At 37.3% G+C, this 72,089-nt stretch overlaps 2 protein-coding genes across 2 annotated transcripts; both read left to right on the forward strand.

The window, feature by feature from the left end:
* Positions 1-25,447: 25,447 nt before the first annotated feature.
* Positions 25,448-30,980, forward strand: LOC131164272 (beta-xylosidase/alpha-L-arabinofuranosidase 2-like). Its single transcript, XM_058121323.1, has 7 exons — positions 25,448-26,242; positions 27,442-27,729; positions 27,895-28,064; positions 28,175-28,272; positions 28,932-29,282; positions 29,405-29,815; positions 30,176-30,980. The coding sequence occupies exons 1-7, from the start codon at positions 25,799-25,801 to the stop codon at positions 30,745-30,747; spliced, it is 2,334 nt and encodes a 777-aa protein (XP_057977306.1). The 5' UTR covers positions 25,448-25,798; the 3' UTR covers positions 30,748-30,980.
* Positions 30,981-47,583: 16,603 nt separating this feature from the next.
* Positions 47,584-48,045, forward strand: LOC131163371 (uncharacterized). Its single transcript, XM_058119967.1, has one exon. The coding sequence runs from the start codon at positions 47,584-47,586 to the stop codon at positions 48,043-48,045; it is 462 nt and encodes a 153-aa protein (XP_057975950.1).
* The last annotated feature ends 24,044 nt before the right edge of the window (positions 48,046-72,089 follow it).

The raw sequence follows: 72,089 nt of genomic DNA on the forward strand, positions 1-72,089 counted from the left end.
AAGGGTAAGGTTTGTCGACGAATTTACTGAAGGACTCGTTGACGAGGTGACGTGATAGTGAAAAATTGGATTTTTATTCAATTGCAGCGCTTCTCTCTCTCTCTCTCTCTCCTACGGTCTCTCTCCCTTCTCTCTTCAATTTTGGCCCTGCCAGTCGCTGGATCGATGATCTAAAGCCACCACGACATTCCTGGCGAAGTTCTCTTCAAGTTTGCTAGGGCGGATCGTCAGTGGGATCGAGTTGGATTTCATCCCAAATTCAGGGTAAGGCCTTTTAGTCCATTTTCGGCCTTTTGATAATTATAGGAAATGATGTAGGTAAAGAAGTACTGATATTTTGTTCTGGAAAACATTGTTTTCAAGGTGTTATGTAGGAGGCCCTGTGGGTGTTAGGCCAGTATACCATAGGGGCTTTCCAGTAGTCAGGTAAGGGAAATATGTTATGCTAGGTAATTTTAAAATATTATACAGTTTATTAAATTATGAATATTATGTATTAAAGTATGGTGTGACTTGAGAATATAAGTATAGTACGGAGATATGTTTTACAAATTTTAGTATCATGATTATACGAATTCTAGTACCATGTTCATACGAATCCTAGTACCACGATTATACGAATTTCAGTACTATGATTATGTAGTTTTCAGTGTTATAATTATAAAGTTCTCAGTATTATGACGTATGGAATACAGTTACAGTTTATTTAGTATCATGGTTATTACGGTTATTTCAAAATCATGGTAAGTGTATATAGATATATATTATATGGTATCAGACCCTGTTGGACCATACAGTTACAGAGCACGGTACCGTTGCTATAGATATTTATGTTATGAGTGTAACCACCTATTTAGATAATACGTGGTAGTAGGTCAATCACCTAGGCACTTGACGTGGACAGGCTCCCCATCAGATATGGGTTGAGATGGGCAGATCAGACTGATGGAGTATAGTGATTTACCCTGTTTGGCCAGCTAGTGTAGATCCCACCTACAGGCTGCACAACCCTGTCATGAGGGGTTAAATCATGACACACAGTTATCCATAGGAAAATTTTTCAGTTACTATTACATATTTATAGATTTACAGAAATAGGGAATATACTTATGTATAATAGAAGTATTTTGAATAGTAACCTACAATACTGTTATGTTAAGCAACATGGAAAGAGAGTGAATTTTATCACTTATACTGTATTTACATATTCAGTTATACATATTTATATGAAAACGAATTTTCATAATATTGTAGCTCATTTGCCACACACTAGTAATAGCATATTTCTTCCCACTGAGCGATGGCTCATCCCAGTGTTGAACCATTTTTTTAGATAATCCAGGTAGGCGAGCAGACCAGGCTCACGGATAGAGGGGCTTCAGTACTGCCCTGTTAGTAGAGAGTGAGTATATTTTGGGAGTTTTTTTGTATAACTCTAGCCAGTTGAGGGTGTTTTGGGAAAACAGATATATATGTATATTTTGGGAAACTTGTTAGCAATTTGGTATTGTATATAATTATGTATGGATATGTTTATTTGATTTCTGCTTCTCGCTGCTTAGGCTAATGATTGGGTTTACCCCCAATATGGTATCAGAGCATGTAGAATATCATAGTATAAAAAAAAAATATGGAAATTAAGCAAGTCGTTACATTACATCATCTGAGAAAATATATCGATATGTACTCATAATCATACAGATATAAAAACATAATTTCATAAGCTATGTTACCATTTCTTATACTTACACAAATACAACCAATATTTATCAGCGACAGTTCTCGAGGATAAGGGGGATTACACGCCCATACATGTAGCGACTCTCTGCTCTGATATCGTTTGTAACCTTACCCGATTAACTCAAATGCGACAACAACTGATACTTATCAAGGCACTCACCTTACTCAGTAAGCCCTCGGGCGAAAAGATTTACTTCACCCTAATTATTTTTGCCATTAAATTTACACTCTTTCATTTCTCATTTTCCTTTCATAATCTAGCTTATAAGTGTCCATCAGTAACAAATACACATATTGTCTGTAACTCATGGCTACCCTGAGGATATTCACATCGTCATGTTTCCATCCATGATCGGGTGGTGCGGCCGGAAGGCTGGACCTAACCTCGGTTGGCCTACCTGGTTAGATCAAAACAAGAAATCGGCCTATCTGTAGTATGAATGGCCTGCCCACGCCTGGTCCGAACTCCAGGGGAATCCCTACCCTTCTCACTGGCACAATCGACTGTCATGCCACACTCTCCACGAGACTGTGTGGTTGTACTAACACCTCACAAGCAATGGTACTGTGCTCTCTATCCAACTCCAATCCATCAGGGGTTCTCATTTCCATATATCAGTATTCACATTTCAATATGTTGGTACATTTCATCTTATAATAGTATATATCTCATTTCACGTATTTCAACATTTCTCAATAAAGCATATCGATATTTCTTATTTCCTTGTTTATCTTAGAAAACATTTCTATCCATATATCATATTCCATCACTTTCCAATAAAATACACATTGGTATATCACCATTTATTGTTCTCAATAAAACAATTATGTATTCCACTTTTCAACATTTTCCATATTTCAAATATCATCACAATTCAGTATATGAAACATAACTGGTTTCCATTATCTTCATTTCTGCATAAAACATTTCAATATATATATATATATATATATATATATATATATATATATCATAGTCTCTTTATTTTCAGTGCAAATCACATAACCCAGTTTCAAACACATTTTCAGTATAAATCATATGTCACAAAATTTTATTTGATATTCATATCATAATAATCTGAGGAAAAATATCATATTCTCATTTTCACTTATTTACTCAACCAGTAATTTCCAAAAATAACTGCTATAATTTATTCCCCTTACCTACTTACTGAGCAACCCGATAAAAACTCTAAATCTACGCCCACGGTGTTCGGAACTCCAAACCTCGAAATAGCATTATCCCCAGTTCAATCAACTCAACGCCAGAATATTTATCATTTAATACATTCCCTAGGCCCACATACTCCAAATAATCAATTAAACCCTAAAATATCATACTTACCTTGGTTTTGGGGTGGTGTCTAGGAATCCCAAATCAACAATCTTCTCCGATTAACTTGTAGAAAACCATCCCTAGATCCTCGTGATAGCTTCAGATGGTCAGTCTGGGCTTTAATCAAAGCGAAAATAAAGAGAGAAGGAAGAGAGCTTCGTAGGGTTCCAAGAGAGAGAGAGAGAGAGATTTTGTTTGTTTTCCCAAAATAAAGCTCGCATGACTCCTTTAAAATCGACACTGCAGACAAAACCATCGATTGTTTTCTACACCCTTTACAAAACCATCGACGGTTTGGGTTTTTAACCTGCCTTTTTTACCGTTTTACCAGTAATCGACCAACAGTAAATACAAAAACGTCGACGATTTTTTGCACCTCTCACCAAATCGTCAATGGTTTGGCCTTCACCAAACTGAATTTCCTCATTTTCCTTATTTTTCTTATTATTTAAATTTCCCAGGTCTCTGCACATTGCAGCTGATAGTTGAAACCCTAAGATAGTTTTTCATTTGACAGTGAAAAACTCATAAGAACTCTGCGGACGTAGCCACATTACCGAGTTGCATAAATTCATTCTTCCTTGGGATTTTCTATAATTTTTGTATTTTTTATGAGTTTGTGCATTATCCCAGGGCATAATTTCTCAACAAGCATCTTAGCATGCTATGAGATAATTGAAAATACCCTTGTGTCTATGTTATCCCATCAATGGCCTATTATTATATTTCCATGTATGTAATTGGCCAACATGTTTATAATTGATCATAAGATCAGCAATAGAACAATTTAGATTTATAATTTACACCCTTTATGTATTTTTCATAATCCATCAACTTTGCTTGATATAGTAAGTACTTCTACATCTATGGGTGATATCATTAATATTGGCTTAGTCAAAAGGATTAGCATTTGTAAGCTCCCCTACAAGGTTTTAGGGTTTAGGGTTTAAATCAATCAGGTTGGTCTTTAACCTATATCTAGCTAATGAAGCAAAAAAATAAGTTGAATAACATAATTGGATTTAAATTGTAAGAGGAATTAATTAAAGATTTAAAGGAATATTAATATGCACTAGTCAAAGTTTAAACCAACTACCCAAATTACAAAGTAGAGTATAATTATTAAAACAGGGGTTGATTAAAATCTTGAATTAATTGATTCAAATTAACTTAGAAATTTTAAGTGGTCTATACATATAAGAGAAATCGCAACTTCAATTATGCATTTGAGTTCAAGTCATGCATATGAGCAAGTCTCTTTCTCTAAACTCTCAATTATTGTAACAATTTGTTCTTATGTCATTCAATTTTAAAAAGCAAAAGAAAAAATCTCATTTATACAATGATTTTCTTAGCTAATTAAAGCCAATGTTAAATCTAATGAGTTAATAATTTTATTAATTAAATAACCATCTAGTAGTTAATAATTCAAGTAGCAATTATTGTGTAATTAGCTTTAGTTAGGTCAATTAAATCAATTGATGGGTTCCATTGATTCAACAAGTTCAAAATCTATGACCATTTGAAACTTCTTGATACGTTAATACTTATTTATGAAAAGAGTAGGTAGTTTACTATAAAACGGTTCTACATAATGTTGTACAGTAAACTTAATTATATATATTTTTTAATGAATCCACGTGATACTAAATACTTAATTATTTTTTAAAGCAAAGTAAACTTTATGATTATTTTTCTCTAATGCACCGCTTTTTAAAGTTAGTTCTGTCTTAGTCACTATATAAAAACTTTTATAAACCCCTTTTTGTTTGTAAAGTATTTTTCAATGTGAAAATAAGTTCTTTTTTCCTTTTTCAACAAATACCATTGGCGGTACTTATAGCCGATTTCTCCACTATAAGCTTTAAAATTCATAACGTGATGATGCAGTAATATCAAAATTGTACACATCATAATACCTCTATGTATGTACTTTATTTAAGGCAAAAGCATATATTGTTGAATAATGCAATCATAATATATCTATGTATGTATCTTATTTAAGGCAAAAGCATATATTGTAATGCTTATGTCAACTTTTTGACTCGACTAAGTTGCTTGATGTTCAATTCACTTGTAAGTTTGATTTTCAAAATATATTGTAATTAACTAATTAACTTTTCCAACTTAATTTATAAAATCAAAATTGAGTGAAAGAGCAAAATTATTATTTTATTAAGGATAAAATTTATTTTTTTCACTAAACTTAACGGCTGACTAACGATCAAGTAACGAAAGGTTCATTTTGTCAATAAAATTAAACCTCAGCAGGTTTTGTGATAGTTTTGGAAAATTTAGAGGGTGAAGAGTCATTTTCTCAAAAGTGAGGGGCTGTTGTTGGATTTTATCTTAAATTTTTTATGTTTACAGGACCTTTGAAATTTCATTTGATATTGAATTGGACCAAAAATTATTAAAAAGCAATAAAGAAGTAAATTTATCCTTTATTTTGAATGCATCTTTCTCTTTGAATATTAAACTATTCCAAAAAAGGTAAAAGGAAATTTTTGGTAGTTCTCCATGTCACGCCCCGAATCCGCCAGGTGGGGCTCGAGGTGTGATGACACCATTCACCGTCTCTGATACCATAATACTAATCACACAACGGAAAATAATAAATAACTACCTCAAATAAAATACCAGAGTAATATCTATACATCCTAAAAAAAAAAAAAAAAAAAGGTATATCCATTAACTCCATATTACATCGCCAACATTTAAAACATAAACTGTACATATGATTGTAAGGTTATAATATTATGTATATATATATAACTTGTAACTTAACATTGAAGTTGCGCCTCTCAATCTCTCTCACGTTTCTCTCATTCTCTTTCCTCATGCCTTCCCCTCTCTCTCTCCTCATTTTCTCGCCGAATTCTAGGTCGATTGGAAAACGAAAAATACCCATGGGCTCCATTCTCCGCCACAAACATTTTAACCCAAGTGGATTTGTCGTAGGAGCATCGTAAGAACCACTCTTGGGATAAGATAAATCTACTCTCTCTCTTCAATTTCTCTCCAATCTTTAGCCAAACTAACGATCAGAAACCACCACGACAATCTAGGAGCATTTCTCTACAAGTCTAGCAAAATAGATTTTTGAATTGGACTTTCCAAGCACCACTCTGAGGCTAATGTGAGAAGTACAAATTGTGTGGGCTATTTAAAAATTTAACCGATTAAATTTTAATATTTAATTATTAAATTATAGTATTTAATTATATCAAATTTTGGGGAGTGTTTTGGAAATAAGTTAAATTGCAGGGAATGGATTATATTGGATTTTTGGAGATATTCTTGAGAATAAATTAAACTGTAGGAATTTGATTAAAAAGAATTTTTGGGGAACATTTTGGAATTAAGTTAAATTACAGCGATTGGATTAAATTAGAATTCTGGGAATATTTTGGAATTAGATTAAATTGCGGGGATTTGATCATATTGGTATTTTTTTTAATATGTTAGAGATTAAATTTAAATATGAAAAGTGGATGATACCCCCGTTTTAGAATTTAACTGGTTAACGAGAGTGTGTGAGCTTTGGGATATTAAAATAATTATTATTCCAGGACTTAATTGATTATACTAAAATATGTAGTTATAGGGTTTGTGCTCTGAACATCGTAGGCATTGGTTTAGGAATCTTACAGGAACAATCTCCGTGAATAAGGTAAGAAGAATAGATTAAGCCAGATGTATTGTAAATTCTACTGGTTAAAATGGAAATTATATGAGCATGTATATGATTATCATGCAAGTTTTGAAAGCCAACCATTTAAACTGAGGGTTTTGAGCCTAGGGTTGTGTTAATAGCTATTATTTTTGAAAATAAACCGATTAAAGTAAAGAAAAAGGCTACAAGATTTAAGTAATGGATTTTCTCAATAATTTCACTGGTTGAAATGATTGGTTGGATTTGTTTTATATTTTCTAAAATTGGTCAAGGTGAGAAGGGTTAATTATCTCAGTTTTTCTTACTAACGATTATTTTGAGTATTAGATAAATTGTGGAGATAATTTAACCTATATTTTTAGTAAAGCAGACAATGAACATGGATTGACTTATTATTTCAGTAGTTATATAAATATGTGTATTATTCAAATCGTGTGGCATGGGGAAAAATGTAAATACTGTGTTGAGTTATAAAATATGTATAATATGTTGAAATACTGAAATGTGTTGGGATTATATTGTATTTAGAAATTTTTAATCAGAGCAAAGTATTAATGTTAAATTGCAATGTATGGTTTGAGAACTCCGGTACCGTTGCGAGAGTTATGGAGAGCTTAGTGCAACCACACATCTTACAGAGAGTGTTGGTATTGAATAGTCGATTGAGCTGTGAAGGGTAGAGTTCCCCCTGGAGTCTAGACCAGCATGGGAAAGCCAATCGGACTACCAGATTGAAGACTTGGGAATTGATTTAACTTTGGTGGGCTAACTAGGATTAAGTCCAGCCTACAGGCCGCACAACTCGTCATGGGTGGAAGCATGTCGGTTTTTATCCATTTGGCAGTGAATTCTAAATTTGTATTTGTAGATTTAACTAGAGTATAACTAAAAAGTGCATGTAAATACAGAATAGTGTATGTGAGTACAGAATATATGAAGACAGAGGATGTGAAATGTGATAATAGAGTATGAACAGAAAAGTGCATGTAAATACAAAACAGTGTATGTGAATACAGAATATATGAAGTCAAGGGATGTGAAATGTGATAACAAAGTATGTTATAGGAGAACAAAGTATGTGAAAACAAAGATTATGAAGAGTTAGGTTTTACAGAGATAACAACATACAAAATAAAGTAACAAAGTATTAAATGTATTAAATATAGTAGTATTATATATATTTGAGGCAAAGTAAACTCTCCGCTCGAGGGCTTGCTGAGAGAGGCGAGTGCCTTGATAGGTATCACTTGTAGCTATACTAGATTGCATAATGTATTAGAGCATAGGGGAGCTACATGTATGGGCATGTAATCTCCCCTATCCTTGGGAACTTTCGCTTATAAATAATTGTGTGTGTGTATGTATGTGTGTGTGTGTGTGGGAGCTACATGTATGGGCATGTAATCTCCCCTATCCTCGGGAATTTTCGCTTATAAATAATTTTGTGTGTGTGTGTGTGTGAGTATGGTCTGAGAATGGTTTTATAACTGTGTTTAATTAACAACTGATGATATTTTGTATACACTAAACTCATGATAGCTACACACTAATATTAATTTATTCCGTCTTACTGAGATATGTCTCACCCATTATATAATTCATCTTTTTCAGGACCTTCGTGTGATCGAGTTTAGCGAGCTCAGGGCTGGGTTTGTTGGCATAGCATTTTTGTGAGAGGGTATAGATCTTGGATGTATTTTTTGGCATAGCATTTTTGTGAAACCGTCGACTGATTCAGAAAATCACAGAAGTCCATCAAGGTATTTCTACCTCCAAGCTACGAAACAAAACTCAAATTCCTATCAATACCTTAATCTATCCATTTCTACCCTCATCTTAACTTGAACGTAAACTTATACTTTGGTATTAATCCATCCTAGAGTCTACAGAATTTATAACCTAAAGCTTTGATACCACTTTGTCATACCCTGAACCAGCTAGGTGGGGCTCAGGGTGTGATGAGACCATTCACCATCTTTGATACCATAATACCAATCACGCGGCAAAAAATAATAAATAACTATCTCAAATAAAATACCAGAGTAATATCTATACATCCCAAAAACAAAAGTATATCCATCAACTCCATATTACATCACCAACATTTAAAATATAAACTATACATATGATTGTTCTAACAACCACCCAAAATTTCCAAAGTTCTCAACCCTACCCCCAGAGCTTTCTAAGCTCAATGACTTGAAGGACATGAAAAGTTTAATAAATTGCTAGGGTGAGACACCTCTCAATAAGGAAAGAATAAACTACAATAGTGTGTGGTAGATGAGTTTCAATATATATAGTCGTTTCTTAATCCACCACAACAGAGAACACACATGCATATCCACGCACACATACATAAATATTTACCTGCAAAAGTTCCTGATGATAGGGAAGATTACATGCCCATACATGTTCCTTCCCTCTGTTCGGATACCGTTTGTAATCGTACCCTTTAATCTGGGTGTGACTACAACTAATGCTGATCAGGGCACTCACCTTACTCGATAAGCCCTTGGACGGAGAGTTTTACTTTGCCATAAATATTTACCCAATTAAGTTCACATACCAATATACACACACATTCACTTCAATCATCCCACATAGTCTACAAACATATACACCACAGTTCATCTACATAGGATACAATACATTCCATTGATCTCGGTATGTGGCCCACCTAGGGCAACTGCATACCTCGCAATACGCGACCCACATAGGGCTACTGCGTACAACCCAGTACATGGCTCACATAGGGTTACTGCATACTATCCAATACGTGGCCCACATAGGGCTACTGTGTAATACCTGGTACGTGGCCCATATAGGGCTACTACGTAACTCTCAGTACGTGGCCCACATAGAGCTACTATGTATATCTCAGTACGTGGCCCACATAGAGCTACTTCGTACTTACCTGTACGTGGCCCACGTAAGGTAGCTACGTATTTCACTGTATGTTTATGCTCACAAGATACAATATTCACCCAAATAGACAATATTTACAACTAAACATAATTTACAACCAAAAAGTATTCACCACCAAACAATCTTCACAGCCAAGTAGTATTCCCAACCAGACAATATTCACAAGCAAATAGTATTAACAACCGAACGATATTTACAACTCATTAATTATGAAAGGTTATTCTCATGCCACACAATTTTTTTTCCCAATTATAAATTATATTCGAAATCATCATTTTGAAAAATGCCTAAACCATTCAGAAAATCATACAATATATATACGATTTTTATACTCAAAACTAATCGGTTCAAAAATAATAAAAAATGGTATAACTTACTCCCCTTACTTGTTTTTCCAAAACTGACCTGAAACAAACGGGAAATCGAAACCCTAGCTTTTTGCACTTGCCACTGAAACTAATCCAACAACCTGAGAGAGAAGAGAGAGGTGATCTGAGAGCGAGGGTAGCTTCGGGTGCATGTAGAAATGAGAGAGAGTCACGTAAGGGATGAGAGAGAGAGAGAGAGAGAGAGAGGGAAGTTCGAAGCTGAAAGAGAGAGGAAATGATTTTTCCTAAAAGAAATGAGGGAACTTCTATTTATAGGTGAGCTACCTCACAGGAAATCGTCGACGGTTTTTCTATACTTGAAGAAACTATCAACGGTTTGGCTCTTAAAATGCCCTCAAAAGACTAAACTGTCGACGATTTTTCTGGCCTCCCTAAAACCGTCGATGGAAAACCTGAGCTAGAGAATCCTGAGAGCCTTTCTAGAGGAAACCATCGACGATTTTGTTTGGGGTTGCCCATATCGTCAACGGTTTTTTCCTGTCCTTCACCGTTTTCTTATTTTTCCTTTCCTTTATTTATTTCCCTTTCTTTTATTTATTTATTTTTTATTTTTATTTTTCGGATTTGGGTTATTACACTCCAAGTGATAACTTTTTAAATACCTATATTACCCTTTGAATGTCATTTATTTAAAATTTAAATCTTTGTTATGTTCCAATTTATAATATATTGTCCAAAATACCCCTTTTATTTTTATTTTTTAAAATTTCAAATGGTCCCCCTTCTTAGCCCTTTGTTTTCCAACTCTTTGTCTCCTATTCTTTACACCTTCCAACACTTCACCTCCCCATTCTTTTTATCTTCTCCATATCATCATATAAAAACTTACTCTTCTTCTCTTGGCTTCACAAGACATTATCATCAACTCATCTTATCACATGTTTATGGACATATGTGGTATTTTGAGCTCACATTGCACACAAACCATTAATGTAAGGACCCAGAATACAAATATATAATAATAATAATAATTGGTTTGGTATAAGACCAAACCGCCGACGGTTTTAGAGAGCTCAGGGAAACCGTCGATTGTTTCAAAAAACTGAGAGCCTATATGTAAGAACACGGGAAATATTGGTTTGGTATAAGACCAAACTGTTGATAGTTTCGAGAAAACTATCAACAATTTTGTGTGGGCTGAGGGTCTATAAGTCAACGAAGCTTATATTTCTTTTATTAAAACACACACACACACACACACACACACACACACACTCTCTCTCTCTCTCTCTCTCTCTCTCTCTCTCTCTCTCTCTCTCTCTCTCTCTCTCTCTCTCTCTCTCTCTCTCTCTCTCTCTCTCTCCTAAGCTCTCCTGGGTCTCCACTCCCACTCTCCGATCCTCTCTCTCTCGTCTCCAATTGTCTCTCTCTCCTCAGCCAGGTGCTGCAGGCTTGGTTTCGGGAACATGGTAGGCCTATCTCAGTATTAAGTAAGGGGAATAGATTATGTCAATATATTCTCAAAATTGAACTGATTAAACTTGAGTATGTGGATGATTTTTTGCTATTATACAAGTATTTGGAAAAAGTTAAAGTGCGTAAGGTGATCACTTTCTTTTTCTTGTAAAACATATATTTTGAATTGAATTAAATTGTTGAGGTGATCATACCTTTATTTTCAAAAAACTATACCGATTATATTTTGATTTAACACTCAAATAGGTGTGGCATGAGAATGGCTTGTTTTATTGCATAATTAAACCTGTGGGAATTGTTATGGTATTATATGGCAAAAATTGTGGTTTTATACTGAGTTCTTGAAATGCTGAGAATAATGCAGAGATTGTGAACTTCACGGTGATATACTAATCACATGATTGTTGAGAAATCTATTATTGAGAACGATTGGGAGGGATTATTTCGAATTATGTGTTGAGAATTATGATCATGTTATTTATTTTACTATGTAAATTGTAATTTATGTTCTAAGAACCTTGATGGACCAGGTGTGATGAAAGCTTGGTACCGTAGCTAGGGAGAAATATTAGGGCAATCACACTATTATGGAAGTGTAGGCCATGGAAAAGTCAATTTGGCCGCAAAGAGTTGTTGTACCGTCTTAGAGTTCAGACCAGGTTGCGGTAGGCAAAGCGAACTTACAAACAAGTTACTTTGACTTGGCTTGTTGGTAAGCTAGCCAAGGCTAATTCCAGTCTTCAGATCGCACAACTCGTCATGGGGGTTAAACATGTCGTTAGTCCAAAATGAGAGGTTCTTTCAGACATAATTGTATATTTATCTATTTGGGGCTATTATTGAGCAGGAGTTATTAACTGAAGGAAAATATGTATTTTCAACTATACTGATGTGAGTATAGTTTATAAATGCCTTTGCTATTAAAATTAAATTAATGGATATATTTGCTTACACATAAAACTTATGTTAACCACACACTGATAATAATCTATTTCGTCTTACTGAGAAGTGTCTCACCCCAAAAAATTATTTCACATTCAGGGTGAATAGGGAACCAGGCTTAGGAGCTTCAAAGCGCGGTGCAGATAGTATAGTTAGGGTAAGTGTTGGTATGAAACTAAATTAGTTATGCTTTTGTGTACCTTGGGATGTAATACTGTTTTTGGGGAGATGCTTATGCAATAATGATGATGGTTTTAGTTCTATGATATGGTATTTGAGGTTTATTTTGTCTCCACTGCTTGTTTTACATTTAGTTATGGAAAGATGTACCTTGGACCCCATTGGGTTTTGGGTTGTGATAATTGTGGTATCAAAGATGCATTACAAATATTGTAACGCCTCGACCCTCCACGTGGGGGAACTACTTTAGTTACGTCTGTGTACCTGATACCATATTTATCATATAAAAGCAGCGGAAATAAATGATACATTTTCAAAAACATTACCTGAGTTCTAAATTGCTAACATACATAGAAGTCTCCCAATATCCATATTACATCCCAACCACAAAAAAAGAAAACTAACTCAGTCCATACAACCATATTACATATCCAGGGACTTCCATACATAACTTAAATACATTAGAGTTCTTACAAATACTCACAAAAACTGAAACTAGCTATCATCCCGCCCCGGAGCTCACTAAGCTCGATCTCGAGATAGTCCTGAAAAGAAGATTTGTATATTGGGGTGAGACACTTCCTAGTAAGGCAGATTAAGTTAATATCAGTATGTGGCCAACATGAGTTTTAGTGTATACAAAATATCATCAATTTTTAATTAACCACAATTATAAAATCATTCTCAGACCATACTCACACACACAGACAAAATTATTTATAAAAGAAAGTTCCCAAGGATAGAAGAGATTACGCGTCCATACATGTAGTTCCCCTCTGATCTAATACATTATGCAACTTGGTATGGCTACAACTGATACTTATCAGGGTACTCGCCTTTCTCAGTAAGCCCTCAGGCAGAGAGTTTACTTTGCCATAAACGTTCATGCATTTCAATTCACATACAAATACTCAAACCTTTACAGTTGAAAAATATACATCTTATTCCTCAGTATAAACAAGTTCAATAATCAATAACAAGATTTACATAAATCAACAAATATGTGTAAAAGACACTCCCTGTGACTAATACACAATTTACTTCTCCTATGGTACGGGTTGTGCGGCCCGAAGGCTGGACTTATGCCTTGGGGGATCAACCCAGACACAATCAAAGTAATCATCTGCAAGTGCATCTGCAGGCATCCACAACTCAGTTGCAGGTCCGATTGCCTTACCACTTCTTGATCCAAAACCCAGGAAAGGGACTTCATCATTACGCTATCACTTTCTGATCTAAAACCCACGAAAGGTACTTCATCCTTACGTAAGCCAATCGGCTAACACCACCCTACACTTCTTAGTACAATGTGGGTACACATGGCCAAATAGTAATTCCCTAGCAACGGTACCGTGCTCATCATACAACTGGTCCTCAGGGTTCTTAAACCATATCATATAATTTAAATAATAAAAACTATAGTATAAACTCATTTCGTATAAAACCTACCATTTAATAAAACTTGGCCTCCGGCCGTCATATCAAATTCCTGTATTTTCACAAAGATTTCAGTATTTTCACAACCATACCCAAATCTGGTTACATAATAATCATACCGATTATTCACCTACCACACGATTTCAGTATTAGAATATAATCCATTAAACAACCAAGGAGTACCTCGAAGTATACTAGTTTGTAAAGTAAAACCAAGCCTTTCCCCGTTCAATTATTCAAAATACCGTATCATATATCCTATACTTGTAAAGTCCATTTTGAACAGTCGATTTTCGAAATAACCTTTGAAATCATAAGTATACCTATATATAGTAGTTTAATCGGTTCAACTTTAATAAAAACCTAACTTAACTTAATCCTCTTACCTATTTTCCTAAAGCTACGCCTACAGGGATCCCAAAATTGCACCTGTAGTGCTCACACAAACCTTGAATTCATAAATCTTAGTTTAATCAACTCAACCCCAGGGAAAATACTATTTCAACATTTCCCAGACCCACAAACTCCAAATAAATGATTAAACTCCCAAAAAACATCAAATTTGCTTAATTCCCTAAATCTTACCCTAGCCTTGGAGTGGTGCTGAAAAGTCCAGTTCAAAAATCTACTCTGCTAGGCATGTAGAAAAACGCTCCTAGATCATTGTGGTGACTTTCGATTGTCGATTCGGATGACAAACGGATAGAAATCGAAGAGAGATGAGACGGGGTTTGTAGGTTAGGGAGAGAGAGAAGATATTTTATTTTTCTTTAAAAAAAAATCTCTTGTGGCATCCTTTATAAGCCATTAACCCAGCCACATTTGTCGATGAACTTAAAGTGTTCGTCGACAAGTTACAAAAGAACATTCGTCTACAAAATAAGGGATTTATCAATGAACCTTAAGCCTAAGACTTCCTGGCTCTCACGATTTCTTCATTGACGATGCCAACACTTTGTTGACGAGTCACAGAAGGGCACTTGTCGAAGAAAATAGGGGATTCATCGATGAGTCCTACTGTTTTACCCTTTTTAAAATTTTCTTTCTTCTTTTCTTATTCATTTATTTTATTTTCCAAGCTCCGATTTCTACAATCTCCCCCCCCCCCCCCTTATAAAAATTTCATCCTTGAAATTTGCTAACTAATACCGATTACATCCTTAACTCATGATCCATCTCTACAGAAGAGTCGATAGCCACCCACATAGTGGCCTCGTCCCAAATTTATTAACTACCCTCACTTATGATAGAGGAATACCGTGGTTACACACAATGTCTCAGGAGATTATACGAAAACCGTAAACAACTAATAAAATCATACAACCCTACTTTACCTAACCTGCATACAAAACCAGACACCTACCTGTCTAGTGTTGAACCTCTTTGAAAAGCTATGGGTAATTTTGACGAATTTTCATTTCCAATTCTTAAGAAGCCTCCTCAACTGCATGATTATGCCACAGCACCTTCACTAAAGGTATTTCCTATGTACGCAGTTCCTGTATTTTCCAATCTAGAATCTAAACTGGTACCTCCTCGTATGCCAAGGCATCCCCGATATCTAAAGGCTCAAAACTTATCATATGCGAAGGATCTGGCACATACTTCCTCAACACTAATACGTGGAAAAAATCATGAACCCTAGACAAAGCTAGGGGTAATGTCAGTCGATAGGCAACTAAACCAATCCTTGCCAGGATCTCAAATGGCCCAATGTACCTAGGACTCAACTTGCCTTTCTTCCCAAACCTCATCACTCCTTTCATCTGAGCAATCCTCTAGAATATCCTATCACCAATCTCAAACTCTAACTCTCGTCAGTGAGTATCCGCATAACTTTTCTGCTAACTCTGAGCTGTTTTAATCCTCTCCCTAATAAGCTTGACCTTTGCAGAGGTCTCTTGAACTAGTTCTGGCCCCAAAATCTACCGTTCACCTACCTCATCCCAATACAATGAAGATCGGCATTGGTGACCATACAAAGCCTTATATGGTGCCATCTTGCTACTAGCTTGATAACTATTATTATACGTAAACTCAACGAGTGGTAGATAGTGAATCCAACTATCCCCAAAATCTAGCACACATGCCTGCAGCATATCCTCTAGAATCTAAATGGTCCTCTTGGACTGCCCATCCATTTGCAGGTGAAACGTGATACTAAAAATGAGTTGAGATCCCAAGGCATCCTGTAAACTCTTCTATAATCGAGAGGTGAACCGTGGATCTTGATTTCAAAATATGGAAACTGAGACGCCATGAGGTCATATAATCTCTTGCACATAAAGCTCTACCAGCCTATTCATAGAATAACTGACTCTGATTGGAATGCAATGCATAGTCTTTGTCAGATGATCCACTATTACTTAGATGGCATTCTGTCCATGCACCTCTAAAGGAAACCCCGATACAAAGTCCATCGAGATATCCTCCTATTTTCACTTAGGGATATCAAGTGCTTGAAGTGGTCCCGCTGGCCTTTGGTGTTCTACTTTTACCTGCTGACATGTTAGACACTGTTCCACGAATATGGAAATCTCTCTCTTCATGCTACTCCACCAGAAGGATTCTCGCAAATCTCTATAAATGTTCATGCTTCCCCGATGAACAGTATAGAGAGAGCGATGAGCCTCCTCCAGAATCATCTTTTTAATCTCCGCATCGTTAGGTACATACAACCTGGTGTGAAATCTAAGAACTCCATCCTCAAAAACATTGAAGTCTGGTTGCTACTCACTCCATACTTTCTCTATAATTTCCATCAACTCCACATCTCTCATATGAGCTGCTTTAATTTTCTCCTACAAGGTTGGCTAAATGATCAAATTGGAAATGAACACCTGATAGTTTCCTTTCCACTAACTCCACGCCCAACCACTCCAGGTTCATCCTAATTTGATGTTGTACAACAACCACTGAAACTGACGTAACCACCGACTTCTGACTCAAAGCATCAGCTACCATATTAGCCTTTCTTGGGTGATAACTAATGGTATAATCATAGTCCTTAATCAACCCATGCCATCTTCTCTATCTCATGTTCAATTCCTTTTGGGAGAAAAAGTATTCAAGGCTCTTATGATCAGTAAAGATATAGCACTTTTCACCATATAGGTAGTGCCTCTAGATTTTTAATGCAAAAACTACAATTGCCAGCTCCAAGTCATGCGTCGGATAATTATTCTCGTACACCTTGAGTGGGCGAGAAGCATATGCAATAACCTTCCCTTGCTGCATCAAGACACACCCGAGTCCTTTTTGAGATGTATCGCTTTAGATCACGAATCCACCCTCTCCTGACGGAATGGTCAACACTGGGGCAGTTACTAGTCATTATTTCAATTCCTAAAAACTCTGCTCGCATTTACCAATCCACTCAAACTTCATGTTCTTCCTCGTAAACTGCGTCAGAGGACATGATAGCCTCGAAAACCCCTCAATGAACCAACAATAGTATCATGCCAGACCCAAGAAACTTCTAATCTCGTGTACGTTTTTCAGTCTCTCCCAATTAACTACTGCCTTTACTTTGCTCGGGTCCACTGAAATTCCCTCCTTGGATACTACATGTCCCAAAAATGTAACCTGTTCCAGCCAGAACTCGAATTTCTTAAATTTAGCAAATAGTTTCTTTTCCCTAAGTACATGAAATACCAGTCTCAGATGAGCTTCATGCTCTGCAAGGCTCCTCGAATAAACCTGAATGTCGTTGATGAATATAGCCACAAATTGATCTAAGTACTCGTGAAATACCTTGTTCATCAAGTCCATGAATACCATATGAGCATTCATCAAACCGAACATCATAACCAAAAACTCATAATGACCATACCTAGTACGGAAAGCCGTCTTTGGTACATCCTCTGATTTCACCTTCACCTGATGATACCCAGATCTCAGATCAATTTTGGAAAAAATCTATTACACTTTAGCTGGTCAAACAGATTGTCAATACAGGGTAACGAGTACTTGTTCTTCACTGTCACCTTATTAATTTTCCTATAGTCTATGCATATCCTCATCGATCCGTCTTTCTTCTTTATAAACAACACCGGCACTCCCTAGGGTAATATGTTTGGTCTGATAAAACTCTTGTCCAGAAGTTCCTAAATTGCTCCTTTAGCTCCTTTAATTTAGCCGGAACTATTCTGTATAAAGCCTTAGAAATTGGGGCCATCCCTATATTTAATTCAACTGTGTCTCTACCTCATACAATGTAACTAATCCCCAAGACATAAAAGAGTGCGTCGCACCTGAGTCAAACAACACAACAACACTATTCAAAAAAATTGAAATAGAACCTGTCACCATATCGCCGGCGTTCTCTGCATCTCCCGACGTTAGCGAGTACACCTATGCTTGGGCGGTGTACTCATACTTTTTTCCCTCAATTTGTACTCTTTAAGAGTGTGATTTCAATTATAGTATGAAAATGGGTAATAATTACCACCTCTTCCGGAGGTTGATTTTAACATCTCGGGGTAGGTTTCATAGAGTTCATGCATCCTCGCACGTGAGTCAAACAACACAACAGCACTATTAAAAAAAATTGAAATAGTACCTATCACCACATCGTAGGCGTTATCCGCATCTCCCGGCATAAGCGAGTACACCTGCGCCTGGGCGGTGCCTCTCTAGTGACCACCTTGGGGTGCCTAGTTACCTTCCTGATACTAATGTTGTGGAGGAGTGTGAGTCAATTTTGGCGGTAGTCTCGCACCATTTTTCCAGCTCCACCACACCGGTAGCAGCCAACTAATCCACCCCTGCACTTGCCCTAATGCCTCTAATGGCATCTGAGACAAGTAGGATGCGGTGGATTCCCCTTATGGGCTCGATATCCCATCTCCTTCCGCTGGCCTGTGAAATTACTAGGCCTCTTCCATGTACCCTAGCTTGTATTAGTCTAAAATCCCTGAGGCAAGAGCCTCTTCTTCTAATTTGGCCTCAATCGCCATGGCCTTGTCCACCAACTCAGAAAAAATCTGAGTCAACAACGCCACCACCTATGTGCGTATTCCGTGCCTCAAACCCTTCTCAAACCTCTAGGCCTTCTTCGGCTCGTCCGACATCATGTATGGAGCGAAGCGGGATAGCTCCATAAACTTGGTTGTGTACCTATACGGTTAAGTTTCCTTGAGTCAAATTCAGGAACTCCTTTGCCGTAGTCTCTTGGGTAGCAGTAGAGAAGTACCTGTCAAAGAAAACCTCTCTGAAACAACTCCTGGTTATAGCCACAGGTCTTGGCTACTATTCCTTGACCAGTTTTTCCGATCTCCACCACCTCTTCGCTTATCCCACTAGTTTAAAAGTTGTATACAACACCTTATGCTCCTCCGTGCACTCCAGTACACCTAGCAGTTCCTCTATTTCCTGAACCCAATCTTCAATTGTGATTAAGTTTGCTCCTCTTGCAAATGTTGGTGGATTCGTCTGGGTAAACTACTAAAAAGGGCAGCCCCAACCAACCGGTGGATGATCCTACTCTCTAGAGTCCCTCCGAATCCCCTTCCTAGTCTATCGCGCTATACTTTGTAGTACTATCGAGGCATCCATGTCATCCTCACTGGAAGTCTCCATGTGATTATCCCCTCCAGCTACGATGTCCTTTCCCCTGGAATCCATCCTAAACATAGGATAGAAGAGGCATTTCTCAGAATTTGGCTTGCTTAAGGATCACCAGAAAGCAGGTTAAGGAAGCATTGAAAATAAAAGAAGTGCAATATACAAGGCCAAGAAAAAGTTCTTCGAAAGGGGTTGAAAAAAGGAAAGAAAGGTGGGCAAGTAACGTAGCACCTAGGGGTGTAGGACAACACATGGATTCCTTCAATCCTTCACAAACTTTGGACCAACGTAACTTACAGATACCAGGGATGGCATTCATGCACTTCATTTCATGCATAGCCATGCACGATAGGTTGCATACATGTTAGTATCCCTATTGGTATGTATTTATGCACTAGGTACACCCATGCATAAACACCCATTACATAACATAATCATTCCATGTTTAATTTCATAACCATGCATGCATAGTCATCTCTAATGAGTCGGTAATCATATCCCCATTTTTCTGTAAAACTAGTGTACCAAGGTGGTGAAATCAAGATCCAGTATTTCAAAAGCGAGCGAAATAGAACGGTCCCTATACATCCTTTTTAGGTTCCTAGAAAAGGGTTAGACTCATGTGGAAGGATCTAGAAGGTCGACTTAGAAATTCCACCTTTATAATGGTTGATGCAAGTATGGAATGAAGAAACAATATAACATATGATTTCATAGCTAAAAATAATTATTTACACAATCCTACCACAAAACCGTCGACGATTTTTCTAGAGGGTCCCAAAATCATCGATGGAAAACCTGAATTATAGAGACCTCTTTTGAAGAAAACTGACGACTATTTTATATTCCTCTAGGAAACCGTCGACGATTTGCCTCCTACAAACCACATTACTCTCTATTGCTTGCATAAACTTAGTCAAATTAGCGTATCAGTCTCTATTCACAACACTGGGACTAAACACATACTCCCCATACCTAAAATTCCTACTTTAAGTATCCAAGTTCTAGTATCTCAATACGGAAACGAAACCATTGATAGATTTTCTTGAAATCGTCATCTCAGGAAAAACACAGAAGACCGTCAAAGGATCACCATCTTTAAGCTTCCAAACCAAGATTCACTTAATCTACCCATTCTTATCCTTAACTTATCTCAACCTATACTCTGGTAATTATTAACCATCAAAGTCTGTAGAACCTAGAAAACCTAGACTCTAATACCTCCTGTAATGGCCAGACCCAACACGTGGACCTGGAGTGCTACTTTAGTGACGTCTGAGTACCTGATACCATATTCATCATATAAAAGTAGCGGAAATAAATGATACATTCTCCAAAACATTACCAGAGTTCTAAACTACCTTTATACACGAAGGTCTCCAAATATCCATACACAAAGGTCTCCAAAACATATGACTATATTACATATCTAGGGACTCCAAACATAACTTAATTACATTAGAGTTCTTACAGAAACTCACAAAAACTAAAACTAAACTGGCTATCGCCCCCCTAGGGAGTTCACTAAGCATGATCTCGAGATGGTCCTAAAAAATGATTTGTATATTGGGGTGAGACACTTCTCAGCAAGACAGATAAAGTTAATATCAGTGTCTAACCAACGTGAGTTTTAATGTATACAAAATATTATCAGTTGTTAATTAACCACAGTTATAAAATCATTCTTAAACCATACCCACACACACATGCGCGCAATTATTTATAAGAGAAAGTTCCTGAGGCTAGGGGACATTACACGTCTATACATGTAGCTCCCCTCTACTCTAAAACGTTACGCAACTTGGTATAACTACAATTGATACTTATCAGCGTACTTGCCTTTCTTAGCAAGTCATCTGACGAAGAGTTTACTTCGCTACAAACATTCATGCATTTTAATTCACATACAAGTACTCACAGCTTTATAGCTGAAAAATATACATTTTCTTCTTTAGTATGAACCAGTTCAACAAATAATAACACTATTCATGTAAATTAGCATATATGCGTAAAATAAACTCCTTGGGACTAACACACCATTTACTTCCCCCATGGTACAGGTTGTGCGAGCCAAAGGCTGGACTTATGCCTTAGGGGATCAGCCCAAACACAGTCAAAGTAATCATCTGCAAGTGCATCTGCAAGCATCCACAACCAAGTTTCTAGTCCGATAGCCTTACCACTTCTTGGTTCGGTCTCCAGGAAAGGTACTTCATCCTTACACAAGCTAAACAGCGGAGACCACCCTACACCTCTCAGTACAGTGTGGGCGCACATGGTCTCAAAATAATTCCCTAACAACGGTACCGTGCTTATAATATAGCTGGTCCTGAGGGTTTTTAAACCATTTCATGCAATTTCGATAATAAAACTGTAGTATAAATCTCATTTCATATAGAACCTGCCATTTAATAAAACCCGGCACCCGATCGTTAAATAAAATTCGGCCCTCAGTTGTCATGTCAAATCCTAGTATTTTGCAAAGGCAGTTCCAGTATGTTTCACAAACAATTCAATATTTTTAACAACCATACCCAAATTCAATTATAACATAGCCCATAACGATTATTCACCTGCCACACGATTTTCAGTATTTGAATATAGTCCAATAAACAACCAGAAAAAATATAATATATTTAGTTCGTATGATAAAACCAAGCTTTCCACCGTTCATTTTATTCAAAATACCATAAGATATAATCGTAGTTTATAAACCTCTTTTTGAACGATCGGTTTTTGAAATAACTTTGAAACTATAGGTATACATACATATAACACCCTTTAATCGGTTCAAATTTGATAAAAATCTGACTTAACTTAATCCCCTTACCTATTCCTGAAAAAGAAACTGATTCCATTCAAAAAAAAGAATAGAAAACCCTAACTTTTTGATCCGCGACCGAAAACAAACCGGTAAGTCGAGAAAGAAGAGGAGAGTGATCGAAGACCGAGCACGAGCTCTGGGTAAGCCTACGAGAGAGAGAGAGAGAGAGAGAGAGAGAGAGAGAGAGAGAGAGAGAGAGAGAGAGAGAGAGAGAGAGAGAGAGAGAGAGAGAGAATATTTGAGTTATGAAAAAAAAAAATGTGATGCTTACCCCTTAAGTAAGCAGACCCGTAGGAAAACCATCGACGGTTTGGCAGTTGACCCACCCCTACTAATTGAAATCGATGACGATTTTCCCAAGTTCTATAAAACCATTGACGGTTTGGGTCCTACCAAACCAATTTCCTTCTTTTTCTTTTATTTTCCTTTATTTGTCTCTTTTATATTTATTTTATTTTATTTTTCGGGTTTGGGTTTCTACAATTGTTACCTTTGATATTAAGGCGAACAAATTTAAATTTGTTTAGGTTCGACATCTAAATAATTTAACAATAATAAAAAATTTAGAAAAAAAAATGTAAAAACTAAAATAAAACTGAGATAATAATAAATATAATATTACTTCCATCCTTCTGGGGGTACTTAAATATGTTTCTTTAGGAATAATATTTTTTTCCCCTCAATTTGTACTTTTCAGGAATATGATTTCAATTATAGTATGAAAATAGGTAATAGTTACCACCTCTTCCGGAGGTCGATTTTAACATCTCTTTGGGAGGTTAAAAATATACTCTCTTCAAAAGGTAAATATTTATCATCTCTTCTGAAGATTAGATACATGGCCTCTCTAGGAGGTCTATCTATTCGGGAGATTTAAATATATTGTCTCTTCATAAGTACTATCTTACCATCTCTTCTGGAGATTGATACTCTTTAAACTTTGAAAGACATATTCTCTTCTGGAGAATATTATACTCTTGTGATGTAAAACTTATAAGAAATAAATTAAATAGGATTTAAAGAAATATCTCAAATAGTTAGAATCTCGTGCTAATAACATGTTGTAAAAGATGTAGAAAAATAAATAGAAATGAGATAGAAATTTTAAGTGGTTCCACTATGCCTACCCCACGGGCGGATTGCATAAAAAACTTCACTATATTACAAGATGATTTGAAATCAGTCTTATACAAAATATCTCTCTTTCTTCCTATCTATCCACTCTCTCATCCTTTCTATTCGTCTGCACATTTCAAGTTTTTTTATTTTTATTTTTTATTTTTTATTTTTAATTTTTTGTTTTTTGGTATAACAAAATTAGAGGGAGAGATGACACTTTTATATGGTAATAATAAAAACACATAATTACCCCCAGGGTGTGGTTCAGGTGGTAGTGCGGGTTGCGGGAATGCCTCTCTCGTGGTCAGGTGTTCAAACTCTCTTGGACTCGTTTCCGCCCCTGGACTCCTGAATTTACCCTCCCTTTGGAGTTGTGGGGTCAACTTCAAGGGGCGTAGGATTAGTCACGTGAACTGTAAAACGGATACGTGGATATTCGGTGCGTAATCCAAAAAAAAAAAAAAACACATAATTTATGATGGTTGGAAAATGAAGAGGTGACAATCATTACTTTTTGTACTTCATAAGTCCACTTTTAGTGGGATTATGAGAGGAGAGTTATATGTTTTTTTACTTTTATGTCCTGAGTAGCTACTTTTTTTTTTTGTAAGTGAAATAAATATTCATATAGAAGAGTCTCCTTTATAGTATAGAAGCCAAAACTAAAAGAAAAAACCTCAAAACAAAAGTGAACAAAAAATATTGATTACCCAACTCTTAAAATATGATTCAGCCAAATTTTTTTATTTAATTTATAAAATTTTAAAATATTGTCACTTAATAAGCAAAAATACTAAGCAACGGGCCCCCACGAGCATGGAGCAGTGGTAAGCACTCAGTAAGGTTAGCGGCGGAACGCAAGTTCAATTCTTGGTAGATGCGCTCGGTCTCGGCCTGGCATGACACTGGTTTAAATCGGTTCGACACGTGTCCTGGGTTGAGTATTCAAATGTATGGCCGACCCAAAGGCGAAGAAATTGTAAACCGCATCCGGCTTAATCTTGAGAGGTGTCCTCGGGGGGTTGGTGCAATATCAGGTCCGAAAGACTCATCATCAATGGTTAGAGCTATCACGTTATCAGAAAAAAAAAAAAAAATGAATACCAAGCATTGACCCCAAAAATATTAATTGCTCAAAAAGAGATTAGACCCTTATTTCCTCAAGACGAAAAGGATGAACTACCAAACCAAAGTACCAAGATAGAAAATTCAATACAATTATTATCATTACCCAATATTAGCTGTTGCACTCACAATTATTTTATTTTTATTTTATTTTTTGAAAAGGGTAGCTTCCCCACCCCATCCATGTCACCATGTAATAATTTGAGAAGAACTCATTTGAACGGGACCCCCGCTGCGCTACAGTCTGCGCAGTGACGATAGGCCGTGAATCTCACTCGCGCAGTGCATCTCTTTCATTTTCATTTTTATTTTTATTTTTATTTTTATTTTTCTTTCATTCGGTAACTACTAAAAGAAGAAGAGAGAAGAAACTGTAATTTGGAGATCGCCCATGGCTGCTGGCTTGGCTGTTCTGAAGCCGAGATCTCAGCCGCCGTATCTCTCACGTGAGTTACAGCGATCCTCCCTGGACCGCCCCACCCCTGCCTCCCGAGTCCCCAGAGATCTCTCTCTCTCTCTCTCTCTCTCTCTCTCCTCAAATTCACCCCGCACAGAACAAACAAAAAGCCTACGCAGAAAGCCGAAAGGAAAAGAGAAAACCTTTCACGGACTTTTAACTTTGCCTATTTGGCTATTTCATTCTCGTTCCCCCCCTCTATCTCTGTGCGTGGTACAGTTGTGTAAAGCCTAATTAATGGCCTCTCTGACTCCACTTCCTCACGGGCTGCTACAAAACACCATGTGTGCTATGAAACTCTCTCCCCCTATAAATCCAAACCCCAAGTAACCGCAGTACCGCACCCAACATTACAATTCAATACAATTACCCCTCTCTCACTCTCTCCCTCCCTCCCTCTTCACACCCACACGCCCATTTCTTGATTGTGAAGCCATTTTTTTATATTTGCCGGCATTCCCGATGGTCCCTTCCCAAAACAGAGCACCCAAGGTCTCTGTTTCCTCTGTTTTTGCTCCTGCATTCCCCATTTTCGCTTGATTTAATTTAATTTGATTCTCCCACCCCCCACCCCCCCCCCCCCCCCCCCCCAAAAGATACGCGCTCCCTTTCTCACTCGGATACCCATATTCCCATTTCTTGATTTTGAGAACCTCTTTCAACAATGGCCCTTGCGCGAAGCAGAGCACCGAAGGTCTCTGTTTCCCCTGTTATGATCTGTTCCTGCCTCTGCGCCATTCTTTCTTGGTTGGATACCGCCCGGGTTTCTGCACAGTCATCGCCCGTTTTTGCCTGCGATGTCGCCAGTAATCCCGGGTCGTCGAGCTTCCCGTTCTGCGATAAGTCGCTGGGGGTTGCGGCCAGGGTGGGGGATTTGGTGAAGAGGCTCACATTGCAGGAGAAGGTTGGGTTCTTGGTGAACAAGGCGGGGAATGTGAGCAGGCTTGGGATTCCCAACTACGAGTGGTGGTCGGAGGCTTTACATGGAGTGTCTAACGTCGGCCCGGGCAGCAAGTTCTCCAATGTGGTTCCCGGAGCTACCAGCTTCCCCATGGTCATTCTCACTGCCGCTTCCTTCAATGCCTCTTTGTTTGAAACCATTGGCAGGGTACACTTTCATTACCATTTCTCTGATCTCCTGCCCTTTCTCTGTTATTTAATTCATCAGGATATTCATTGTCTCATCTAATCTTTGATAGTTTTAAACATCAAACTTACTTTCACAGACTAATTATACGTACATTTTATGGTTTGTTTGGGATCTAAACTTTAGAGAAAGATGAGATAATGAGATTGAGAGGAGTTCGTTAGATTTTTATCCCACAGAAGTCCATGGGTTTGATCCACAATTCCGTATTAAAATTTGCCCACATTAATCGGTACCGACTCTGATTAATGATCTATACATTCTTCACGTTGAGTTGTTCTCACTTTCATCATTTCATGCAAACAATTGGTGTATCCGAAAAATCAATTGTGCATATTTTTCAATTTTCAAGATGCTGTCTAGATCCAGAGCTCAACTTGTATTCATGGGAAAAGGAACTTGTATGGTTGAGTCATTTTCCCCAAGAAATTCGTACTATCCTGACTCAAATATTTATGGTCGATAAGAAAAGTTAATGCAGGGAATCCAATTTCCAACTGGGGTTGAAGTTGAATCCACCAGTCCCCTTCCCTTTCACACTATCAGTAAGGAAATAGCTGGTTGAAAGATAACTCTGAATAATCTATTTATGGTTGCCGACTTGGAACGTTGCAGGAATCTGGTTTCCAGCTTGCCTAGACAGAGAGAGATGATTCAATGTCAGTCACTGGGAACGTTGTCCTGCATACCATCCACCTACACACACACACACACACACACACACGTACGTAACAAGTAATAATGACACATTCCGTCTTTATTTACAGATACAAAACAAGCTGTAGGGTATGACTTCAACTAGTAATAACACAGTCTATTTCATCTTCATTTACTGTTTTCTTTGTAATTATACATTGATATATAATATGAATGTCTTCTACGGCTCTCCTAGGAAACATCACGGTCAAAGTTTAATATGCTGATGTTAGAAATCCCAAACAGGTAACGATACAGGAGATGAGATATCTGTAACCTAAATTTGGTATGAATTTCATTCAACCATAAAAGAAAATGTATCTGCTATGATACATATAAAGAATTTGGATCTAAAACATTAGTTTAAATATTAAGAGGAAGGCCAATAATGGACAACAAAAATTTTAAATGTATGGATGCTACACACAAGAGGGTATGAGATTTACAGCTGCGTATGCGTGCAGGTGGTTTCAACTGAGGCCAGAGCAATGTACAATGTGGGTCTAGCTGGGCTAACATTTTGGTCCCCAAACATTAACATATTTAGGGACCCCAGATGGGGAAGAGGCCAGGAGACTGCCGGTGAAGACCCGCTGCTGTCCAGCAAATATGGGTCGAGTTACGTCCGAGGCCTACAACAGAGAGACGATGGCAACCCGGATGGGCTCAAGGTTGCTGCTTGTTGCAAACATTACACTGCTTATGATTTGGATAACTGGAAAGGGGTCGATCGCTACCACTTCAATGCATTGGTAATCTTATACCGACATAAATTTGAATTTGTACAAATTTGAATGCTTTTAGGTTCATTCTAAGCACTTATATATTTTGAAACACGCGTCAACTCTGAGCCCAAAAAACTAGTTGAGTATTTGTGGAATGTTCTTAATGTTGTCATGAATTTGGGTTGTTGTTAGGTAACAAAGCAAGATTTGGATGACACATTTCAACCCCCATTCAAGAGCTGTGTTCTAGATGGAAATGTGGCCAGTGTGATGTGCTCCTACAACCAGGTTAATGGCAAGCCGACTTGCGCCGATCCCGATCTCCTCACCGGGGTCATCCGGGGCGAATGGAAATTAAATGGGTACGTGATTAATTTATTGTTCGAGTAATTATTTTTTCATAATTAAGATAAAAATATGTCAAAATTTTCTTTTATAAATCATTCGAAACACCCATTCATCAATGCTGCAGGTACATAGTCTCTGATTGTGATTCTTTAGACGTGTTCTATAATAGCCAACACTATACCAAGACTCCAGAGGAGGCTGCTGCCAAAGCTATATTGGCAGGTACTGAACTGCTGTTCTCAATTACTGTTCATGTAATATTTTATGCTTGCTAATATACGGTAAAATTCAACTTGGGTAATTTAATTGTTGGGACAGTCCAACCAACATCATCTTGGGTTGTGATGTGTGCAGTCGTTGACCCCTTGAATTGGGCAAAATTTCTTGACAGTTCAACTTGGTCACCTAAGTTTGATTAAACAACAAAGAAACCCTTTGCCCAGCTAATAAAAAATCACATCGAGTTTATAAAATACTCACTAAGTAATGTTGTTTGTCACCAATATATGATGGTTACGAGTTGACGTATGAACAGGCAGGACAGGATTAATGTAGGGCTTGTGTGAAACTCTTGCCTTGCTTGCTCCGTTATGTTAACTCATAATACCATGAATTTGTAACAAGTAATATTCTTTCTTTTTGAGATATTTAAAGCTTCTCGTAGGAAATAATTTATTTTTATTTTTGATTTTTTTTAAAAATTACAAAAAAAAAAATTTCAAGCTATTTTTTTTCATCATTTTGAATAAAACTAATGCTTTTTTACATAAATATTAAAAATTAAAAAACAAGAAAACATGTTCATATTTAAAAATAAAAATAAAATAGGAGGACTTTATCTGAGAGTATGTTTCAACATTGTGCTCAAATGAATGAAGCAGGGCTGGATCTGAACTGCGGTACTTTTCTACGGCAACACACAGAAGCAGCAGTGAAGGCGGGACTGGTGAGCGAGGCGGCGGTGGACACCGCCATCTCCAACAATTTCGCCACATTGATGCGACTGGGTTTCTTCGACGGCGACCCTAAGTCCCTACCTTACGGGAACCTTGGTCCCAAAGACGTGTGCACGCCGGCGAACCAGGAGCTGGCCCGCGACGCCGCCAGGCAAGGCATCGTCCTCCTCAAGAACTCCCCCTCTTCCCTCCCCCTCTCTCCCACCACCATCAAATCCCTAGCCGTCATCGGCCCTAACGCCAATGTCACCAAGACCATGATCGGCAACTATGAAGGTACTGGACTATTCATACCCTCTCCACCCTACCCTCCCATTCTCAATTCCCAATTCAATTCTTCAAATTGATTGCGATTTTACAAAGCATCGATTGGCTGAAAATGGTGGTGAATTTCGAAGGGATTCCGTGTAAATACACGACTCCTTTGCAGGGCCTGACGGCGACCGTGCCGACGACGTACGTGCCGGGGTGCGCGGACGTGGCGTGCGGCAGCGCGCAGGTGGACCAGGCGAAGGCGGCTGCGTCGTCGTCGGACGCCACCGTGCTGGTGGTGGGAGCGAATCAGGCCATTGAGGCGGAGAGCCGCGACAGGACGGACCTCCTCCTTCCTGGGCAGCAGCAGCTGCTGGTTACGGAAGTGGCGAAGGCGGCCAAGGGCCCCGTGATTCTGGTGATAATGTCCGGAGGCGCATTCGATGTTACTTTCGCGAAGAACGACGTCAAGATCACCAGCATCCTTTGGGTGGGGTACCCTGGCGAAGCCGGCGGCGCCGCAATTGCCGACGTGATTTTCGGGTTTTACAATCCAGGTAACCCTCAATATTCTTTTGATACAGCTTTTAGTATGTTCAGTTTGGTTGCAGAGGAATCGGAAAAAGTACAGTTTATGCCTTTATCATTTGATTCTCATGAAAAAGAGGGAAGGCAGAAGCAGGGGTGAAGTGGGGAGAAAATTTTCAAATTAAAATACTTTTACACATTGTTTGATACTTGTATATAAGAGTAAGATGCATATTGTAATTTGTACCAATCAGTTTTTCTTGTTAAAACCAAACAAATAGGATTTGCAAAAATAAATAAGTAAATAAATAAATAAGAAAGAAAAAAGGGGAGGGGGGGGGGTGAAGATGGAAAATTTGCGTTTTCGTCAAAATATTTTTCTCTTGCAGGTGGAAGATTACCCATGACATGGTACCCACAGTCGTATGCAGACAAGGTCCCGATGACGAACATGAACATGAGGCCGGACCCCGCCACCGGCTACCCCGGCCGCACCTACCGCTTCTACACCGGCGAAACCGTTTTCTCCTTCGGCGATGGCCTCAGCTACTCCCAGTTCACCCACCACCTCGCCGAGGCGCCCAAGCGGGTGTCGATCCCCTTGGCCGACGGCCACGTCTGCCGCATGTCGCGATGCAAATCCGTAGACGCCGTTGACAAGGGCTGCAGCAATCTCGCTTACGACGTTCATCTGAGGGTGAAGAACGCCGGGAGCATGAGCGGGGGCCACACGGTGTTCATGTTTTTCACGCCGCCGGCGGCGCACAAGGCGCCGCGGAAGCACCTGCTGGGATTCGAGAAGGTGTGGCTGACGCCGCGGGGGGAGGCGCTGGTTAGGTTCAAGCTGGACGTGTGCAGGGACTTAAGCGTGGTGGATGAGGAGGGCAACCGGAAAGTGTCTTTGGGGCTGCATGTGCTCCATGTGGGGAGCTTGAAGCACTCGTTGAATGTGAGGATTTGATTTGGGTTCCCCTGATCTCAATATTCTATTTGAAGTTTTCTTTGTTTAATTTTCTCTTTCAGCAAAGGAAAAGGACAGAAAAGAAAGGAAAAGAAAAGAAAAAAAAGCAACATCAAAGTGAAAATTGAGCCATGAATAAGTCAAGAGAATTGTGGCAATTTTCTCAATTGTTTCATATGGCCAGTTGTTTAAAATCATATTTACATAATTCAATGAAATTCACTTTGGTTTCCCTTTTGTGGGTTTAATTATTCATGTTGTTGTATAACCTTTATGGGACATTATTTGTTGATGAAATATATATAGCTAAAAACCCAACAATATATTTGGAAGCATGATTTTTTTTTTTTTTTTTGGGTGCTTTTGGCTTTTATTTTTATGGATATGAAAGAAAGTTAATATAATTTTATATAATTTTTTTGTTTAAATTTTTGTAAATTTAAATTCAAGGAATGAAATCTGTATACGCTTTTAAATCCTAACTAAAGGTCATCATTTAACAATTAGGTTGTATTTGGATGCATGGATTTGGAATTGAATTAGAATTATAAATACATGGATATCTATTTAAATTCCAAAAAATTTCAAATTCATGGTTTGGTTAAATTGTAAGTTGGAAATGGAATTCCAAATCAAATCCAAATTCATTATTTTGGTCACCGTAGTATGGATTTGTGCATGTTTAATTTATTTTCTAATCATCTTATGTGAAAATGTACATAAATATTCTTACCATTAAAAAATTTTGAAAATTATAAAGAGTAAAAAAAATTTATGAAAGAGTATAATAAAAAAAAATTAATGATCTGTTTTACCAAGGAAAGAATTAATGTGATACCCCGTGAAAGAAAAATTTAAAAAAATTAGATGTATTCATATTAACAAGGTGCATTTTTTTTTTTTTTTTCAGGAGTCTTACCATAAGAACTTCTCGGTTAAGCGTGCTTGACTTGGAGTAATCTTGGGATAGGTAACCTTCTGAGAAGTTTTCTGAAAAGTGTGTGAGTGAGGACAAAACACACTGAAAAAGACATGTGTTGGTCTATGGAACTAGTCATTAGTCCGATAAGGCCCGCCCCTCTGTTGCCTGGTCCAGGTGGAGGAGGAAAGACATAGAGCTCCCTGATAGACCCAGGTTGGGGCGTTACAAAATGGTATCAAAGACATTACCCAGCCGAAAGTGTGATGAGATTCACATCACCTGAGTTTGGAAATGTGGTTTGCAACGAGGACGTTGCGTTTTGTAAATGGGAGAGAATGTGATACCCCGTGGAAAAAAGGTTTAAAAGGATTAGATGTTACTACCCATATCAACAAGATGTACCTTTCTTTTCGGAAGTCTTCCCATAAGAACTCCACAGCCAAGCGTGCTTGGCTTGGAGTAATCTTAGGATGGTGACATTTTGAGAAGTTTTCTTATGAAGTGTGTGAATGAGGACAAAACACACCGAAAATGACATCTATTAGTCTATGGGGTCAGTCATTAGTCCGATAAGGCCCCCCCTGTTGCCTAGTCTAGGTGGAGGAGGAGAGACATAATGCTCCCTGGCAGACGCAGGTTGGGGCATTACAAAGAAAGTTTTCATTTTTCATATAACAACATTATTAAAAATTTAAATCCAATATCAACTTCTCCGAACCTAAAGGCAATGCCAAGAAACTAAAGAAAAAAAAAGTACAAATAACGAAAAACTAAAAATTCAACATCAGTCAAAGTACTTCCATAATTCTATCTACTAAAAAGTCTCATAAATCATGTTGATCAAGATGCAACAATATGTACCATCTTTTTAACTCTTCTGTAAGTCTATCGAGTGTCTCAAATTTCCTCTCATCGTGCATCAATAGATCCATAGCTTTTAAAAGTTGGTTTTGATCCAATTCAAAAACTTTGTTAAGCTGATCTAGAACCATTTAAGTAGTATGCATCTTTACAAAAGGTTGATGACTTGGAAACTTGGTCATGGAATCAGCCATCTAACGCAAAACCATTGCAACTATGTCTAAACTTCTCTATTTCTTTTTTGGTCGTGGATTCGATGAAATAGAAGCGCATTTTGTTCTCTCTCTATATTAAAAGCATAGATGCAGTTGACAATTATTATTATAGTTTGTATTTGCAGTTGCTATTACACTTGCATAGTGTCCAATTACTCATCTAAAGATGTATTGTTGAAGTGACCACTTATTCTCATGATGATAAACTACTTATCCACTACTTCTAGGATAGTCTAACTGAGACAACTACGAGCTGGTATCTTCTATTGGATAGAGCTAAAAAAAATCATATTTTGTTTATACTTTCATTCATTATATGTATGTGTTCATTGAAGCTTAGACCTATTCAAGAATCGTTATTAGACATTCATATCTTATCGTAAATGTGAGACAAATCAATTAATATTAAATTGATTATTGGTCATACTGTCTAGATTAATAATCAATGGAACATGTTAATAATTTGTTTCATTTACGATTAGTGATGTTTGTATTTCAACCATTTTTTAATTGTCCAATATGTGGACAGTTTAGGAATTTGTATTTACATGGTTGTCATCGTTCACACTTTGTTCATTCTCATTGCATATTTCAAGAGCGTCTCTACTTATGTTCTCTAGGTGCATAGTGGGGTGTCGTGATAATTTATTAGTGATGAAAAAATAGCAACATGTTCAGTTTCCCCATCTTGTATACTTGGAGAACCATGGGAGATGCTGTCGAAATTTAGAATAAGTATACTCAAGGAATTTGAGCGATTGACTGCAATGTAAATGCATCATTCCTGAATGGGATAGGATTCGTACTCTTTAGACGAAAGGTGGTTGATTTTTGAATTCACGATGCATGTCGCATATAAATTATGCAAATATAATCAACATCATTTACTTGAACATTGTACAAGCTAATTAACGAACATAGATAAGAGTTGGATGAAGGCTCGGGGTAGGTTTCTGCCATAATATGTTAAAGTCGTACATAATTTCATAAAGTTCACGTATCCTCATGCAAACAAATCTAGTAGAATAAGGTGTCCTTACAAGAAATGACAAAACATAACATTTTGACACATTGATTTGGTTGGAAAACATTTATTCAACTATAGAATGGACAATAGCTACACAAGATGAGTGTTTCACTGTAAAGATTACAAAATTCTAAGTGATGATTATGAAGATGAAGATGGGGGGCTAATATAAGAGGCGGTGATACACGTTCGTATGGGTTAATCGAAATGTTAGGTGACTTGCAAAGGGGGATTGCAGTGGACACAAAGGATGGCAATGTGTCGCATATTGGTCTTGAATCTAGTTCAATAGGTAGTATACCTTGCGATCCTATTCAGTTAAATCAACTCGGTAAACCATTTATTAATCTTTTGAGGGATGCACGGGTGCCACTTTATCCAAACTACAAAAAGTTCTCAAAAATGAAGTTCTTAATAAAGTTGTTTCATTCAAGGACAATGCATCATCAAACTCAGAGTGCATTTAACATGAATTTGAGGCTAATTAAGGTGGCATTGTGTGATGGTGAAATACTTCCAAAGTATTTTTATGAGGTGAAGACATATATACATGATTTGGGTCTCAATTATAAACCAATACATGCATGTAGGTATGATTGCACACTTTTTTATGGTGAATTTGAAAATGCAAACGAGTGTCCAAAATGTGGTGAACTGAGGTATAATACTAATCACAAGAAGGGTAAAAAGATCCCCAAAAAAATTTTGCGATATTGTCCATTGATACCGAGGCTTCAAAGATTATACATGTCCAAAAAGATTGTTGCAAATACGAGATGACATAAAGAAAAATGTCTTCAAGAGAAAAACACCTTTAGCCATCCAGCGGACTCACAAGCTTGGGCTGAGTGTGATAAATGCATCCATGGTTTTCCATTGATCCTCGCAACATCAGACTTGGTCTTGCTTCATATGGTTTCAATCCTTTTAATAATAAAAACAATTTGTATAACATGTGGTGAATTATGATGATGTCATACAATTTACCGTCATGGCAATGTATGGAAGAATCATTCATTTACATGTATTTGCTTATTCTTTGACTGAGAGTACATGCTAATGATATTGATGTTTACCTAAGGCTATAAATTGATGAGTTGAAAGAACTATAAGAAAAAGGTGTGGAGACATTTGATGTGGAAACTAGGAAAACATTTCGGTTGCATGTTGTACAGTTGTGGACAATTAATTATTTCACTACTTACGAAAATTTATAAGGATGGAGCACAAAAGAATATTTCGTATGCCCAGTGTGTAATAAGGATGTTGGGTCCTTATCCTTAAAGCATGGACGAAAGTTATGTTTTATGTGTTATCGTTGTTTTCTACCACCTAGACAGTCTTGGAGGACTCGTTCTAATATAAGCTTTAATGGAAAACATGAACGAAGGTTACAACCAAATTGACTAAGTGGGGAAAATATATTAAACTAATTGAAGTTGATAAGAAATGTGCAACTTGGGAAAGCACCGAGTAGTAGAAAAAGGAAGCGTACTGAGATTGAGTTAAATTGGACAAAGAGAAGCATCTTTTTTGAGTTGTCATACTGGAAAGATCTTCCATTACGCCACAACTTAGATGTTATGCACATTAAGAAGAAAATTTGTGAGAATTTAATTAGTACACTATTAGATATAAATAGGAAGACAAAGGACAATGCAAATGGTCGTCGGGATATGAAAAAGATGGGAATAAGACCTGAGTTGCACCTGATTCGTGATGGGGACAAGCTTCTCATGGCATTAGCATGTTACACATTGTCGAAGGATTAAAAAAAATAATTTCTTTGAATGGTTGAAATCAATGAAGTTCCCTAATGGATATAAATCTAACATATCTCGATGCATAAGTACGAAGAAATGTAAAATGTTAGGAATGAAAAGTCATAACTGCCATGTCCTTCTTCAAAGGGTTCTACCAGTTTTCCTTCATAAATACTTAACTGACAATGTTCAACATTGATTGAGTTTAGAATTTTTTTTTTTGACAATCGTGCTCAAAGAAATTGACCTTAAACGTACTTGAACGGTAAGAAGAGGACATTGTAATCATACAATGCAAGGCTGAAAAAGTATTTCCACCAGCATTCTTCAATCTTATAGCTTACCTAACCGTCCATTTACTAAGGGAGACCATAATTGGAGGACCAGTACAATATCGTTGGATGTGTCCACTTGAGAGATAATTTTTATGATTGTCTCACTCGAAAAATGAGCAACTCGGAAGTTATCCCAAGTATAGGAGTTCTGTCGTGTAATATTCAGCTCAAGGGCTAGATCATCTCCTCAGGGAATGCATTTTAATCTCAAATTTTACGTTCATCCAATCGAAAACAAAATGGTACTGAATTCAGTTTAGATTCGGGATTTTCAAGATTGTTCAATTTCACTTTTGACAAATTAAATGACACGTACTTTAAAGTCCTAAAACTAACATGCAGTGAATTAAAGAATACTAATGGAAACCCTAATCTAATCCAAAAAATATCGGAAACACGTGTTAATCAAAATTGGTAACCTAGAACATGGAATTAAAAAACATGCAATAAAAATCAACTCTTTAATATGAACCAAAAATTACGAACCAAAATCACAATTTAAACGCAGACTAAATATTGAATTTTTAATACGAACCAAGAACTCGAACTGAAATATCAAAACACAAACAAAGACCTAAATTTAACAAAACACAATAAAACCTTCTTTTTTATATATTTAAGAACCGAACCAGACCTCATTAAATTATTGCAAAATAAACTGAAGCACTAGTTAAATCTACTATAAAATTAATTGAGAAACTAAATGAATAAATCGCGACTCTAACATTCAAAATTATAATCTTTCCATAAAACTCAAAAAAAGAAATTAATAAAAAAAAATAACACTAGTCACTTAACAAGAACAATAATAAAAAGACATAAAAAAAAAACCCAAGTTAGCTAACTTCAAATAAATAAACAATAATATATAAACAAAATAAAATCAAAGAAAGAAGAAGGAGAATATAGAGAGAGAGAGAGAGAGAGAGAGAGAGAGAGAGAGAGAGAGAGAGAGAGAGAGAGAGAGAGAGAGAGAGCGAGAGAGAGAGGGGCTTGGAGCTTGAGGGAACATATGGCCGGGAGGTTGTGCAGAACTGCTGCGTGTTGGCCTGGTGTGCTTGGGCGTTGGTGGTATGGCAGCAGCAAGGAGGTTCGGCGGAGAAGGCTGGAGATTGCTCTGCTGTGGCCGGAGTTGCAGAGGTGCTTGGGGCTCTATTCTGTTATGGAGGGAGCCTTGGGTGGTTGGTGTTGGCAGCGGCCGTGCGCTGGAGATGCTGGAGTGGCTTGGCAGCTGTGCGGGAAATAGATGAAGCTGAGGGACGGAGCTAAGACAATAAGGAAAAGAAGAGTAGAAGGGAAGGAGAAGAAAGGTTGTCAAAGGAAACAGAGAGGAGAGAAAAGAGAAAACAAGGTGAGAGAGGAAGAAAGAAAAGAAAAAGAACAAATCCAAAAGAGAGAGATGAGAGCCTAAAAGGGAGAGGGTGCGAAGGCACCCGCACGCCAGAAGGAAGAAGAAGAAGAAGAAGAAGAAGAAGAAGAAGAAGAAGAAGAAGATGTCAAATAGGGAAAGGGGGAATCACAGCTGCCCTAGACCCGTTTTGAAGACTCGTGAACCCAACCTGCTTGACTCAACCTGGATGCATGGCCGGCTGTCACGGTTCGACAATTTTCACACCGTTGTGAAGGGTCGTGCAGCTCTAGCTAACGCACTCCTTCTTAACTAGCTAGCCTATCATTTACCAACATTCATCCACGAAGCACTTTCATTAACATTCATTCAGATAGCAATGGAAATAGTAATCAATTCATGAAAGTCGTGGTAAGCAAGCAGTAAACATTGAAGCAAAAGTAATTCATTAACAAATTCTCTGTTAACATGTTGTACTTAGTGAGGGAGGCAAGTAGGCTAAGCACATTGACAATTGCTAGTGAGTTTTACAATGACTGATGAACACTCACCCTCCCCTACAGAGGTTTTTATGTAATTATCATCCTGGCACCAGGAAACATCAAAGTGACTGAGGAGTCATACTGCCTTATTTGGCTTACAAAGACTCAACTAGCAGAAAATAACCCTACATTAGTATTCACATGATGGAAACTCATCCTAAGCACACAAGATAAGTGGTCACAGGCAAGTATAATGCCCTAAACAAGCTTAGCTAGTGACATTCTCCCCCACTTATGCGGTCGACGTCCTCGTAGACTTATGGCGGTAGGTACACTTCAAATTTGTCCATGAACGGTTGAATATCTTTCATAGAAATCCAGCTGATTTCTTTTTCATCAAGGAATTTCCACTTCACTAGGTACTTTTGGCGCTTCTTCGTTAAGGATGTGAACTTTCTGTCTACAGGGATCTCTTCAAGGTCATGTCTGTTAGGTTGCACTGTCTTCAACTCTGCTCTATTGGACTGACTTCTGCTCAAGTCATTGGTGTTGGCATTGAATGGCTTGAGGCAGTTGACATGAAACTGCGGTCTTCTCCCCTCATATGCCCACTTCTTCATATTCTCAGAAGCTTTCTCTAAATAGGCTTGGGCAAACTCTGCATTCTGTCTCCCTTCACTAGTGAAGATGTACGCCCTGGGACTCTTTTTTCTATACGGCTCGCCCACTGTGTGAGGTAACAGCGGCAGCTGGCCAATAACAAGCTCAAAAGGGCTCTTATTGGTTGTTGAGCACTTTTGGGCATTGCCACAGATTGGAGCCACATCAAGTAGTTGCACGCCATTCTTCTGGTTGTCATTGAAAAAATGACACAAGTACTAATCTAGCAGCTCTCTGAATCTCTTCATCTGTCTGTCGGTGATAACTCAAAGAGATGTCAAGATATGGCCTGAATATCCTGAAAAACTCTGTCAAGAAGTTGTCAGTGAACATTAAATCTTGGTCACAAATAATAACTTGGAGAACACTTGAATGTTTCACAACAGTTACAAGGAACAATAATGTTGTCTCCTCTGCCGAATAGTACTTTGGTGCGGCCATGAAAGTACCATATTTCTTCCGCTCCCCCTTGTCTTGTTGGCAAGTGAGACAAGTTTTGGTATAATCAACCACATCATCCTGCGTGCGGCCAATAATACCTCCTTGGTAATCCTGTCATTAGAGTCATTCTTCGCGAATACCCCTCAACGAACTTCCTGCAGTATCTAGTAAGGCCAAGAAAGGAATGCAACTCCTTCACTGTCGTAGGCATCTTCCGTTCTTGAATCATCCTTACCTTCTCCATACCCCTCCGAATACGACCTTGTTCAACCACTTGACCAAGGAATTTGTTGCTCCACCGAGTGATAGAGAAATTCTCCTTCTTCACATCCAAACTGCTTCCCCTTAGCTTGTCGAACACCTTCCGTAGATGCTCTTCATGTTTCCTTTAAAACAACACCGATGCTCCCAACGGCGTTTTGGAAGGGCGAACACATCCTGCTTCCAATTCATCAAGTTGTTTCCAAAACTCTACTATCTCTCAAGGTGCACTTCAACATGGCCCTTTAGAAGGTGGTTTCACTCTTGATAACAACTCGATCTTATCCTCCACAGTCCGTCGTGAAGTCAAATTGTGAGGCAGCTTATCCAGCAACACCTCCTTATACTCATCCAACACCGCTTGGATGGTCGTACGCTCCAGCTCTTGGCCTACTTCTTTGTCTACCACCACCGTGGCTAGACGTGTCTGCTCACCCTTACCCAATCCTTCATTGAGTTGTATGGCTGAAAGGGACTTTCTGTCGTCTCCTTTCGTTGCGACGACTTGCACTATACACGAGTGATCTCCCATCAGACACAGGGAACTAGCCGAAGGCATCAGCACTGCCCTTATTCCCCTTAGGAACTCCATTCCTAGAATGACTGGAAAGTCATCCAATGGCACCGCTGTGAAATTCACATGACCTTCTCACTGTCTAAGCTTTACAGTTACTTGCTTGGCTACTCCCAAAGTAGGTTGGGCTACAGAGTTAACTGCTTTCATGCATCCTGTATCCTTCTCTAAGGATAAGTTGAGTCTCCATGCTTCCAACTGCAAAAAAAAAATTATGAGTAGCCCCCGTATCCACCATAGTGCGAGTACTCTTCCCATTTATCCTCAAGTCCACAAACATTAGCCCTTTTGCTCATGTAACTTTTGGTGTTTTTTCCTGCTTTTCCAATGCGCTTACCAACCGCACCGAACCCACCGTCGGGGCATCATCCTCTTCCCCATCGTCTTCCACTGCATATTCTACAATGAAAGCCTATAAAGCATTAAGTGATGCTTTGTGAGGGCACTCAAAAACTCTATGAGGACCTCGACACAAGAAACACTCAAGTTGACCCTTTCCCTTTCCATTGGGTGTGTTGAACCCTTTAGACGATGAAGTTTCCTTTGAGGTTGATGATTTAGAGTCGGCTCCCCCACTCTTGGGTTTTCCATTCTTGAAAGACTTTCTAATGTTTCCCTCTTCGCCAAACCATTTGGACGAAGCGGTCTCATCACCAGCGTAGTCCGTTAAGCGTTCTACAGCCGTTTGTGGAGTTGACAATTCTTGAACCCTTTGCCTATGAAGTTCAGTTCTTGCCCATGGTTTCATCCCCTCAAGAAAATAGAACAACTTTTCCTTCTCCGACATATCCCGAATATCCAACATTAAAGCAGAAAATTATTTCATATATTCGCTGATTGACCCCATATGCTTGAGATCTTTCAGTTTTCTCCTTGCATTATACTCAACATTCTCATAAAAGAATTGGGCCTTGAGCTCTCTCTTCAAGTCTGCCCAACTATCAATTACATAGCTTCCATTTTCAATTTATCTGTACTTGGTACGCCACCACAGTTTGGCATCACCAACCAAGTACATGGTCGCAGTATCCACCTTTGCTTGTTCTGAGGCCATCCTTACAACGCGAAAGTACTACTCCACATCAAACAAGAAGTTCTCTAACTCCTTGGCATCTCGGGTACCCCCATACGTCCTGGGTTCTGGCACCTTTGTCTTGCTAACTCCCGAAGTGTTGGAGTTCCCCATAGCAAGAACCATCACATTCATCTTTGCATCCAGATCTGCCATCCGGGCCTGCAAAGTTTCCACTATGTGGCGAAAGTCTTCTGACAAGTAGCCTATCAAACATGTTTGATGTTTTTGTGATCTCATCACCTTATCAACAAGTTCTCTCATTTGGGCCACCTCCGTAGCCATAGTGTTGGTTGTTGTCTCAACCTGTGCTTCCAGCACACTAATCCTCTCGGCAGTGTTTGGTGCCATGGTCACTTATTAAAGCTTCGCAAATCCAACAACGAAGGCAATCGAATTCACGTAGCAACTCAACCTTGGGCTCTCACCAAGTGTCGCTGACTTGGCTCTAATACCACATGTCACGGTCCGACTATTTTCACACCGTTATGAAGGGTCGTACGGCACTAGCTAAAGCACTCTTGCTTAACTAGCCAGCCTATCGTTTACCAACATTCATCCACTAAGTACTTTCATTAATATTCATTCAGATAGAAGTGGAAATAGTAATCAATTCATGAAAGTCGTGACAAGCAAGCAATAAACATTGAAGCAAACGAAATTCATTAACAAATCCTCTGTTGACATGTTGTACTTAGTGAGGGAGGCAAGTAGGCTAAGCACGTTGACAATTGCTAGTAAGTTTTACAATGACTGATGAACACTCACCCTCCCCTAAAGAGATTTTTATGTAATTATCATCCTAGCACTAGGAAACATCAAAGTGACCGAGGAGTCATACTGCCTTATTTGGCTTACAAAGACTCTACTAGCAGAAAATCACCCTACACTAGTATTTACATAATGGAAACCCATCTTAAACACACAAGATAAGCGATCACAGGCAAGCATAATGCCTTGAACAAGCTTAGCTCATGACACTGGGTCACATCAAGCCCAAATTTATATTTTTTTTTCTTTTTATTTTTATTTTTTTGCTTTCTGCGTTCACAGCCAAATTTGACCTTCCTGTAGCCCTTTTCTCACAAAACTTAAAACACATAAATTGTAGATAATCCTTTCCTCTTTCTTCATAAATTTGAATCGTCTTGATCAAAGCTCGAACAGAAATATTATGCACGATTTACGAACAGGTGCCGGTTTTGGTTCCGGGGAATTTTCTACGATAAAAAAAATTACCAAAAAATCATAAATTATGCAATAAAACTCAAAAATGATAAATACGGCACTTTATTAAAATATTGGACATAATTGTACATTTAATTAAAAATATAAGCTATAGAGATCGGATTAAAGTGCTCAATTACGCAATTTTGACGCGTAATCAATGATGCAACAATTTTCACCTAGTTTAGTCGCTTTATTTGTAGATGTCACTAATATTATGTAAAATGCACAGATTTTTGTCCACTTTAAAGAAATATGTAACGACCTACTACTTATTTAGCATTTTTTTTATCTATAAATCATAATATCATCTGTCTGAAATACTACTAATAACATCCCAGACACAAAGGAGCACTGGGAAAGACTCTGAACATCATACAAAACTAGGCAATGGTAAACAAAAACTGGGAACTGCTATATACAATACAATACAAGAAAACTGTAGAACTCTGAAATAGATTTGCAATACAAAATACCCAGTGACGTCACTATAATCTGAAAACTATCCCAAAATATTGTTATCTCAAAAATACATACCCTTCCCACAAGGGCAGCTCAAGTCAACCTCTACCCGCGAGCCTGATCTGCTCGCCAAACTGGATCTCCTAAAAAATGATAAGTCACTGGGATGAGACGACGCTTAGTAAGTGGAAATATGCTATTACTAGTGTGTGTTACATATTTAAAATACTGAAATAATACTGAAATCTGAGAAAACTGATAAACTGTATAGAATATATCTATCTATCATATAATCTTTAAAATATGACTGTGTATCTGAGTTTGCTATCTGAATGTACTGCTAGTATAATAATATAAATTGTTACTGTGTGATATATCTGTACATAGGAACTTTTGCTATACCCTAGGATCTGTATATCATGATATAACCCCTCATGATAGGGTTGTGTAGCCCGTAGGCTGGACTTACTCTGGTTGGCCTACTAGGCAAGTCAATCTATATCTGTACATCAGCCAATCTAGCCCACTGCAATCTCTCTGGGCAATCTTCAAACTCTAGCATCATCTAACCGGCCACCTCAACCCAGCTCATTGGGGAGATTGCAATCTATCCTGGCTCGGCTAGACGGAATCCACATACTATCTGAGTTATGTGGTTGCACTCTATTCTGTACTAGCAACGGTACCGTGCTCTGCTGTATATTTATCTGTCTGTAATTTCCACAGGGTTTTGTAATTGTGTAATACTATATATATATATATATATATATATATATATATATATATAAAATAATCTTGTTGCTTTTATCATGATTTCAAAAACATTTATGACATTATAGTTCTAAACTGTATTCATAATATCTGTTTGTATCATCTGTGATTTTTTTCTGTACTATCTGTAACAATTGTATATAATATTTGTATACAATATCTATATATAATATCTATATATAATATCTGTATATAATATCTGTGTATAATACCTGTAATCTCTGTATAATCTGGTTATAGTATCTTGATGTTATAATTGAATAATCTGTCTGTAAAATCTGTTTGAATGTTATGACGTTAAAATCATGTTATTCTAAGAAATAATGTAAGTCTCATTCATTGCTAATGATCTGAAATATCTGAATATCTGTAATACTGAAAAATCTACATACTATACTGTAATAAACTCATGCCACACATTTGAGTAAACATATTCTCATGCTCAATTTCTATAATTCTACCATAAAGATAATATTCATAATTCTCTAGTAAAAATAATCTGATCTACATAATTGTATACACATATTCATAATATTCTGTATACATAATAAAAATTTCTAGTATAGCATATTTCCCTTACCTTAAATCTAGAAAGCCCCTATAAAATTCTGGTTCTATACCCGCAGGGTTCCTAACTCAACATCCTGATAACAATATCCCTCAGAATAAAACATCAGTATTTCCTTACCTACAACATTTCTTACAACTACAAGGAAGGCATAATCTGAATAAAATGTCTTACCCTAGATTTGAGATGAATTTCAAATCAACTTTCCCCACGATCTGCTTCGATAGACTTACAAAGAACTTCACCAAGAGCGTCGTGGTGGCCTCTGATCTTCAATCCAACGAGAAATGGGTCCAGGATCGAAGAGAGAAGGGGAGGGGTCGTTGGAGAGAGAGAGAGAGAGAAAGAGAGAGAGAGAGAGAGAGAGAGAGAGAGAGAGAGAGAGAGAGAGAAGGGTTTTGCGCTGAAATTTTGATTAAAAATCCGAGTTTTAGCTATTTATAGGGCTAGATTCGTCGACAAGACACGTCACCTCGTCGACGAGTCCTTAAGTAATTTCGTCGACGAACCCTACCTCCTCATCAACGAAATTCAGACTGCCTAAAAACCCTCTCTTGGTTTCTTCTCATCGACGAGATGGGTCTTTGTCGACAAGATTTTGAAGAGCCCTCATCAACGATGAAACCCCCGTGTTCGTCGACGAGTCCTATAGAAATGTCTTGGGTTATTACAACTGTGTGTGCAATAAGGAACAACCCAAAAACTCAATCATTGAGACATACATTGATGGTGAATGTCTTGCATTTTTCTCAATATATCTACATGATATTGACACAAGGTTCAATCATGATGAGCAAAATGAGACATTCATGGTAATGATGAAGATGAAGAACCCATCAACTCTGTATTTCAAGCAAATGTTCAACTATTGGGTGGACGAGTATATGATTTCATTAATATAAAAACATTTGCAGGAGTTTCAGCATCTTTCCCAAAAATTAGAGTGAATGATAATGTGGATAATGCTTGTCCTTAAATTGTCCTGCAGTCTTATTACTCTTTAAAAAATAGAAAAGACAATACATTGAAAGTTAATTTCATTCGTAAACATAAATAAAACAATATCCATATGAAATAAAAATATCACATGAATGTTACATAAATACCTTTCAATACTCATTCCAAGAACACCTCCACGGCCTCTTAGCATCCTCACCCATCCCAAAACCGCAATAGAAATAAACTAGAGCATTTTTGTTGGTTGAGGCCTCTATTTAGGTTTAGGCTGCTCTTGGACTATAGTTTTCTATGATTTGGGATTAGGATTCTGTTGTTGGTTTAGACACACTTTTTCTCAAAATGAATGCAGGTTTATGCCTTAAGATTTAGTTGTTGAAAAAAAGAATTGTGGTTAAGATTTACAATTTTTTTTTTCATTGAAGTAAATATTATGAGAACGTTATGCACACATTCGCAGCAAATGAAAACATACAAAAGAAAATAATAAAAGCATAACAATTTCCTAATTTGTGTCTTGTTCCATACTTTGGGTGTTGAACTCTGCTCTTCATATGTTGATTCGTATTTCGTACTGGCTTAATTAAATACTGCTTGCTCTGGTTGTAATTGTCCTATGTTCATGTAGTTTCTTTGCCTTAAAATTTTTCTAAATTTTCAATTCCTGAAAATAGATATGCAGAATTAGTAGATAGATTGGGAGTGGGCGGTGGGAATAGATTCTCAAATTCAAGATTGTGATCTGCTCAAAGAAGCAGACAATGTGCTACATAATTTGATGGGTTTTGGAATGATAATTATGGTCAGGGATTAGGTAGCTTCAAGGTGTTCACATAAAAAACTTCTTTGTAGCACTATTTATTTGTTGTATTTATATGGTCCATTTAGTTTACTGCTTCCTATTGAATTAGTCTATGCATCAGAAAATCGATTATATGGGTGGAGCATGGGTGAGCAAGTTGTTTGGCATTATATAAATTTATGTGTTGTTTGCTGCAATATCTTCTTCTTTCTTCTTATATAAATTCATTGGTTGTTGAGGTCTCTTAGTTTGGTACCTGGGATATTTGATTGTGGATGCATGGCTGAGGCAAACAAATCAAGTCTAGAAATTATCCACTACTACTAGAGATTATGGCAACTTACAACATCAACTATGCTTCACTGGTGCAGCCGTACTGCCTCATAATGTATTTTCCCGCACATGTGCAAGGATCTCTAGATTCCTCACAAATTTTAACTGGTAGAGGCCTGAGTTGAGTTTATTCTGCCATAATTATTCTAGTGATAATGGGTTTCTGATATTTAAATGAGTTTAATTATATTCTTCATCTGCTGGTTCATTCAACTTCTGGCCAAAATGATATATCCTGACTCTCTGTGTATCCTATAGTCTCGGAGTTGAACTGTCTTTTGAAATCTTCAAACCAACTTTAACTTTACTACTCAAACTTTCAACTTTAAATGATCATTTTTGAAACCTTATTTCAATTGTTATTGGCATGGACAAACCTTTTTCTGTTTGCCTATCTACTGCGCAGATTTGAAATACATACTATATGTATACAAAAAGGCATTGAGCTATTTTGAATCTTATTTGGCTCTCTTCACTGTTTTGAACTTTTATAGAGTGAATACTTTGCAAAACCGTTTTAATTAATTCTTGCTTTCACTGCATATGGGGGTTCCGCAGCTTCTGCTGTTTCATATGAATTTATGAGTTTTCAATCTTCTTTTTATGTAGTAAGTTTAGTGGGGAACTGCAGTGAGAAGACTCAGGAACATCAACTTAAAGTGCAGGGCGACATAACTTTCACCCCCAATTTGTTAAGGCCTGGAAATTTGATATTGACAAAACAAAGCAAATGTGGCTGATATGATCCAACATGAAATACTGATTGAAAAAGCATACCTCCTTAATTTCCTGTAGAAGACCTTGAACTCGCTCACCTACAGACGCACGAGCACCACTAACTCCAACTGAGCTTTCCTGTAATTTTAAGTCATTAAGTGATGCCTATCAAAGAATTTATTTTAGGCATCCTTTTGTCTAATATTATTAGTATTAGCCCCACCTGCCACTAACCAAATCATTTATGGAAATCATTTTACAGTAGCAATCTAATTTGAAGGGCAGCATTGGTGCACGGCTGAGCTCCCCTGAAATTTACTCGAGCAATCATGTTCCTGATTGGATTGATATTTAGTATAGAGAAACTACTGATGGCATAGGGGAACTACTGATGGCAAAGAGGAGTTACCGGTGGGGATTATTCAGTTCTTAGGTTTAACCCTTGCAAATATAATTCAACCTCCACTGTCAAATGGGAAAAATCTTGTGGCAGTTGCTTTCCTGATGCTAATGTATTGTTTATTCGTTATGTTACTTGCATGAATGTAAAATATAATTTCTCTTTGTTGTTAGACCTAATTCATTCAATAAACTTTTGACCTCTTTAGAAATTTTTGCTGCCATCTGGATACATGGTGAGGAAATCTGAATCCTTATGTTTCGAAGATGTTCAAGAGAAAAAAAATGTAAAAATGGATGAGGTAATTTATATACTACGTACTGGAAAGCCCACTCATTGAAGAAACTTAAGTTTGGTGCATTGAACCCTACAATCACATATACTGGTTCTTAGATGTGTTTTAATTTCAATTTTATTTGCTATTATTGGGATGGTGTTTTCACAGTTCTGCCAATAATAGTTTAATTATTGATTTCATTATATTTTTCATGTCACCAACAAAGCAATAGATGGCTTAAGTGAACTAGCCTAATATTTTCATACCCATAAGGGGACATGAATTGGAGACTTGGAAATAATAGTTTCTGCTCTTAACTGTGGAATTGTAAATTCTGTACAGTCAAAAACTAAATTCTATTATGATATCAAAGCAAGGTGCTCAGTTCTTGATTGAAGATTTTTCCAATCCATATTTCCTCCATCATGGAGAAAGTCCTGGTTCAATCTTGGTTTCTCAGCCTTTGAATGGTGAGAATTATTATACATGGAACAGATCAATGTTGACAGCTCTCAATGCCAAGAACAAAATAGGTTTTGTGGTTGAAACATTTTCTCAGCCTGACGATCAGGCTGATCCATTGTATATTTTGTGGTTTCGTTGCAACAATATGATGCTTTTGTGGATTTTGAATTCTCCCACACGAGAGATTGCTGCCAGTGTTATCAGCTCTTCAACTGCTAAAGAAGTTTGGAAGAATTTGAAAAATAGATTCATACAAGATAATGGCCCTAACTTATTTCAACTCAAGAAAGATCTTGTTTCATTAGCTCAAGATGAATCTTATGTTAGTTCTTATTACACAAAGCTGAAAGCTATGTAGGATGAATTTTTCTACTGTCAAACCCATTCCCACCTGTTCTTGTAATCCGGGATGTTCCTGTGGAGCTTTTTGAAAAAAGTAATTAAGCAACATCAAAAGGAATATGTTGTTTTAAAACTTTTTTATGAGTATCGCTGAGGAGCCTAGGGCACGCCGTCGCTGAGATCGCCGCACGCCGTCACTGCTCGTCGTCGTACGCCGAAGTTGTTCTCACTTTGGAGCCGTTTTTGGATGTCGTCACTGAGGTCACCGCACGCCATCGCTGAGGTTGACGCACGCCGTTGCTGAGGTCGCCACACACCATCGATGAGGTTGCCGGACGCCATAGTTGCACGTCGCCGCATGCCGGAGCTGTTCTTGGTTCACCCGCGGCGACGCCTCTACCATCTCCAACTTCCTGCTCTGCTTGGATAGTGAGCTCCACCCTTGCCATCTCCAGTCTCATCCACTGAGAAGACATCTCTGGTAAAGGTGTCATTTTTTTCCTAGAGAGACACACAAGGGGTAGCACAGATTGACGATTTGCGGCGGAACTGCAAGTCATCCCCGTCGTGGACAAACCACAAAAACTGCACGTCGTCGCTACTTGGGGAGTCGCCATTGATTCTCTACACAAAGTTCATTCCTTTCCGGGGAGACGCCCAAGGGGTTTCACCGCTCCATAGCTTAGCAACACCGCTGCCCTCACCCAAAGAGGGACAAGGAGAAGGAGGACCAAACAGCATACAGGTCAGTCTCTTTCCCATTTAGAAAACTTTAACTCTAATATTTATATGTTGTAGCACAGTCACGTCAGTGTCGGCTTGCCGGCACCTAGGGTGATTGGGAAGGTGTCGTCCCCCGCTAATGGCCTCACCGTTGGTGGGTAATGTCGTCCAGGCTGGTTCCGGGGTGCAGCCGTATGCGCAAGTCGTGAATAAAAAAGTGGAGGTACTTGTATTCAAAATTTTTATAAGATTGCCAGTTAATATCAATGGTGAATTGGGATTTATTTTCTCAGAAGCGAAAATGATTAAGGCTGAGGAAGAGTTTCGTTTTGCATTAGTGATGAATTTTTTGAGGAATCGGTCATCTATTGATAAAATTCGGTTATCGATTGTGAAAACGTGGAGCTTGACAGAAATTCCAACGATCAGTGTTATGGATGATTACCATGTGCTATCACATGAAAAATGAACGTGATTTTTTGTATGGTTGGGCAAGGAAAGGTAGAACTATGGAAGGTAGTTCATTCCAGCTGTTCAAATGGACAAAGGATTTTGATGTCAAAAAAGAATTTCCATTGGCTCCTTAATGGATTTTCTTACCGGGGTTACCAGTGCATCTTTACCGAACAAATTTTCTACAAATTATAGCAACTTGTTTTGGTCGTTATCTTGAAACCAATAATGCAACAATCAACCGTACGAGAGCCTCAAGGGCACATATTTGCGTGGAAGTTGACTTGATGATGGAGCCGGTAAAGGGATTTTCTCTTGTTTTATCTTCGAAACAATGTATTTGGCAAAAGGTCAAATATGAAAAGATGGGATTTTTTGCTCTAAATGTTGTCGGCAATGACATACCTTGATTGTTTGTAGAGTGGGAGAGAAGCGAAGGGATGATGGAAAATATAAAGAAAAAAATATTTTGAAACCAAAGACTAATGATGGTGTAATGGAAACCAATATGGATGTAGATAAGGAGGCAAAGAAGGTGGAGCAAGAAGTAGGACCCAATAATGTGCCGATGACAAAAAGGATCATAGATAGGTGTCTTGTATTAACGGAAATTCTTGTGGCTTAAGAAAAAGGGGAACTTGCAAGGCAAAACTTTGATGTGCTGCAAGGAGGCTTGGAAAATAAGGTAAATGAAGGTTCAACAAAGAGTGATGAAGAGGAGTTTGACGAACACTGGTGTGATCATGATGCTTGAGTTCCATATGGTGAAACTATGTCTTAAGAGAAAGTGGATCATGCGGATAGTATTAAACTAATTGAAGGTGGGAACCAAGGTTTACATCAGGGGGAATTGGCTCTGGGTTATTCGTCAGAAAGGGATGAAGGTGAAATTTCAGCATTGAAAGGAAAATAAAAAATGTTTAAGTCTGATACAGGGCAAAGATGGACTGTCGAAAACACTAAAACCATAAATAAAAAATCTATGAGGAAATTCCATAGGGTTCACATCCGACTGCATAAATTAAATTTATGACTAATACAATTTTATTTTTTTGGGAATATTAGAGGGTTGGACAGGTCTAGAGGCTGGTTAAAGAAGCTGATTAATAAATTTAATATTGGTTTGTTTACTATTTCATAACCTTTCGCGACTGAGGAGAGGATGGTAATCTTGGGTAGTATCTGAACTATCACCATTTTATATTGAATGAAAATCAGGGCGGTAAATTGTGATTGTTTTGGAAGCATATGAATGCCTTTGAGGTGATTTCAATCACAACTCAGATGATTTCCGGGTAGTTCCTCAAGGAAGGTCAAAGGATGGATGTTGGTGAGTTTTGTCTGTGCCAAATGTTCTTATGTTGAAAGAAGAGAATTATGGTGACAACTGGAGGAGTGCCAAATTTCAGATTTTCCTTGGTTGGTCATGGGTGATTTTAATGTTATTCAAATGGATGCTGAAAGAATTGGTGGAAATCCAAAACCACTCTTACCTATGATGGAGTTTATTGACTATTTACATCATTGTGACTTTTTTATTTATCAAACACATGCCCTCGTATGTCATGGTGCAATGGCCATAAAGGGGTGGCTCACAGCTAGGCTAAGCTTGATCGAGTTCTCATTAATAATGCTTTTTCCAACCTCTATGGTTCAGCTCAATTAAAATATCTAAGTCGAAAATCCTCATATCATAATCCCATGGTGGTTTATACGAATACGTCAGTCTCTTTGTATAGCCCTACTCAATTTCAGTTCCTTAATATATGGAGCTCATATGATTTATTTTTGTCGTGTGTTAAAAATGCTTGGATCAGGAATGACTCGGTTTTTTCAGGGCTAAATATTTCCTCCATCATAGAGAAAGTCCTGGTTCAATATTGGTTCCTTAGCCTTTGAATGGTGAGAATTATTATACATGGAGCAGATCAATGTTGACAACTCTGAATGCCAAGACTCACCATTCTAACAATCTATGATCAGGTTTTTTTAGGGTTAAATATTGCAGAAATGATCATTTATTAATAAGGAAGGGGAGACCAAAAGACTCTCGGTTCTGGAAATCAATGATGGCCACCGCTCTGGAAGTTATGGATAATGTTAAAATTTTGGTGAGAGGTGGGAACTCTTCTTTTTGGTTCTATAGGTGGCTTACATTAGGCCCATTATCTGTGCGCACTGAGGATATTTCGAACAAAAAGATGTGTATTAAGGATTGCTAGCTGAATAACAACTGGAATTCTGATTTATTAATGGAATTGGTTGGGGCCGACAGAACAATGGAAATCTTGCATAATGTGTCAGCTAGTAAAAGTGGTTAGGATTTATTCATTTGGAAGTCTGCCTCTAATGGCAAATTCTCTACAAAAATGGCATAGGAGGCAATGAGGAGCAAAAGTGATAATTTTGAATGGAATAACTGGTTTTGAAATTCTTTATTGCCTAGAAGAATCTCAATATGTTTATGAAAAGTCTGGTTTAGATGCTTCGCAGTAGATGATAGAATTCAGGCCAAAAGAGTATCAATGGCTTCGGCTTGTGATTGCTACGTGCAGAGAAGCCAGGAAAACACTTATCACATTCTTTCTTTAGGCGAGGTGGCTTCAGAGGTTTGGCATCGAGCTAGCGTGGTGTTAGGGATTCCTTTCCAACGCTTCCTTCCCTAAAAAAACAGAATTGCAAAATGGTTCCACTTTGCTCGAAAATCATTATTAAAGGTATTTTAATCTGTCTGATTCCATGTTTGATTACATGGTGCCTCGGGAATCGAAGATGCAAAGCGAGAATGGAAGGAGTTTATCAAAGTGTGGATCAGATGTGGAGAAGTGTTCGATATTGGGTTAGTTCTTTAGCTGAGAGCTCTAATTCTTTTTGAAAAGTAAAGATATCGGACATTACAATTTTGAAAGAGTTTCAGATTCAACATCAGGGAATTTGCACCAGGCCTGGAAAAATTATTTCGTGGGTTAAACCCCTAGCAGGATGGATAAAACTTAATTGTGATGGGAGTTGTAGGGGCAATTTGGGTACTTCAGGAGGTGGAGGAATTATTTGAGACTGTCATGGCATGGCGAAAACGGCTTTTTCAAGCTATTTTGGCAATGGTACGAACAATAGTGTAGAATTGAAAGCAATTTTGGAAGGAATTCGTTTATGCAAACGATTTCATTATTTTAATAAGATTATTGAAAGTGACTCGCGAATTGTTGTTGATTGGTTTCGAAAAGGTAGATGTACCTTGTGGTATCTTTGGGATTTTTGGGAGGACCTCGTGGCGGAGTTAGAAGGAGTGAACTTCATGGTGATCCATCAACATAGAGAAGGTAATAGTGCGGCTAATTTTCTCACTAGAGAAGGAGAAATGGTAAGCAATGTCATCTACGAAGAACAACATTTTTATCAAATTCTCTAAAAGGTATCCTTTGGATGGATAGGTTGAGTCTCACTTCCTTTCTTCATTAATTCAACCTATCAATTTTTTGTTTGGTAGGTTTAGATTTGTTGATCTTTTAATTTTATTTTATTTTATTATTTTTATTTTTGATAGGCCTGTTTAGATTTATTTCTTATTTAGCTTTGTTTAGATTTGTAGTCATGCTTCGGTTGGTTGTTAGTGTTGCTTTCGGGAGGCCTTTAATTTTTTTATTTTTAATCTCCCAATGTTTGTCTTATAACCACAGTATTCCTCTGCCAAAAGTGAGGGCAAATTAATAAATAAATGGAGGTGTCACCCTCCTTATTTTATTATTTTTTTTTAAAAGGAATATGTTGTTCAATTTTTGATGGGTCTAAATGATTCTTTTACACACATTCGAGGAAAAATTCTTCCCATGGATCTAATATCATCCATTGATAGAGTTTTGTATCTCACTTTACAAGAAGAAAAGCAAAGAAAAGTGGTGGGATCATCTTTGATGACTGAGACTGCTACTTTATTTAGAGAGAATGGTCCTGCAACAATGGTTAAAAATCATCAAAAGCAATGTCCCAAGTCAGTTTGTACTCATTATGGTTTTACTGGGCATATGGTTGACAAATGCTACAAATTACATGGGTATCTTCCTAGATAATGTCGGAATTCAAAAACCAAGACATCATCTGCACATCCAGTTTCATTATCTTCCAATGACCCAAATTTTTCAGCCACAAATTCTTAATTTCCTTTCACTAAAAAACAGTGCCAACAACTCCTTTCTTTTTTACAACCCTCTTCACAGACCCCTCAACCTTCAGCCATGAACGCTATGAGCAAATCATTTACTGCTTCTAATCCCATGAGTTTGTCAAGTATGATTAATTTTCCTGATTTTGTTTCTAAACATCCAAATTCATAGATAATTGATAGTGGTGCTACTGATCACACATGGTCAGTTCTATTTCGTATCTCACTACAATTACCTCCGTTAAAAATACATCAATAAAATTGCCTAATGGTACATGTTTTCTTATTACACATATTGGCACTGTGAAAATATCAGATTCATTAGTTCTTCCTAATGTTCTGTATGTTCCATTTTTCTCTTTTAATCTCATTTCAGTCAAAAGACTCACAAAAAATTATTGTTGTTTGTTGTTTCTTTCTCATTCTTGTTTTATACAGGACCAACATTCATGGAAGACAATTGGAGTGGCTAAGCAAGTGACTGGATTATATTTACTGCAATAACCTTTTGAAAATTCTAATGTTTCATCTGCTGTACATTTTACTTCCACTGTAAATCATCATCCTTTTGATCTTTAGCATTTTAGATTAGGACATCCTTCTTTTCATAAGATTCAAACATTAGAAAATATGTTTCCTAAAATTCATACTCATTCAAATTTTAATTGTAACATTTTTCCATTGGCAAAACATAAAAGATTGTCATTCAATATTAGTCATTCGTTCAGAAAAAAAAAAAATCTTTGATTTGATACTGACAGTTATGGTGTAATCCCAAGAAGGGGGTGAATTGGATATTTAAAAAATTTTTGGGTCAGGTATGTCCAATTTTAATTACAACTAGTATTTCACAACATAGGGTCTTTCTAAGCAAACTCAAATACCCCAAATAATCAAGTATGCAAATATTTAAAACAAATATAGCATTCACAACAAATCAAATATTAGCATACAAGTACAAAAAATAAATAGGGTACGGAAAGAGAAAGCAAACACAATATTTTTTATTGAGGTTCGACCAATCCTGCCTACATCCCCTCCTTGGGCCAACAACCCAAAGATTCCACTACTTTGCTCACTTAACCAACAAAGCGACGCCGTTTACAAATCTCCTTACAGGGCGGAATCTCCCTAACTCACTTACCGGGTGAAGCCAAACCATTTCTCCGTACAGGGCAGAGTCTCCCTAGCTCACTTATCGGGTGGAGCCAAACCGGTTCTCCTTACAGAGCGGAGTCTCCCTAGCTCACTTACCAAGTCGAGCCAAACTGGTTCATAGATATAACAGATTTCATACAAATAAGGTGATTCTGAAATAAGCAAAGATGTACAATATGAAGATCAATGCACTCTTATATGATATGAAATAAGCTCATGAGAGTATCGATATTTTTCTCAAAATAATTTTTGCAATCTTTGAATAAGATGTATATGATAAACACTTCAAAGATTCAACCCCAATAAATATTTCTCCAAAAAATATTTTTCAATAAAAATGTAGGAGGGCTTTGCTTTCAAATGATTTTTGCAAAAGAAGATCAATTTATGAAAGCACAAATGCAAAAAGACTTTTCAAGCACAATATATATAAATGTAAATATGTGCTTAATTCTTTCAAGAATAATCCAAAAATATTTTCTCCAAAGAAGAGTTTTCAAATAAACAAGTAGGAGAAAATAATGAATTGATCAAAATTGATGCCCTAATGAATGCTTCTTCAACAACCCTCAAGAGCAATAGATTTGCAGATGAAGGAAGTGAATGATAATCAAAGCTCTCTTTCAAAATGATTTTTCAAATGAATAAGAGAAAAAGAGTATATGCTTGCAAGGATAAATGAAATAAAGCTCAAACATTTTTAGAGAGAATTTAAGATCATCAAAAATGTTTAAATAAGCTTTAGAGTGGGCTATATATAGACTCCCAAAAATTTGACTGTTAAGGGACACAGTGGGTATGTAACGACCTGCCTATTTTACCATATATTCTTTTCTTCTTCTTTTTTTTCCTTATATAACAACGTTAATAATAACTCTAATAATCTACTAAACTGATATAGTCATTAACAACCCAGACTCGTGGGTTTCGAGGATATACCTATTGTACATCTCTGATAACTAAGCAGCGGAAAACATAAATTACATACATGTCATACAACAACAAGTACAATACCAGAAACCTACTGAATCTGTCATATATATACAAACATCTACAAAAGGACCAAATAGTACCCTACGGTCATAACTCCAAAAAAAAACAATCTGACCCTAACTTAACTACCTACCCTTCTGACAGGGTAGTTTGGTCAACCTCTACCGCTGCGGAGCTCTATTTGCCCTTTTATCTGGGTTCCCTGAAATGTTTGTAATGCTAGGGTGAGACACCTCTCAGTAAGGGAGATAAACTAATATCAGTGTATGACAACATGAGTATTATCGACTTATCGTGCTTAAACATGAACTGTACATTTTATATATATGATAAAACTGACTTTATAAATTCTGAGTAAAACGTGATTCATCATATCATAATAAATATCATTATAAACATTGTACTAATTTCTGTAATCATGTAAAACATCTTCTATAACTGTACAATACTGAAATAATACCCAGGATGGATAGCTAACTGATGTCATGTCTTACCCCCCACATGACAAGGTTGTGCGACCCGAAGGTGGGACTTAGCAATAGCTGGCCGACCACGCTAAGTCAACATGAGTCTGTAAGTATGATGGTCTTGTCCCACCTGGTCCGGACTACCAGGGGAACACCTACACTACATTGAAGCCACATCGACTTCCATCTCTCACACTCTATTTAATATGTGTGGTAGCACTAACATAAACTTGAACTTATACATATAGCTACGGTACCGTGCTATGAAATACTAAATTAAGTCATCCTGGTTCTGATAACATATAGTACATTTAATATTACTGATACATAACTGTTTCGTATTTCTAAGTAATACATATTTATGGCATTTGCACCGACTATAAATCACAGCATCTACGCCAGCCATATTATAACATATAATCACAACATCTACGCCGACCATATCATAACATACTGAACGTGAATTTTCTACACCGTTTAACATAATATTCTAAACCATAGTTTCTGTACTGTTTTATGGTTTTTCTTAAAAAAAAAAAAAAAACTGTCATAACATGCTTATTCTGGAAAATCATAATATTCTGATATAACATAATTTTCATGGAAATCCATACTCATGCCACACAAATGTGAGTAATACCCTAAACATAAAATCTAATTTGAAATCATATTTTATGATAAAATGTATTGAATATATTTTCCTGTTCAACAGTAGTATTCCCAAACATTATACTATAACATACGTAATTTTTGAAAATAAATGTTGTATATTAATAATATTTTCATAAAAAAAATGTTGACTTAATTTATCTCCTTACCTAACTTACTGAGAAGCCTACAAATCTAAACAAACCTACTCCTGTGTGTTCCCAGCTCAACACCTTAAAATTCACATTTTCCAACAAATCAATATATACCAGTATAACACCTTCCAACATATTTCCCTCAGTCCAGAAATACCCAATAACTTATAAAACTTAAAATAACCAACTTACCCAAATTTTGGGATGGTGCCCAAATACTCCAAATCAAAATTCTGATCTGGTAGTATTGTAGAGAATCTTCCTAGGAGTAACGTGGCTGCTTCTGATCATTAAATCGGCGAGAATCGAAGTCAAAATCCTAGAAAGAAGGTGAAAGAGATGAATTTTAGAGAGAGAGAGAAAGCGTTTTGCATGCAATTTCTCACTGAAAATCTGAATTTAACATATTTATAGAGTGTGGCATCGTCGATGAGCCCGTATGTCCATAAACCTACTCTTGGTTTCTCTTCATTGGCGAGACACGTGTCCTCGTCGATGATCCCAAGAAGGTCACCCGTCGACGAATATTCTCTGCTCGTCAACAAGACCCTGCTGAGCCTCCTTGGAAAAATCCTTTTTCTCTTTTTTTTTTTTTATTTAATTTCTATAATTCTACGGGTCTCCACATTCTCTCCTCCTTATAAAAATTTCGTCCCCGAAATTTGTTATCTAAATTATACACCATCCCTTGAGGAAAAATAGGCTACTTATTTTATTACTTACCCTCACTTATGGCGAAGGAATACTGTGGTTACATATATGGTTCTAGGAGATCACAATAAATGAATAAAATTCTCCTATAACCAACCAAAATAGAAACTGCAACATGTACTGATTAACCTACAAAAGAAACATTACTTACCTGATCTTTCCTGATTACTACTGGTCCCCACTGAAAAGGTATGGGTATTTTTATTGTATTTGCTCCTTGAGTTCCCATGAAGCTTCTTCCACCGTGTGATTCCTCCACAAGACTTTTACTAATGGAATTTTCTTACTAAGCAATTCCTGTTCTTTTCTATCTAGAATCTGCACTGGTGTTTCCTCATATGCCAAAGTATTACTGAGTTCTATCCCTACATAGTTGATCACATGGGAAGGATCTGAGACGTATTTTCTTAGCATGGAAAACATGAAATATGTCGTGTATTTTGGATAAAATTGGCACTAAAGCTAGCCGATAAACAACTGACCTCACTCTCTCAAGTATCTCAAATGGGCCAATAAACCTAGGGCTGAACTTACCCTTCCTCCCAAACCTCATAACTCCTTTCAGCGGTGCTATTTTTAGAAACACATGATCTCCTGTATCAAATTTCAATTTCCGATGGCGAGTATCAGTGTAACTTTTCTGCCAATTCTGAGTTACACTGATTCTATCTCTGATAAGTCAAACTTTATCGTACACCTGCTGTACTAACTCTGGTCCCAAAACTCCCCTTTCACCCATATCATCCTAGTATAATGGAGAACAGCACCTCCTACCATATAACGCCTCGTAAGATTTCATGTCGATGTTGGCCTGATAGCTGTTATTATACACAAACTCAACCAGCTGCATATACTGGGTCCAACTACCCCCGAAATCCAACACACATGCATGTAGCATATCCTCAAGGATCTGAATCGTCCTCTCTGTCTGCCAATCAGTCTAAGGATGGAACGTCGTGTTAAATGATAACTGAGACCCCCATAGCTTCCTGTAAGCTCCTCCAAAATCGTGATGTAAAACGTGGGTCTCAGTCCAATACTATAGACATTGGCACACCATGTGATCGTACTATCTCTTGAATATATAATTCTACCAGCCTGTCCATGGAGTAGTTGACTTTGATAGGGATAAAATGAGCAGTTTTCGTTAATCTATCTATAATTACCCAAATTGCATTCTGCCCATGCAATGCCGACGGTAAACCTGTAACAAAATCCATAGAGATATGGTCCCACTTCCACCCCGGGATGTGAAGTGGCTGTAACTATCTTGCCGGTCTTTGGTGCTCAGCCTTCACCTGCTAGCATGTCAAACACTGCTGCACAAATTCAGCTATCTCCCTCTTCATACCGCTTCACCAGAATGATTCCTAAAGATCTCGATACATTTTAGTACTTCCAGGATGAACTGTATACAAGGACCTATGTGCTTCCTCTAGGATCTTCCTTCTGATATCAACATCTACAGGAAAGCATAACCTGGTATGGAACCTCAGAGCTCCGTCATCTGAAACACTAAATTCCACTCCATGTCCATCCTGCACTTTAGCTATCAGCTCTGTTAATTCAGCATCATCCTTTTGAGCAGCTTTAACCCTTTCCTGTAGGGAAGGTTGTACCACCAAGTTGGCAACAAATGCCTGGTGATCACACTCTACTAGCTCCACACCGAGCCTCTCCAAGTCCATCTGAATTGGGTACTGAATTACTACTGCTATCTATGCTACTTCCCCTGATTTCTGACTCTGAGCATCAGCCACCACATTTGCCTTCCCTAGGTGGGAATTGATGGTGCAGTTGTAATCTTTAATAAGTTCCAACCATATTCTTTGTCTCATATTCAACTCCTTCTGCGTGAAGAAGTACTTTAAACTTTTATGGTCTAAAAATATTTCACATCTCTCTCCATACAGATAATGCCTCCAAATTTTCAATGCATGAACCACTATAGCCAAATCTAGAGCATGGGTAGGATAATTCTTTTCATATTCTTTCAATTGCATGGAAGCATATGCTACAACTCTGCCTTGTTGCATCAACACACATCTGAGCCCTTTCAAAGACACGTCACTGTAGATCACATAACCATCACCTCCTAATGAAATGGTTAATACTGGTGCAGTGATGAGCCTTTACTTCAATTCCTAGAAGCTTTGCTCACAATCATCATTCCATTCAAACTTGAACATTCCTTGGCCTGACCCAATTCACCACTGCCTCTATCTTGCTGGGATCTACTGAGATTCTATCTCCTAATATAACATGCACCAAAAACGCAACTTTATCTAATCAGAATTCACATTTGCTAAACTTGGCATACAATTCCTTTTCCCTGAGCATCTAAAGTAATAGTCTTAAATATGTCTTATGCTCCTCAAAACTCTTCGAGTAGACCAGTATGTCATCAATGAAAACCACAACGAACTGGTCTAAATACTAATGAAAGACTCTGTTCATCAAATTCATAAATATAGCAGGAGCATTCGTTAGTCTAAATGGCATGACCAAAAATTCATAATGGCCATACCGGGTCTTGAACGCTGTCTTAGAGATATCCTCTGCCCTGACTTTTACCTAATGGTACCTAGAGCGTAGATCAATCTTTGAATAAATCTGTGTACCCTAAAACTGATCAAATAAGTCATCTATACGGGGTAGAGGATACATGTTCTTAACTATTACTTTGTTTATTTCCCTGTAATCTATGCATGTCCTCATAATCCCGTCTTTCTTTTTCACAAATAAAATTGGAGCTCCCACGCCAATACACTAGGTCTGATAAACCCTTTATTCAATAAATCCTGCAGTTGATCCTTTAATTCTCCCAATTTTGTTGGAGCCATTCGTTAAGGAACTTTAGAAATCAGTGTCATCCCTGGAAGTAATTCGATAGAAAAATCTACCTTGCGGTCAGGAGGCAACCCGAGCAACTCCTCTAGAAAAACGTCTGGAAACTCCTTTACCACTAGTGTACTAACAAGTTTCAATTCATTTTTTGTCACCTTTTTTACATAGGCTATAAACGCCTGACATCCATCCAGGTGTAGTCTTCTAGCTTGAATGACTGATACCAACTGAGGCGGGGAACACACGTATGACCCCACAAATCTAAATTCCTGCTTTCCTGGTGGTTTGAATATCACTTCTTTCATATGACTGTCGATACTAGCATAGTTAGCTGCCAACCAGTCCATACCCAATACTACATCAAATCCATGCATGTCTAACACAATTAGGTCAGCTGGTAACACTCTTCCCTGAATATTTACTGGATAGCCTCTGAACACCCTATGACACTTTACCACTAACCCTATTGGTGTAGCTACTGACAATTCAATATCTAATATCTATGTCTCAACACCATACAGTTTAACATATCCCGCAGACACAAAAGAGTGGGTGGCACCCGAATCAAATAAAACAATAGCTTGGCATGATAAAACAGTAAGGGTACCTGTCATGACGTCGCCTGCGGTCTCAGCGTCTCTCGGCGTCAATGCGTAAACCCTCGTTGGGGCTACATTCCTCTACTAGCCTCCACGGGGCACTTGATAACCTCCATGGTAAGGTCTAGGATCAGGAGCGGTACTAGGTTGTGTAGGGCAATCTCGTGATAAATGTCCCGATCCTCCGCAGCGATAGCAGATGCCTCTCCTCGCTCGGCACTCTCCTAGATGTTTCATTTCACACGTCTAACAAACTGGGTAGATCTGCATACCCTGAACCTCACGGCCCCTCGTCTCCTGCCTTTGTCCCCTACCATAATTACCTCTCCTCCACAGGCCCCGACTAGATCCTTACTGAAAACCTGAAGGTGTGGACCTCTTCTTCTGTCCCTGCTCGTCTGCACCCATCTTCTCACTAGCCTCTGCCATAGCTGCTCTGTCTACCAACTCAGCAAAGTCCTGCACTTTTAACACTATTACCTATTTATATATTTCACGCCTCAAACCTCTTTCAAACTGTCTTGCCTTCTATACCTCATCAAAAATAATATACGAGGCGAAGCGGGACATCTCTATGAACCTCAGCGCGTACTATTGGACTAATTGTTGTCCCCTCTTCAAATTCAGGAATTCCTCTACTTTAGTCTCCCTGGTAGTGGCTAAGGAGTATCTGTCAAAGAACAACTCTCTAAAATGGCACCAAGTCATAACTATAGGTACTGCCCTCTGTTCCTCTAATAGTTTTACAGCAGTCCACTCTCTCTTGGCCTCTCCTGTCAGCTTATAGATGGCAAATAAGACCCCTTGCTCCTCCGTGCAGTGCAGCGCCACCAATACTTTCTCAATTTCCTGCATCCAATTTTCAGCGATTGCAGGATCAGCTTCTTCTGAAAATGTTAGATGATTCATCTTGGTGAATTTCTCTATCTTACACCCATAACCTGCAGATGGGCCTCCCTGTTCTCTGGAGTTCCGTGAAATCTCAGTCATGACCTACTAAGCTACACTACATAATACTGCTTCTGAATCACCTCCGGCTATGCCCGAGGGCCCTGTACCCTCACTACTGCTCCCATGAGCACTGCCACCCCCAGGGTCCATCCTAAAAAGACAATAAACATGGATTGGGGACCCTATTCTTATAATTTATGTATCTAACCTCTATATTAACATCCTTAACTTAATTTAAGATTCAGTCTTACACTTTAGAAACACAACCCGACAATAGTTTACTATGACTTTCTTGAAATCGTCACCTAAAAAAAAAAACACAGAAACCATCACCAAAGTCTTGCCTCCAGACTGTAGAACAAAACCTCACATCCTTTTTCTATACTCTGGTATTGTTTCCGCTGCACTCTAAAGTCTACAGAACCTAGCAACCTAGGCTTTGATACCAAACTGTAATGACCTGCCTATTTTACCATATATTCTCTTCTTCTTTTTTTTTTCCTATAGAACAACATTTATAATAACTCTGATAATTTGTTAAACTGATATAGTCATGATCAACCCAGACCCGTGGGTACTGAGGATATGCCTGTCATATATCTCTGATACCTAAGTCGCGAAAAACATAAATTACATACATGTCATACAACAACAAGCACAATACCAAAAACCTACTGAATCTGTCATATGTGTACAAACATCCACAAAAGGACCAAATAATACCCTAGGGTCATAACTTCAAAAAAAAAAAACAATCTAACCCTAACTCAACTACTTACCCTTCCGACAGGGTAGTTCGGTCAATCTCTACTGTTGTGGAGCTCTATACGCCCTTCTATCTGGGTTCCCTAAAATGTTAGTAATGCTGGGGTGAGACACCTCTCAGTAAGGGAGATAAACTAATATCAGTGTGTGGCAACATGAATATTATCATGCTTAAACATGAATTGTACATATATATATATATATATATATGATAAAATTGACTTTATAAATTCTGAGTAAAATGTGATTCATCATATCATAATAAATATTATAATAAGCATTGTAGTAATTTCTATAATCACTTAAAACATCTTCTATAACTGTGCAATACTAAAATAATACTCAGGATGGATAGCTAGTTGATGTCATGTCTTACCCCCCACATGACACGGTTGTGCGGCCTGAAGGCGAGACCTAACAATGGCTGGCCAACTACGCTAAGTCAACATAAGTATATAAGTACGACGGTCTTGTCCCACCTGGTCCAGACTGCCAAGGGTCATATGCATTACATTGAAGCCACGTCGACTGTCATCTCCCACACTCTATCTAAGATGTGTGGTAGCACTAACGTAAACTTGAACTTATACATATAGCTACGGTACTGTGCTCTGAAATACTAAACTAAGTCATCCTGGTTCTGATAACATATAGTACATTTCACATTACTGATACATAACTGTTTCGTATTTCTGAGTAATACATATTTACGACATCTGCACCAAATGTAAATCACGGCATCTACGCCGGCTATATCATAACATACTAAACATGAATTTTCTGCACCGTTTAACATAATATTCTAAATCATAGTTTATGTACTGTTTTTATGGTTTTTTCTAAAAAAAACTGTCATAACATGCTTATTCTGGAAAATCATAATATTTTGATATAACATAATTTTCATGGAAATTCATACTCATGTCACACAAATGTGAGTAATACCCTAAACATAAAATTTGATTTGAAATCATATTTTTTGATAAAATGTATTGAATATATTTTCCTATTCAACAACAGTATTCCCAAGCACTATACTATAACATACATAATTTCTGAGAATAAATGTTGTATATTAATAATATTTTCATAAAAAAAACTGCTTACTTAATTTATCCCCTTACCTAGCTTATTGAGAAGCCCACAAATCAAAAACAAGTCTACTCTTGTGTGTTCCCGGCTCAACACCCTGAAATTCACATTTTCCAACAAATCAATATATACCAGTATAACACCTTCCAACACATTCCCCTTAGTCCAAAAATACACAATAACTTATAAAACTTAAAATAACCAACCTACCCAAATTTTGGGATGGTGTCCAAATACTCAAAATCAAAATTCTTATCCAGTAGTATTGTAGATAATCTTCTTAGGAGTAACATGGCGACTTCCGATCGTCAAACTGGCGAGAATCGAAGCCGAAATCCTAGAGAGAAGGTGAAAGAGATGAATTCTAGAGAGAGAGAGAGAGAGAGAGGGGTTTTGCATGCAATTTTTCACTGAAAATTCTGAATTTAGCATATTTATAGAGTGTGGCCTCGTTGACGAGCCACGTCACTTCATCAACGAGTCCAAGAAGAAAGTTTGTCGACGAAGATTGTGAGTTTGTCAACGAGCCCGCTTGTCCATAAACCTGCTCTCGGTTTCTCTTTGTCGGCGAGACATGTGTCCTCGTTGACGATCCCAAGAAGGTCACTTGTCGACGAATATTCTCTACTCGTAGACGATACCCTGCTAAGCCCCCTTAGAAAAATTATTTTTCTCTATTTTATTTTATTATGTAATTGCTATAATTCTCCTGGTCTCCATAGGGCATTAATTAATTTGTATAAACAAAAATTAATGACCGTTTTTGGTTAAAAACTCGTCCAAGCCGAGAGGTCCGTTCAACTGAAGAAGCCACTGGTTGGCTGGACTTTTGGCAAAAATTCAAATTTCAGAGAGGTCCGGTCAGCTGGGGAGACGGCCGGTCGGCTGGCCTTTGGCGAATTTCAAATCAGCAAGAATTAATTAGTTGGTGCTCAAGGTCCGGTCGGCTGAGCCTTGAAGGCCGGTCGACTAGGTTTTGGATGTTCAAAAGTAGACCAGTCGGTTGGGGCTTACAAAACTTGGTCTTAAGCTCTGGCTGGTCGATTGGGCTTAACATAGCATGAGATGGTGGCCGGTCAGCTAGGCATACACAACCCAGGCTAATATGACTTGCTTGTTGACTAGCCATTTATACTTAACCACACTGAGTCAACTGGGCACCTTGAGAATTTAAGTTTTAGCCCCTTTTGACTTCAAAATCATTTTAAAAACCTTCGTAAGATTTTATTATTTTAGAAAAAGGTTTTTCATGGAAGGTTAGGTTCCCTAAGGTCTATCTATGATCATGTTTGAGCTTAACACCATACCATGCAAGATATGCATTATTACAATATAGAACTAAATGCAATACAATGTAAATAAATGTCTTCATATCCTTTGCTCTTTAATTTCCCATGGAATACGACGATATGATCTTTAAGTCCTTCAGGCTTCCATTTTTGGTTCCTTTATGTGTGTGCTAAACTATAAACCTGTTCACATACTAAAGACATACAAAAGATACATGTGCTTTGTCATTATCAAAACAGGGATCGGACTCAAAAAGTCAACAATCTCCCCATTTTTTATGATGACAAACACATAAGAGTAAAATAGGTTAAGCTTGAAAATACTCTCCCTTACCATATGCATAACTTCATAAATAAACAATGTAACGCAAGCATATCAGAGAAAGAAGACATTTTAATTTAATTATGCATTTAGTTTTAGCATTAAAGCACATTAAAGTTCAGATAATCATTCAATTTAAAATTTAAAAATGTAGGGAGTATAAAATATTAGAAACATTTTGCTCAATCATCTCTCCCCCTTTTGGCATCAATAAAACGGCTGAGATAAGTAGAAAACAATTTGAGCATTTAAAAAAAAAAACTTTAGCTTAAAAGAGAACTCCCCCCTACTTGATACAAAGTTTGGGCATATGAAAGCATTTTTGTTGCGGTTTTGAAAAGTTTTGCACTAAAGCATACAACAATAGTGCAACTAGCCAATTGGGATTAATACTATAAAATAAGCATGGTGAACATGGTCAAACCAGAGATATCCATAAACCATTGCAATTTAAACATTTCATAAGACCCATAAAAAATTTGAGTTCAAAGCATACAACATATGATAGCAAGTGTAGGTTTGAGCATAAGATTGGATCGGTCTAACTGGTTTGCATGCATTTCATGTCTATATGATCAATGAACCAAGTATGCAATGCCCTTTTCAAGAAGATCATAAAAAAAATAAAGCATTTAAAATTTTAAACTTCATAACAAGCATTTGAATTTTATAAAAATAAGAACTACTTGTCATGAATCTGTTGAGGCAAGAGAAAAGAATTTTAGTTTAAAAACATCTCTTGCCATAAAACAAAAATGTTTCCCCCTTTTTATATCATCAAAGAGTATTGGGGACTATGCTTGCTAAAAAAGAAACTTTAACATGAAAGTTCAAGTAAGCTTCATCTTTCTGGTTAAGCATTTAAGAACAAACCATAATATAACCAGAAACATCAACCACATAGATCCCAAATATATTAGAAACTTTAAAACAGGGATCATATGGACATGAGCAACCAATTTTCATTTACAATTTACTATAAGCAAACATAATATTATGTTAAACAAGCATGCCACAGTATTCTATTAATCTAAGCTAAAGGCAGTGTGAGCATAAGAAATAAGATCTTATAAAATCTCCCCCTTTAGATTTGAATGTTAGCTTAGATGAAATAAACTGCTTATACTAACCAAAGATTAATTTTATTGAGAGTACCAAGTAGCATAAGCAATCATTTTAAAACTTCTAAAATAACTATACTAGATATTTATCAAATTTGACTAGTATAATCGTTCCTATGAAACACAAATACATCAAAAAACAAAAGATAGTAAGGCATTATTTAATGCTCATAACCGAGAACAATCCATATCTATTCACAGAACTTTAAGAGTTGGATATGATGTTCAAGATTTTCAGAAGAGCCTCAATATTCAAAAAGCTAAGCACGAAAGATGCATATAAGTCCTTGAGGTTATTAAACTAATGTTTTTTACTCTAATAATGGAGCTCAGTTCCCTTGAATGCACATGAAGAAGCATTTTCACCTAAAGATGAAGTTCATTTCTTAAGACTTTTTTCATTCAATCATCCTTCAAAGAAATTTAGCATGCAACATATTTTAAATGTTCATCACATAGTTACTGCATATTGCAATCAATTCAGCACTTGATAGCCAATAAGGCTACACTCAAATAATCATGCAATAATTATGCAATTTACACATGCATGCATCAAATCATAATTATTTTAGCACGTGATTTATGAACTTTGATTATTTTGGAAAAAAATCCAATAAAATTTCGGTAGCATGCCGTCTATAAATAGAACATTTCTCATAAATATATGCACCAAAACCTGGTTGTTTTCAGCAAGTAATACAATTTAAGCATGCAACAACCTAAAAGTATCTACCAGCATGCAATACACAACTCACTGCATCAGTTATGTAGGTGGCATTTAGTTCAATTAGCATGCACTCATAATGTCAACTACCAACATGCATTTCTCAATAATGCATCAGCCATGCAGTTGGTGTTCCAGATTAAGCATGCAATCTAGTATATCCAATCAAGTATAATCGATAAAAGTTCATGATACCAGATTAAGAACTAATCACTATCCATCAAAGAAATCTAAGCATTCAATACATTATGGATAGTAATCTGCAGTGATGTACTCATAAAGGCATACAAGTATAAATAAAGATCATGAGAACATTTGATTAATATAGCTATCAAAAGAAAAATGCTCCCTCTCAGTTATGCACTCAATAAATTACCATCATATGCCTTTATCTTCTTATTCATTCTTCAAGTTCTTAGTGAAGTGACCTAAGTTTGTCAATGATTTAAACATGGCTTTGAATCCCTAGGCTCCCTATGCTTAGAGGACCAAAAAGTCACAATTAATGTCTCTTTAGATGTACTAAACCTATTTCTACCTCTTTTCTTATAAATCTTAACGCGTGAGAGGCTCAAGTTCGAATGGCTTCCAAATTTAACTGCACATGCATAAGTTTCTTTTAACTTTGAACTGTCATCTAGATTGAAACCAAGTGCAATCATCTTAGCCATTCAACATATCTCTAAGGATATAAAGCTCTAATGGATTTGAATTTTATTTGAGAGCTTATGAAAGGAAAAACAGTACATTATTCTAGATAGGCAAGCTAAAGATTATGTCTTGACTATTTTAGTAGTTTGCAACTCTGAAGGCAAGCCAACCATGATTAATGCGACCTTGGTTTTCACATATTTTTGTACCATAATTTCACTAGCCATGATATTTCCTTTCATCTATTAGGATCATCTTGTAGCATCTGTCCCTTAAGCTATTAGCTCTCGCAAAGGATGATGGTATACGCATGGTAGGATCCCAAAGAAAGTGGTACAGTGCTCTAACAATAGGGATGCACTGGTTTCTTCTTCAAGACATCTTTAGACTCTCTAAAATCCTTCACAAGGCCTACTTTGAAACTTTGATCCTTATCTTGGCTTTGATAATCATCACCTAATTTCACATGATAATGATCAGATGGTGGGTATTCTCTCTCGCAGGTAGTTGGGTCAAAGACCATAATATGAAACACCAAGTTCCCTTCATGCCTGAACACCAAGAAATCGCCTACGTGCAAGTCATGGTCTCTAGCAAACTCTAGCCAACCATCTTACAAGTGTTGCTGCTTCTCAAGACAGCTTCCTTGCAGTGTTCACCGTGAGTGTCATCCAATAAGTACTTGATCATGAAAGAAGATAGAATCAATAGTTTTGAATGGCCCAAGGCAGTTCATGCCATAATCAAGATCAAGAGCCAACAACCATCCATCAAATAGATTTAATCATTTAATACAATATGGATAGTATGAGATAGATCCCTAGGGCTCAATTCTGTGCAATGGACAAAAGATGTTTAGCTTAAGGTATTCATATTTATGCATGGGTTAAGCATTAAGAGTTATGTACCAAGCAAGGATGCATTTGTCCATTTGGAAGTGGATTTCACTCAAGCATGCTTCTAAAATATTATTCGGGATATGATGCTTTCAAAAATATAAGATTCCGAGGATTTTAGCTAGATGCGCCCTTAACCTTTTCTTTGAACAAGTTTGAGGAATGATGTGAGATATGTAGAGACTAATGTCTCACTCAAGCAGAAACTATCTTATTCCTTTTCAGCTCAAAGTTTGCATGCTATTGCCAATATTTTCATATTTTGACCAATCATTATTTTATATATATAGGTTTGCATTGGATATCATCACTAGAAATCTTATATTGGCTTGATTTTCAAGATTCTTAGTATAACAAAATAGTGTATAGTGAATGCATATACTAAGATAACTTTTAAGCACACACCACTTCCCAAGCCTCTAGTCATCACTACCCTCTTTGACTAAACCTAAGAACTAATGGAAGAATTTAGTGATTATGTAACTCCTATTAGAACCCTTTCTTCCTTTGGTCCTACGAGGTTTGTTTTCCTGATTACCCATATCATTTTCTTATCTTTGCCTCTAGCACCTCTAAATGGGCAGGTGTATCAAAGGTGCTCTTTTCTTATGCAGAATAAGCACATTTTGTATATACGTGAAATATTTTTCTTATTTATCCTATTTTTACTGGATGAGACATAAAGGTTGTTGTGGGATTTAAAAGATTAACCCTTTTTGAAAGATTTATTTCTTTTAGCTCCTAATGGTTTCTTTGAATCGTTCTTGTCATTTTTAGACTGGGAAATTATTCTAGAATCTTCCTCCAAATAGATAATTTTCAATATCTTCTCAATATTTTTCTTTTCCAAAATAGTATTATAATCTTTAAATTTTTTTAATTGTCTTGCCAACTTTTTATTCTCATTTTTCAAGAATGCTTTCTTCTTAGACATCCTAACTAGAAACTTATGAGCATTAATGAATTTCTTTCATGGTTTCTTACAAGATGTCATTCTTTCAATATCATATGCACATGATTCACTACGGGATTTATCACAATATTTATCATTAGATTCATTGCATGCATCATTTATAGTTTTATCACTCAATTCAACAGATGATTCAACACATGATGTATCACAAAGTTCAACACATGAATCATCACATGAAACATTCAATGAAAGAGACCGAGATACAAGTACCTCCTCGTCAACTAACGAAATTAAGCAATAAGTTGCTTTCTCCTGATCTAGTTGAACCAACTAGAGTACTAACCTCCTTCTCTTTGGATCCTCTATATCTCCTGTCGAGCTCTTCTCTTGTGCGTTTACATGCCATGATATTATGAAAAATATCAAAATCTAAAGCACGATACAACATATCCATGACATTTGAATTTGCATGCATTAACCTAATATCATTTTCATTCATTTGCATAAAATTTCCTTTAACAATCATTTGCCAAGCCTTCCAATCCATTGATTGTATAAAAACGCTTATTCGTTGTTTCCATGAGGTGTAATCAACACTACAAAACAATGGAGACCTAGAAAAGGACTGTCCCTCACAAAATAGGGATACACCAGTTTGAGCCATTGCGATCTTTAACATAAGCAGTTAAGCTTTTTGCAACGAGACTCTGATACCAATTGACAATTATGGTGTAATGCCAAGAGTGGGGGTGAATTGGATATTTAAAAAATTCTTAGGTCAAGTATGTCCAATTTTAATCACAACCAGCATTTCACAACCTAGGGTCCTTCTAAGCAAACTCAAATCTCCTAAATAATCAAGTATGCAAATATTTAAAAAAAATATAGCATTCACAACAAATCAAATATTAGCATATAGGTGCTGAAAATAACTAGCATATAGAAAAAGAAAGCAAACAAAATATTTTTTATTAAGGTTCAGCCAATCCTGCCTAATCCCCGCCTTGGGCCAACCACCCAAGGATTCCACTACTTTGCTTAACCCGGTGGAACGACGCCATTTACAAATATCCTTACAAGGCAGAGTCTCCCTAACTCACTTACCGGGTGGAGTCAAACTAGTTCTCCTTACAGGGCGAAGTCTCCCTAGCTCACTAACTAGGTGGAGCCAAACCGATTCTCCTTACAAGGCGGAGTCTCCCTAGCTCACTTACCAAATGGAGCCAAATCGGTTCATAAAATATAACAATTTTTGTACAAATAAGGTACTTCTGAAATAAGTAAATATGTACAATATGAAGATCAATGCACTCTTATATGATATGAAATAAGATCAAAAGAGTATGAGTACTTTTATCAAAATAATTTTTGCAATCTTTGAATAAGATGTATATGATAAACACTTCAAAGATTCAACCCTAATAAATATTTCTCCAAAAAATATTTTTCAATAAAAATATAGGAGAGCCTAGGGTTTTGCTTTCAAATGATTTTTGCAAAACAAGATCAATTTATGAAAGCACAAATGCAAAAAGACTTTTCAAGCACAATATATATGAATGTAAATATGTGCTTAAGTCTTTCAAGAATAATCCAAAAATATTTTCTCCAAAGAAGAGTTTTCAAATAAACAAGTAGGAGAAAATAATGATCTTCAATAAAAATTGATACCCTAATGAATGCTTCTTCAACAACCCTCAAGAGCAATAGATTTGTACATGAAGGAAGTGAATGATAATCAAAGCTCTCTTTCAAAATAATTTTTCAAAAGAATAAGAGAAAGAGAGTATATGCTTGCAAGAATAAATGAAATAATGCTCAAATATTTTTAGAGAGAATTTAAGATCATCAAAGATGTTTAAATGAGCTTTAGAGTGGGCTATATATAGACTCCCAAAAATTTGACTGTTAAGGGACACAATGGGTATTAATTAATTAGTTAAACAAAAATTATTGACCGTTTTTGGTTAAAGACTCGCCCAATCCGAGAGGTCCGGTTGACTGGGGAAGCCACCGGTTAGCTGGCCTTTAGGCAAAAATTCAAACTTCAGAGAGGTCCGGTCGACTAGGGGGAGTGCCGATTGGCTAGCCTTTGGCGAATTTCCAATCCACAAGAAACAGTCGACCAAAGTACTCTAAAATTTGAATTTTTTCTTGAGTGCCGATTGGCGAATTTCCAATCCGTGAGAAATAGTTAGCTGGAGCTCAAGGTCCAGTCAGCTGAGCCTTAAAGGTCGGTCGACTGGGTTTCGGATGTTCAAAAGTGGACTAGTCAGCTGGGGCTTACAAAACTTGGCCTTAAGCTCTGGCTGGTCGATTGGGCTTAACGTAGCATGAGATAGCTGGTCGACTGGGCACACATAACCCAGGCCAATATGACTGACCAGTCGACTGGGTCATTTATACTTAACCACATCTGG

The sequence above is a fragment of the Malania oleifera genome, chromosome 9, assembly GCF_029873635.1.
Source record: "Malania oleifera isolate guangnan ecotype guangnan chromosome 9, ASM2987363v1, whole genome shotgun sequence".
Classification (NCBI taxonomy): Eukaryota; Viridiplantae; Streptophyta; class Magnoliopsida; order Santalales; family Ximeniaceae; genus Malania; species Malania oleifera.

What these genes read in the sequence shown, in the direction of transcription:
- LOC131164272 (XM_058121323.1), top strand. Translation starts at nt 25,799, where the DNA reads ATGGCCCTTGCGCGAAGCAGAGCACCGAAGGTCTCTGTTTCCCCTGTT. An exon ending in GGCGAATGGAAATTAAATGG is followed by an intron (nt 28,065 to 28,174) that starts GTACGTGATTAA and finishes TCAATGCTGCAG; the next exon opens with GTACATAGTCTCTGATTGTG. An exon ending in TGCCAAAGCTATATTGGCAG is followed by an intron (nt 28,273 to 28,931) that starts GTACTGAACTGC and finishes TGAATGAAGCAG; the next exon opens with GGCTGGATCTGAACTGCGGT.
- LOC131163371 (XM_058119967.1), top strand. Translation starts at nt 47,584, where the DNA reads ATGATATCAAAGCAAGGTGCTCAGTTCTTGATTGAAGATTTTTCCAAT.